General features: G+C 41.7%; 2 protein-coding genes across 4 annotated transcripts; one reads left to right on the plus strand and one right to left on the minus strand.

Annotated features, from left to right (window-relative positions):
• Positions 1-8,441: 8,441 nt before the first annotated feature.
• tnn (tenascin N) lies at positions 8,442-51,073 on the plus strand. 2 transcript variants are annotated; one of them, XM_078287685.1, is made up of 21 exons: positions 8,442-8,585; positions 15,630-15,827; positions 16,274-16,486; positions 16,935-17,309; positions 20,923-21,056; positions 21,958-22,087; positions 25,700-25,882; positions 26,260-26,349; positions 33,537-33,800; positions 36,128-36,391; positions 38,587-38,850; positions 39,144-39,407; positions 40,861-41,124; positions 41,425-41,688; positions 44,363-44,493; positions 45,492-45,630; positions 46,125-46,276; positions 46,493-46,589; positions 46,725-46,889; positions 47,654-47,817; positions 49,497-51,073. In XM_078287685.1, exons 2-21 carry the CDS (start codon positions 15,632-15,634, stop codon positions 49,662-49,664), a joined length of 3,921 nt encoding a protein of 1,306 aa, XP_078143811.1. In that variant the 5' UTR covers positions 8,442-8,585; positions 15,630-15,631; the 3' UTR covers positions 49,665-51,073. The 2 variants fall into 2 exon arrangements, with proteins under 2 accessions (XP_078143811.1, XP_078143812.1); XM_078287686.1 differs by lacking the exons at positions 40,861-41,124; positions 41,425-41,688.
• A 3,971-nt stretch (positions 51,074-55,044) lies between these two features.
• On the minus strand, positions 55,045-62,959 carry kiaa0040 (KIAA0040 ortholog). 2 transcript variants are annotated; one of them, XM_071925129.2, is made up of 2 exons: positions 62,823-62,959; positions 55,045-58,957 (listed from the first exon to the last, which is right to left on the minus strand). In XM_071925129.2, the coding sequence occupies exon 2, from the start codon at positions 57,935-57,937 to the stop codon at positions 57,608-57,610; it is 330 nt and encodes a 109-aa protein (XP_071781230.2). In that variant the 5' UTR covers positions 57,938-58,957; positions 62,823-62,959; the 3' UTR covers positions 55,045-57,607. The 2 variants fall into 2 exon arrangements, with proteins under 2 accessions (XP_071781230.2, XP_071781231.2); XM_071925130.2 differs by having other exon boundaries at positions 62,827-62,953.
• Between the last annotated feature and the right edge of the window lie 9,130 nt (positions 62,960-72,089).

The following is a 72,089-nucleotide window of genomic DNA, read 5'->3' on the forward strand; positions in this document are numbered from 1 at the left end:
CTGCCTCTCTGAATATCAATTAGGATTCATTGATTGTCATTCTAATGTGTCCTTTTTAGTTGTTTTTGTTTTTAACTTTGATCCGTAAACTAAAATGACACAGGAATGAACTCTTGCTTAGCTTTATCTTACTTTGTGTTTGTCAGTTTTAGTATAAGTAAATGCTGATTACACATGACTGACATTGTTTTGTGAAAAGATGGAGACAACAAATGTATTCACACTTTGCGGCAAACAGTTCCCGGTTTTGCTGCGATCTAAAGCAGATGTGTCCTGGTAGCTCAGTGGGATATGGGCCATACAATGAACTGTACTGATGACGTCATGGGTCTGAATCCAGACCACAACCGTTGTCACATTTCATTCTCAGATCATTGTTGTTGGTCTTTACTGTGTGCTGTCAAACAAAACAGAAGCCACATAAAAATAATCAGAAAAAAAAAATCTGAAAGCCGGATGTGTTGACTGTTGGCAGTAGTTAAACAGTATTAGCAGATACACACAATGCAGACTCACAATTACTCCACATATGTTGCCATCGCTATATATCTTTAAGTCTGCGTGTGGTTGACAAAAGAACATTAGAGTCAATTGTGGTATGCATTAGAGATAATTGGAAACATGGCAAGGGCCTTAAAGTTTATGAGTGTGTGTGTGTGTGTGTGTCTGTGTGTGCATGCCCATGTATACGTATGTGTCCATTGTGGTGGGCATCAAAGAAAATTGAACACATAACAAGGGCCATAACGGGAACACACTCACCAAACCTCCATGTGGCTCCGGTTTGTTTTCCCTTAAGTGACCGAGGCTTTATCTACACTGCAGGCCCCGATCTGATTTGTTTCCACCAAAGTGACACAGGTCCAATTTACACTAGTCCAAAAAAAAAAAAAAATGTCTCCAAGACATTTAGTGTAAACATGCAGAATGTGGCATTGAAGCCAGCTTTGGCCTGCTTCCTCTGATCTGATCTTGTAATTTCCATGTAAACACGGAGAAAACACTTTGAATCTATTTTTTTCATGTTTAGACGGCAATGGAAAACTCAACTCAAAAATCAACTTTTTGCCACGCTGATGGAAAATCGTCAGCTTTGAGTTGGCAGTGTAAATCTAGCCTAATACCCTACAGACAGACCAGACGTTTAGTCGGTCTTTGAACATGTTTCATGTGCTAGATATCTGTGGGTGCTATTTGGATCCGTCTGTCAGTTCAGATTTTGCACACAGCCCCTCAGCGGAGCTCCCCTTCTGATCAGATCTGCCCCCTCAATCAACAGTTTCCAGATCCACAAGGAAACATGCAATCAGTGCTGTTTCAGTCCCCCCTGCCGCAGTTGGCCTGTGGGTGATTAAATGTACCCCATCTGGTTCAAAGGGTATAGCTAATGCGCTTCTTGTATATTTAGTGTAAAGACCAAATGTGATTTCAAGTTTATGTCAAGATTGAAAGTGGTTGCTTGAGCGTGAGTAGACATGGAGATGAAGTTATAAAGGGCTGATGCAATCAAAATGTGTTTAACACTAATGTGGTTAGTACTCAGAGAATGTTAAGTGGAGAACTATTTAGCAGATGGACTGAAATCGAGCGATCTCCAGCTCTGCTATTAGTGTTTTAACGGTGGATGGTAAAGTGTGTTTAGGGGTACAGTGCTGAGTCTTAAACTTGAAACTTGAACTTAAACTCACAGATGCATTCTTACAACCTGAGAGCTGCCATCAGGCTTACAACAGTATATATCAATATATATAGTTTTGATGTATCGAATATATAGAATTGGTGTGCTAATAAATCATTAAGAAGTCCAACAATCCTTACTCCTCATCTTCATTTAAATGTATTAACATTTTCTTGAGAGTATGGTTTGCTTACATGATAATTTGCAACGGGTCGACAATGACTATTGGCAAATCTTGGTTATTATGTTGTCATGGTGGCATCTGCCTGCATGTAGACACAAGAACAATACTGTATATAATAGAAATTTCATTCTTACACCACAGGTTCCCCCTATACAGTAGATGATCTGATTCGATTTTGAAGCACCTTGCTGCATAAACTTGCATATTAATGAGGAAAAACAGATTTTCCTGAAACTACTATAATGTATACTATACTATAACTTCATGCTTTAAGTCAAGTCAAGTCAACTTTATTTATAGAGCGCTTTAACACAAAATAAGTTTGTTCCAAAGTGCTTTACAGTGCACTCTTTAAAAGTGCTGTACAGAACAGAAAGGAGAATGCAGACAAAGCATATTAAGCCAGCGTGCAATTGCACACACACACATACACACACACACACACATACACACATGAAAAGATGTACAGTAAAATGACAAAACAACAATTCAAACACAATAAATCCAGAGAGAAAATATGTTTTTAGTTGTTTCTTAAATGAATGAACATGTTCACTTGATCTGATTTAAGAAAAGGAGTTCATCTTAATACCGTCCATGTGTTATGTGAAGACAAGTATGCTGACAGAAATATTTGCTAATTAATGCATTAATTAGCTTAATTAATGACCTCGTTAGCATAACTGGTTATGTTTGATATATCATGGTGGATATGGCAGGACATTAGTCAGCTCAAGTGCCTCTTGTTAACAACGCTCACAAGTTTTCACATATGGTTGTCCTGACTAGAAATGTACGAGCATCAGGAGGGCTGCTATTTATCTTGCCTGGGAGGAAAAACAAGATGATAGGAAAGTGCTGCCACAAGTGTTCAATAAATTACTTCCTCTATTTAGCAAGCTTTCAAACTCTCATTCAAAATCTGCTAGAGCAAACATGCTGAGAGGAAAGATCAAGATGTGTCGGCAATGCTTAAGGCTGCGTTAGTTCAATCAATAAAACCCTGGATAAATCAACACTTTACAGAATATTAATGGAACCGAGTCAAAAGGATATTGAGTTTGATAGTTTTTTCTCCACATGATAATGAACCTTTGATAAAAGGTATGAGAGTTAGAGAGGAATCTACTGGAAAATGTTATACTGAAATGAAATCTAAAACCCATCTGACCAAGACTTTTCAACCTTACAAACACGCTTGAAAAATAGTTTGAAAACAGCGTGGCCTTTTGCAGTGAAGTCATACAAGTATATTGAAACTGTATTCACACAGTTATGCAGGCATTTAATGAAAATCTCCTGCTGTTATATGTATCGTTCCTCTCCCTTTGTTACTGCTCCTCTCCTTGCTTGATAGAAGAGGATGTGACCTGGTAAGTCTTTCAACAGGTAGTCGTCCGCTAAAATGAGCAACAGTAGTAGAAGTCCAACAGGTCCTACCTCAGTTCTGCAGGAGTTTTCCAAAATCCTACTTGGGATCGAAGCAACTTTGCAATGACCTGATAAAAAAAGCAATATAAAAAGCAGCAATGTAAAAAGTGGGACATCTACAATGGCCACATTTCCATAACCAGCTGAACTGAAATCTGAATTCAATCACAAGTCAGAAGCTGATATGTGACCAGGACAGAGTTTCCTAAAAGCACCTAAGTTTGTTCATCTTTATTCTGCTGTAAGACAACGGGAGAAAAGTAAGGTCTACAGGGTATGAGGAGCACTCAGTAAGGGTGAATTTTGCACGTAAATTAGATCCATTCAAAGCCATTCTGATGGATATCCTTCATTCAATGCCAGAGCATTTCTAGCAGTCTCTTCAGGATGACAGCTGTCCTTGCAGCTTGAGTGGGCGCTGAATGGTTTAAGGAGAAATATGTAAACCACATGCCATGGCTGTCCCAGTCACCAGATCCTAACCTAATTGAACAGTAGATGCTGAAGCGACGCCTGAGGCTGCGTTTTCCACCGCCATCGACAGAACATCAAATGATTTAATTTCTTATGGTGAAGAATGGTGTTGCTGTACATTCCACCAATCATTTCCAGACATTTTGAGAACTATGTATTGAGGTTCCTCTACGTTTGTGGCGACCCAACACGCTATTAAGACATTTCATGGGACTGTCCAAAATTCTGATGCAGGTTGTTTTCGTTATTGGTATTTGCTGTTTGGTTTGTGTTGGAACCGAGCCCTGGCTTGAACACAGCACTGGAAGGCCACATCTCGTATATATGTGACAGTGGCATAAATCTCTAGGTCCAAAGCCCAGATTTAAAGTGGGGACTGCATGGGAGCTATCATCACAAATCAGGAGAGGCAGGATTTCTTACCATAAAGTTTCATCTTTGGAAATATGCTCCTCAGCTTATTTGAGTAAAGTGTAGACATCGTTGGATTAAAATGCTGCTCTCACAGATAAAAAAAAATACACATCTTGGGCTTTATCGGAATCAGCAGATGTCTTGCTCTTTTCTCGAACGCTGCCTTAGCCGTCACATAAGAGAGGCTGATAGTGCACAAGTGTCAAGGAGTAAGGTATTCAAACTTTAGAGGAAAGCATCAGAAGGGACAGGATGACATTTTCTGTCCTATCTCATTCTCTCTCACAGGAACCAGACCACCTCTGCTCCATATGCAGATAGTTACCATCTCCACTTTAATGAGGGCTGTAAGGAGAGAGAGAGAGAGAGAGAGAGAGAGAGAGAGAGAGAGAGAGAGAGAGAGAGAGCGCTCTGATCCACACTGCTGAAATCGGCATCCGTCTGTAAAGTACAGGCCAAATCGATGGGATTAGCCGGGATATCCAGCAATTGGCTTGACCTTCAGGCTTGTCATGTTGCATTTTGTTGTTGTCAAACTCACCTTCAGCCAGTTGCCTTTAAAATTACAGTGAACTTACAGCCCTGCAATGTTAGGTGAACACAGAAAGAGAACAGGGATAAATAACAGGGGAAGTAATAGGTGTGCTGGTGCTACTAATAAGGCTTCGGAGACAATGGGCCGTTGCTTGGCCCAGAGAAGAGATCCAGAGAGCAGACATGCATCACATTAAAGGGAATGCAATATAAAGTCGCCCCGCTGTGAAGGGTCCTGCTGGATCTGTAGCGTGGGGTACATTTCCTGACATGGCTTAAAACTAACAAGCATTTGCAGCGGGGAGCAGTCAGACGTCCACGAAAATATAGCGACATGCATGATATGTTTTCTCATTGTCCCATGAAGCACTGTAAATGTCATCATCACATGTATCACACAGCCGCGCAGTCTTGACTGCGTTTACAAATTGAATGAAATGTGCTGATTTGACATGATTGTGTATTCTTTATGTACATTGAAGACAGATTGTCCTTGTGTTAGAATGAGGGATCAATGGATGTGTTAAGTTAAAATGAGAAGGGAGAGGAATAGATAGATGCAGGAAGGGATGGGTAGATGAATGGATAGAGGAATGATGGTGATGGATGGCTGGACAGACGGATGGACTGATGGATGGATGGATGGATGTTTTTTTTTGCATGAATGGAACAAGTGAAGACCGCCTTTCTGACCATTCGAGACCCCCCACACTGTCCCTATCAAAACATTTTTCTTTTTACGATGGCACACTGTGTTACTCACTACTGAATTAACGGACTAATTAGAGGAATGCAGGAAGTCGTAATTTCACAGAACAGGAGACACATTCTGGTGGACTACGCATTCATTTCTAGTGTATTCACTTGGTGCATTTATTTTTCGAGGATGTAATGTGTCAATATGTTCAATCAAACCACAAAAAGCCTAAATGAAACAATCTATCTTGAGATAATGCAACTGTTCATCTTATTTACAAATGGCAGGATAGTTCCCAAAATTAGCAGTAGCACCTGTGAGGGAGTTGTATAAAAGTGAAAAACTGAAATAGATTCTTAAGTCTTGTTGACGTCATGCATTTTGAGTGTTTGTGTGTGTGTGTGTGTGTGTGTGTGTGTTCACTGCATTCCTGTCCTCAGGATGCCCCTGGGTGCTGATGTGGAATCGGTTTACCTGCGCCAAAATCCCAGAGTCACTAATTAGGTATAAACATTCAAAGCTGATCCAAGATAAGCAACTAGCGGCAACTGTGGCCCGCTCACATTCCTGCACACACACTCACACACATACATACGCATGCAGGGGCACAGACATACATGCAGATACACACACACACACACATAAGAAAACATCTTGCCGCTTTACCTCCTACTGTAGATTTATAGATTTTATGAGGAATGTTTGGCTGTTGTTCAGTCTGCCTCCTGCTTTATTTAAAATAAGAGTTTACCTCTGTAGGTGGTCTATGGACCTACAGACATGATGCAGTTTCTATGAAATGCAACGGCATGTTACAGATAATCTTCAGTGGTTCATTTGTTAAAATTCAAACCAGTCAGATGATGAAAAAAACAATCTCTTTGATCTCCCTATCATCATCTTTGATTTCTTCCATAAAGACCTGATTCCAATTGTTTCTACCCTCCGCTCTGACACAGTTAATGAATACAACTTGCTGAGTATGAAAAAAAGAATTGAAAAATAGATACAGTAGGTTACTGGAGGGCCACATAGTTTCTGACAAAAATGTTACGGCTCAGTACTCGAGGATAAAAAGAACCTTTCAACATGATAAAAAAAAAGAAATTCAGAGCACTTCAAATTCATTTTTAACGCCTTTATTCTCTAGTTATAATATAAATGAAAGTGCCTTGGATTCAATATTCTCTGATAATAGAAATCAGTCACTATATAATGGGTAGAAAGCTCTGCTGTTGGAGCACATCAGAGGCTGAACATTAAAGACGGTGATGTGGATGTTCCACAGTTACATCTTAATGTCTAGAGGAAGTGTTAACTGTCTGTAATGACTGTGTCATTATGGAGCATCCGGCCGCTCATTCATCCCTCTGGCTTCCTTCTAAAGACATATCTGACTTAAAGCTGTCTACACACAGAATGACAGAAATGAGCTTCCCAGAGCCAACCAGTATCATCTCTTTTCTCTTTGCTATTATTGGCAATTATACGATTTAAAAAAAAACCCATCTCAGCTCCATCCCATCATTTTCATCCCCGCTGCATCGTCAGTGAGCACAAGAATAAAATGACCACACCTTAAAGTAAAATGTGGCAGAAAGCTACAATAAAAAAACAAAAGTTAGAGCAGCATTTGTCCTTTAACCACCAACACCTGGCCTCCCAGCTTCAGCTCCGGTTTCACTTGAACAATCCCACTCTCCCCTCTGTTCCCACAGTAATTTGAAACCTTAGTTATATATTTAGAGACAAACAGCCCCTGTCAGCGTAAACTATTGCTAACCTTGACACCTATGGGGTCTTTAGTGATGATGATGGTGGTAGTTGCTGGTCTGTGTGTGTGTGTGTGTGTGTGTGTGTGTGAACTTAGTTGATGTTGCACAATTTCAAGCTGTGCTAAATGCGATTCCTGCACAGCAGAAACCAAAAACATATCGCAACACAGCTAAATCTGATAACAGTCACTCAACAAAAGAGCGGTATTCTCTTTGACTTGGTGCTCTCCAAGTGTTCCATAATAGTATCCGAGGGGGAATAGTTTTGAGTAGTGAGGCTTGTGGTTTTGATGCTGGCTTGGAAGAGTTGGCCTGTTCTGTTTCTTCATGGCATTTTCTGTATTTGCTTGTTTTCAGTGGAACAACGTGAGAACATTTCACAAAGAATAATATGCAAACTTCAAATCGAATCAAGATTTTTGCGTCTCTAACTGCTACCCATCAAAACATGAAAAGAAAAAAACGTCTTTTGATAAAATCTGTTTCCAAGGGTAGGGCCTCATACCACCATAGGATTTTTTTTTTTTACAAAATGTCTCTGTTTCTTGCTCTTTTTTTATTAATTTTTTTATTGTCTCCACCTCTGACAGCGTCTGTGCATGCCACTGCTTTACTGTACTGCATCGCTGTCATTTAGCTGAATGGAAGCTCCTACCTGTATTCCAATCCATGTCTTTAATCAAACCATCATGTGTATTCAGGTGTATAATTTTGATTTTGGAGTAAAATAAAAATGCATTTTCTCAATTTCAAATTCAATTTCCTCCACCGACTCCAGGTTTGTCTTGGCTTTGGTCTGGCCCCCGTCAATCCAACCTTTGTGTAAGTCCCTGCTCCTTCTGCTAAAGAGATTAATTTCGTTCTTTTCTCCTACTGTAACCGGAAACATATAAAGCAAAAAGAAAAAAGAAAAAAAAGGAAAAGAAAATCAGTCATTAAAAAGTGAGAAAAAAGTTGAGGGGGTGGAGAGGCAACCTGAGAGAGAGGGGGAGAGAGAGAGAGAATGAAAGGTGTGTGTGTGTGTGTCTGTGTGTGTGTGTGTGCCTGTGTGCGTGTGTGTGTTTACAAAGGGATTAACTCCAGAAAAAAGAAGGGAATGCTCCTCATTATCTCTCTCTTCTACTCTCCCTCTCCCTTTTCATTCCATCACTTGAGGAAAGGAGGAGAGGAGACACTCCCAAACTAACTGCCCATTGGCCTATAGGCATTTAGGAGAGGTTTTAACAATTGGAGGGAGGGAGGGAGAGAGAGAAAGAGAGAGCCACTGGTAGTGCAGGGGTCTTCAAATCACTGGCCTTAGCCGTTCAACAGGTGGCAGAGGGAGAGCAACAGAGAGAGAGAGAGAGAGAGAGGGGAGAAAAGAGGAGAGAGAGAGACAATTAAAGAAAAACTGCAAGGGTAAGGCAACTTTTTAATTTAGTCATTTCTCTCAGTGTTTTGTCATTGAGCTTGATACAATGCAATATCTTTATTTACTCAGTATTGGATATGCGTGAGAGACGTTATTAACCTAAAAAAAACTGTTGGTGTGCGACTGTTTTAGAAGTTTCATTTGTTATGTTTTGTCCAAAGCAATTAAATGTTTGAAATCATCGATTCTTACGAGAGTTTCTGACTAACTAAAAACCTCCATGAAGTCACCGGGAGTAGCGATTTAAAGTGAATTCCACATAATGTTTCGAACATTATTATTTACTATTTGGTCACTTTTATGGATTGTGAGGCTAGGATATGACACATCAGGATATATAGTAAATTAAAGCAATTTTCGATCCACATCAATAGAAAAACTGTGGTGCCAGTTGTTAATTCAGGGAGACGTCAAGCCCATCAGTTTCTGCTCTGCTCCCTTCTCTTGTTTATTTCTGCATGATCTCAAATGGTTATTTTGAAGGAAGCAATTACACTGCATTATTTCCTTCCCTTCGGCTATACCCTATCTTTCTCTCTCTGTTTCTGTCTTTCTCTCTCTCTCTTTCTCTCTCTCTGTCTCTCCCTGTCACACTCTAAATTCTGTCTTTCTCTCAGCTACTCTCCCTTTCTCGCTGTCCTCTCTAAACTCCATCTTTGTGTCTCTCAGCCCTCTTTCTTTCACTCTGTTCCTCTTTCATCCATTTCTTCCTCTCTCTCCCACACCTTCCTCTCTATCTTCATTGCTCTGATATGATGGATAGCAAGGCATGAATGTCCCCCCCCCCCCCCCCACCCTCACCCCCTTGTAATATAAACGACAATTAAAATCTACAACTTGAGAGCTGGTATTTATCATGTGTTTCAGGACTGGAGATTTTCTTATCTGAGATTGGCTTTGCCTTGCCGCTCTTTATTTATGAGAGAGTTTAGGAAATCCTGGTCAGTGATCATAGATCTGTACTCCAATTTTGGAAGGCTTGATGAATATTAGTTATTATAGAGATATGGCGTTACGGTCATGGTGTTTGATACATTGAATGAAGTTATTTGAGTGGTTGTAAGGTTTTGTTACTGTAGGTGTTCAGTATTTAAGTCCTTCATGACTTCTGGAGTCAAAAGAAATCAGCAAAAATTCTGTATATTGTATTCTTTGCATATGTGCATGTGAAATACAATGAAAATATCTTCACCTACATGTTTATGTGTGCGTGTGCATGTGTATTAGTGATCAGTCACTGTCTCACATAGCCATCATCAGCCTATCAATGACTGTACAGCTACAGAGAATAAAATAATAAATAAAAAGTGAATAGTAAAGCAGACTGTGACAGTACCTACAACAATTTTTCTAGGGATAAGGGGACATTTTCGAACTTGAAACTGATAACTGGTGCCACTAAAAATTTCACCAATATTGCATTAGTCCACAAAGTCAGTTTCTCTTGGCTTTCTCTGGCTGTGTTGGCTAGATTTCTACCAATGGGAGAAAGTTGTTTATATTATGATTCATATATTCCTTTGATGTGTCTTGTGGCAGTGCACCACCATCACGGCACCATCAAATTAACAGTCAAACAATAAAAATGATGATCTTATTTTTTTCTGTCAACAAACCTGCCAGCCCCACTTCCCTTTAAGAGAACATATTTTTTAGACATAATGACTATCTGCTGGTGTGTGATTCACACAGCGCTACCGATCCAGTAGATTTACCTTTAATGCTACTGTGCTGGCTCAGGGATTACACAGAAGCCCCGACCAAATGAACTACAGATGTAGGACCACAGCCATGCAGAACGAGAAAGAGAAAGAGAGAAAGAGAAGAGAGAGAGAGAGAGAGACCCACAACTCTGAGTGGGTGGCTTATAAAATGTGTTTGGATTGCATAACACGGAGCTGGATGGAAACCTCGCAACTCCAGTTACGGGTTATTGTTTTTTTTTTCATTTTCTTACTCAAATTGAAAATGTGCGTCGTCCTTCACGTGCTGAGTAGGTTCCATGACCCCGGGTCACGTGAAACCTACTCAAAACACATTTTTATTATTTCAAAAACCCACGGTTGTCTGAAATTAAGGTTATTTTATTAATCCATGGAAAAAATGGGTTAGGTTTTCATCTAACTGAGTGGAATGGGGTGTCTGTGACCCTGATGAAACCCCTTATCGAGGTCTCCTTGCAGTCTGGATGGCAGCGGGAGGCAGACAGAACCATGAAGATACGAGCTCCGTTCTCAGACGATAATTGCTTTCAGCTTCGTTCTCTTCATTTTCGTTTTCCCTCCTCTGCCTGCAAGCTGCTGCGAGGAAGGGGAAATTCAACAAACACCGCAGAGTTTGCAACCGCACATAAAGACAACGCAACCTGCAGTCCGAGCCCCTTCTTTTTTCCACCCTCTCCTCTCCTCTCCTCTCCTCTCCTCGTCCTCGGGCTTGTTGGTTTGGCCCAGCGAGGCTCGTCCTGAGCTGAAGCCTGCTGAAACAGTTGGCCTTTTGTCTGACGCTTAATGGCTCTCGAGAGAGGATGGGGCAACTGCACGCAGTCTGACCGAGCCTTCTTCTCCTGCCTCTTTCTGTTTCTGTCTTACTAATATACATTTTCCTCCCGCCGTTTCTCTCTCTGCTCTCTCTACCTGATGTTGATCGCATTCACAGTCTCACAAAATTCACAAAATGGGAGCACTCTTGATTCCTTTGTATCAGTTGTTTCATTAGTTGCTGGACCAATATCAATAGAGATGGTATTTAAAGAGTGATTTTTAGAAACACTCATACACGCGCACACACACACACACACACACGCACACACATACTAGCAGGTCTCACAGCTTGTCAACCAGCCGTCAGTGAAAGGTGTCTGTGGGACCAGACAGTATTGTCTCTAGGTGATTAAATTGGTGTTGTTACCTTTAGAGAAGTCCCTGTTAGCCATAAACTACAAGCTACGCACACATATGCACGCACACACATACTCACACACACACACACTCATGGGCACAATCACACTCACTGCTGTCCCCTTATAAAAGAGTGAACACACGTTACACATAGTCAACAAACTTTTTACAGGCTCATTGACATAGCTCTGCTTTGACAAGGAAAAGTTATTATCAGGAAGGAATTTTTAACTGTGTTTATGGTCATGTTGAATTTTACTTGAGTCCGTCTGAAAGCCAGGTTGAAATTCTATCTGAATGGACCATGTGCAGAGAGACAGTGTCCCCTGGACTGAAGACATTCTGTTTTCCCACTTTATCCCACAGTCCAATGCACATTCAGCATTTTAGAATTTGCTACAGTGGCTAATGACAGTCAAATGCCTGATTTGATTTGGAGTGTGCTGGGAAATGATGCCAAACCAAGGGTTCACTTTAAGCATTGGAGAAAATACAATAAATCCCCCTTGTTTTCATAATAATGGAGCGGAAGCTCATCTTATCTCCTTTGTCTCATGACAGCCACTTTAAACCGGCAACATCAAATATTTCTGTGGTTCACAATCTGTCCATTCACCAGTCAACCCTCATCTGCTCCATCCACCCTAGAGGGGTATTTTATGCCATTACCTGGCATCTATAATCATCTGAGTCCGAGTTTTTTTTTTTTTTTTTTCAAGAATATGGATAATAATGTATATTACAGCGGTTCTCCTCCACCCAGAAATGTATAGGCCATTTAGGAGACTTGATACATTGGCAAAATGAGCCACTGCTCTGATTGACTGTACTGGGGGTCCACCCCCCTTCTCAAGCCCTGATTGGTTGGTTTCACTTAGCAACATCTAAATGGCCTTAAGAGGTGACTATATGGTTAGCAACTATGATAAAATGGCAATGACTATATTTCAGCTTTTCACTGTTACTTCTGTACATCTGATCGCACTAAAATATGCCAAATAAATGGAAAATGCCACTCTCAATGATATCTCCCCTCTAATACCTCAGCCCCCATCCTCAACCCTGTCCATCCATCCACTATCTATCCATCAATCTATCCATCTATCCGTCCAGCCTTCCATCCATCCATCTCTCACTAAGCCCCATTCCTACTTCTCAAATCTGACTATCCCACTTCCCTCTTTTCCTCATTTCCTCTATCCATTTATCCCTCCATCGGTCCCTCTCTCCCACACCAGGACATTCTTAGCAGCCCTCTGCTATGCTTGGAAGGTCACGGTGCTATCTCCTCCAAGAGAAATAAGAAAAGGACTTGAAAATGGCGAGCATCAAATAAAAGCCTGACAGGGAGCTATAAACATACTCGTTAAGCATCACTGCGCGCCAGCACTCTGTGCCATTCCACACGGCTAGTATACTGTCTATAATGTGGCTTACTGCTAGTCTGTCATTGATTCACACTCTCTCCATCATTCTCTCTCTCACTCACTCTACCTCTCTCACTCTCCATCTCTCTCTCGCTCTCTCTCTTCCGCTCTCTGGTTTGCCCTCCTAACATATGTCCTGGCCATTGATAAAACACCTATTAAAGTCTAATTTAGTGCCACCACATAGGGTCAAGAGGGCGTTTAAAGCAATTTGTCGGTGATGTCATAACCTGGATCTCCACCACTCTCCGACCTCAAGCTTTTTTACTAGCAGAAATGGAATAGACAGCTAAAATAAGCAAACAAGGTCAGGCATATTGAGTTTGGACAACTTAGACACAGTTCATGGTAATTACATGTCTAATCGTCTCCCACAAAAAATGACTCTGGAACATTGCGAATTACACAGCTGCTTGAATTACGTCCTGCGTAAATCGTCGGAAGGAAGCTTTTTAAGCCAAGGTTTATTTTACTGAAAACAAATTGCGTCCGATTGTGTAAGTGAAGGAGCTTAATTTCCACGTTAGACATTTAAAATGCCAAACATTCAAGTCCTTTCCATACCACTCTGAATGTCAGGTATTCTTGCGTACTTAAGCTCCCTGCTGAGAAGCTCTGTTAATCTGATAATAGTATCATTACGGTGACTGGAAGATTTGCAGGTTTCAGGTCGACTTGTTGACATTTTAATGTTCTGGCCACTGCTCACGCAGTGTCCAGTGGGATCTTCAGGATCTGTTTCTCTCTACATTTTTTCTACTTTCTCCATCTGCTTTCTTCGTCTTTGATGCTCAATGAGCCATGTTTTGATTTCAGGATTTCCAACTGGCTAATTTCTCCTCCTCAGAAAGTAAGTTGAAAGCTGTGTTAGGTTCACAAACTGAGAAAACAGCTCAGTGTTAACAGATACAAATATGTTATCCAGCTTTTATAGTTGCTAAAGTGATGTCCAGCAAAAACATAACATTTGTTTTGTGCAAAAAACAGGAAAAAAAGGAATTTCCTGCTATGATTCTGAGGAAAGGCTTTCTTGGATCCAAACATCATCAATAAATCCAAGTCTGTAATAAATTCAAGACGTCATAGACATTAATAGATCATGGACTCAAGCTAATATATATTTCTGTTTCTATCTACTATGGTTATCTATACAGTAAAGTAACACATTTTTGCAGTGCATGCATATTCAATTGACCAACACCATTTCAAACTAATCCAACCTTAAAGCAAGTATGCTATATTACTATGCAGTTTTCCAGTTGTTAAGCATCACAGTGGGGGCCCCCATCCATTTTATTACTAGGGTTAAAGTCGTTCTATTAGAGGTTTTCTGTTTCCATAGACCACACAAGTTCAGGACAGTTAGACCAGAAGTTCCCTCTGCTACCGATCTATTTAAACACTTTTACACCAGAATGTTTAATACTGATTCTAATACTTGGTGAACGAATCACTTTTTCTCTTCACCTCTGTGATTTTTGAGGTGAAAAAAAAGTCTGAAAGAGCCTTTTGAAAGCTATATCAGGCCTGCTATTTTAAAAGCATGTAATTTGGCTTTCCTGGGGAAGCCGCAGTGAGGATTTTCGGTCATACAGTATGACATCACTGTCATTAAACACAATGACATCATCACTGAGGACAAAGTTCCGTGCTCCTTGAAGTTCCTGAACGCCTGACTGAGCACAATTAATGGTTTGGAGCAAAAGGGCTTCTGGCAAAGTGATGACTGCTCACTTTCTGCTGCCCTTCTGTGGCGTGGGAACGTCACACACACACACACACACACACACACACACACACGACAGTGACATAATGGTTCAGGTTTCCCCAGTTTAAATATACAGTAGCCTGCCCCACTGAATGTAATGTAACTTATTCATCATCCAGATAGTATTTCTGTCTTCAGCTCCCTATAAAACAGTGACTGGACCCATAATTGGGCAGCAGGGTAGGGCGACCTTCTTTAAAGGGGTTCATTCCACCATGACAGCAAGCATCTGCCATGCTGAAGAGTCAGTATCACAAAAAAGTTCGTCAAGTTCATGCTAAAAATGCCATCTCTAAGAAAATCTATAAACCTACAGTGAAATTTGAAAGAAATGATGAAGGGGGAAACATTTAACCATCTCTAAATGAAGCCTTGTCTCATGCCACCCTGTCTAAGAGACTGGGAATTGAAATTGGTAACTACTAACAACTCAGTCAGCAGTGAGGAGGTTGATTATGTCCTGATTGGTGCACCCCCTTTTCAAAAATGACAAATCTGTGTCTGGGTCACTTCTTCCACCACAAAAGAGAATATTTGGCCAATACCACTGTTTAAATTCAAACATCCCCAAACAGTGCCACATCAGACTGGAGCAAATATGATTGAATGAAGTTGAAAGACAGCTCTAGTTTGCTAAGCTACACTATACTCAGGCAATATATTTAAATATTTGTGTGGTGTGTGGTGTGTGTGTGTGTGTGTGTGTGTGTGTGTGTGTATGTGAGCAGTGTGTAGATGTGTAGATGCTGTGTATATGCCTATATTAGACAAATGTATTAGCTAAAATTAGATTGAGAATACTTTGTGAACATTTTTGAGCATCGCCTGTCTGTCTTGTGTGCGTTGCATGTGTCTCTTGGAGGTTTATGTTATAAAAGAACATTAATAAATGTTTATGTAAATGAACAATAACCTCTCTGCTCTTATCTCTTCCTCCAGCCATGACCACTAGACTCCTCTGGAGGGCCCTGTGCCTGTTGGCCCTGCTCTGCACCATCTCACGCCTCAGCTCTGCCGACAGCCACCCGGCCTCCTCAGCCCCCGAGAAGGGAGTCACCTTCAGCCACGTCTATAAAATCGACATCCCTGGGAGCTCCAGCTGTAAACTAGAGAGCCTGCCATCCCAGGACGATGCAGGTTAATATGAGAATAAAAAACGAGAGTGAGAATGCAAATGAGAATGAGTATGGCCAAGAGTAAGAATATGAGAATGACTATTTACATATACTCCTACTGCTGCTTTATGTATACAGGAAGTTGTTATGAGAAACATATTTGGATGTGGGAAATAATCAGAATAAAAATAACATGATAAGTGAAGTGGAAATGCTTTTTGTGAGACATGATGGTGAGAATTAAAGTGTTCTTTTTCACGGAGATTGACAACCAGAAACAGAATCAACTTACATGTAAGGATCATTATGTAGAGATAATATAGCTTGGTGTTAGAAATACTCATATTCGTTACATATTTTACCCAATACATGTAAATTTCTTTATGTTTATGCAATAGTTTATGCAATATTGGAACCTATTACAGTATATGTGGTAATCAACAGGTTGAATTTTGTTGTATTTTATAGGTGTGCAGACAGGTGTAGAGAGCACAACCTCTGTGGATGGAGAGAACGACATCGTCTTCAGACACAACATCAGGCTGCAGACTCCCAAGTGTGACTGTGGCGAGTCAGAGAGCTTCAAGTCTCTGCTGTACAGAGTCAACGGGCTGGAGGAAGAAGTCAACTATCTGAAGACCCAGTGTACTCAGGGATGCTGCGGGACAGGCGGTGCCGCAGGTAGGCTGTCACACCATAATAGGATTGTCTGTATACACAAATTATAATTAGTTTGTTTGCTAATTGGTTAATTAAGCAGAATTTGTAAATGTTTGCATGAATTATTGTATGAAGTGCTGGTGTTTTCAGGGATGAGATGGGAAAGAAGGAGCAGCAGGTAATTTGATGTTACAGTATAGCTTGATAACATTATGTATTATGATTGTTGATCAATGAGTTGGAGAAGGTCAACTTTTTACCCAGTGTTCACAAGGTCAAAAAGTGGCAAGGGGATGTTGCAGGAAACACAGATCTATCTATCTATCTATCTATCTATCTATCTATCTATCTATCTATCTATCTATCTATATATCTATATCTATATATCTATCTATCTATCTACTTACCTACCTACCTACCTACCTATCTACCACACATTAGACACCTCTAATTCCTCCCCTCTTCCAAGGTGTGGACACAAGCTGTAGCGGCCACGGCACCTACCAACACGACACGTGCAGCTGCCTCTGTGACCCGGGATGGGAAGGGCCGGACTGCTCCGTGTCCTCCTGCCCCGACGAGTGCAACGACAACGGCCGGTGCGTGGATGGGAAGTGCGTGTGCCACCAGGGCTACACGGGACACGACTGCAGCCAGCTGCTGTGTCCGGACAACTGCAATGACAAGGGACACTGCGTGGACGGGAAGTGCGTGTGCTTCCCGCACTTCACCGGCGAGGACTGCAGCGTGCAGCGGTGTCCCAACGACTGCATCGGTAACGGCCGCTGTGTGGACGGCCGGTGCATCTGCGACGAAGGGTTTTATGGGGATGACTGTTCACTGGGTAAGCTGGTTCAAATACAAAATAAGACAAACTTCTATGTAAAAAAAAAAAAAAAAAAAAAAGTTAAAACATCCCTGGGAATCACTGCTCACTGGGTAGGCCATATTATTAAGTTTTAAGTAGAATTTGTAGAGTGCATTAAATGTATTAACTTTATAATTCATGGATAGATGAGGTAAAAAAGACAATAAAGCTGAGCCCCAGCGGTGATATGAATATTCTTATGACTATGATTCTCAGGACGTTTTATGGCAATATGAATGGGAAATTCAGCCAGAAAATATGACCATCAGTAAATTTTCCAGTCATTTTGTTCCTTCCAGACAGCTATGTCCATATTCATTTTGTCTCTGTTAGCAACTCTTATCCCAGCTGCCAGCAACACTTTCTATCAGCTTTTGATGAGTTCTGTAGAGATGACTGGGTAAGCATATGTTGCCCTGATCTCGTGTGGGTAAATTATATATATATGGGGTGCAGTGTCATAACTTTTATGGCCCAGAATTACATTTAGGTGAGTCTGTGTGTCTCGTGAGATTTAAAATTCACAAGTCACCACTTTATTTCCAGGCACCTCTGTTGACTCTGTTGGCAACAAGCGGTGAATATTGGCGTTATCGCACGGAAAACACAGATGCTGCAAGGAATTCTGGGACCCATAAAAAATATGACACTGGTCCCTACTGTCCAATTCACCTTCACATCATTTTGCCTTCATATAATTTAGTCAATATTTTTAGGACCTGCCTAAATAACTGAAGCCTTATAGCACCTAAAGTTATGGCAGTTATCCTAATGGCCACAGTGACCTACTACTGTGGAATTCAAAGCATCTCTCACACAGTTATTTTTGCTATAGCAGCTCACAGGACCGGATTAGTGGGCGACTCCCAAGACCTGTGTTAGCAACTACGGGCCTCCTGACAATTTATCAGGCGCATAATACCACAGGGATATAAGAACACCCTCTGGTCTTTTGGGTCTCCCTGTAGCTTTGGCCCTCTTGAATAATCACCACCTTGCCTGCTAAACTCACAGCACCCCAGGTACTGTTACTGCACCACCTAGGGAGCGCGGTGCCACTTTGCACTTTGCAGCACTTTAAGCACAGGCGAGCAGAAAAATGAGCAGCGGCCCAGCACTGACAGCTTAACGCAGTGAGTTCACACTTGGCGATTGTGACAGTAATTGCTAAAAGCTTGAGAGATCTTGGCTATTTGGCTGCAAGTAAATGGCTCTGAATGTTTCACTTTGTCAAAGTCCAAGTCTATTTGGCCCCAGACGAAGGGAGAGACGCTCACCAGACTATTTTCAAATAATCTCCTATGGCGACATCCCTGTCTATGTTTCTCTTCTACTGCATTTAACCCAGCAAGGCACATACTTCAAAGCTGGGGATTTTCAACCGCTTCATCATGGGAATCATAAAACCTTGTTGCAGCTTTTGTTGTATGCAGATCCACCAAAAGAAGGCCCACAACCCATTTCAGGTCCTGACCCATAGTTTGAGAGACTAGAGCAGAGTGTACAGTCTGCACGGTAGCAGGTCAGCTATCCCAAACCTCCTGATGGAGGTTTAGGTTCTTCTGGCTGTGTTTGCTCTGCAGAGGTAAAGGGTTCGAGACAGATTTACAGCTGCGTGTGTAGGAGCTGTTGAATGGATTCCAACAATAGCAGTGGCACCGTGTCAGAGGAAAAGAGAGGGAGGACGGGAGAGTGGGAGGTAGGAAAAAGATAGATTGTGTTGATTTTAGGTGTTAGCGAAAATAGTAGTAATAAGCACCAGGAGAAGAAAAAGTGCAAAAGCAAAACAGTCAAGACATTCTTTGTTTTATGTGGCCAGCGTCCATTTCAACACCTGGTTGATGGACGTCAATCTGCTCCCAAGGTGATGACATTAATATGATTCTTGAAGTGATGCTTTAAAATTTACATCAGGCCTAATGCGCTTTCACTTCATGCCATTGACATTAGCAATGTAGCTCTAATGTTATTATCCAATGGCAAATATCAAAGGCAGATGTCATGGTTTTGAACTCAGTGGTGCTTTAACAATAGTAGTATTTTTTAGCCTGAACTCTTGCCTGTGTGTAATTTCATAGCAATTTCATGATGATAAATAGTAAGAGGACAGTTTAGTGCCAAATCTAACTGGGATTATATGGGTAAGATTAAACTGAGGGAACCGAGTGATTTTTTTAGAGCCAGATCAACACAGTGCAGACGCTTTGGATTTAATGTTGTTACTGTAGGCTTTCTGACTGTCTCCAAATAGTTTTCTTTCAATTAAAAGGCACATTCAAAGACAAAATGATTAATGCAGGTTGCTTTATCAATGTAGGATTACAACATGAAGTTAACTGGGTCTGTGTGTGTGATTTGTCTCAAATGACTTTATTGAAATGTCTGATATTAAAATCAATGCTGGGATGCGAGACTTTATAAAAAGAATCCATGATACAGAGGAAATAATAAAAAAAACAAAAACAGAATATGACTTGATTGAATTCCCATTCCATGTGGCCCGACAACGTTAACACAATACTGCTGTTTCCTTGGCTGCATATTTACACCCTGCCTTTTTTTTATGAGGTCCAAATATAACTCTTTTCAGACAGTAATGTTCTCCTTCAAAATGTTTTTCTATCACTTTCAATCAGAGAAGACACAAATTTCCGTCTGCTTGGTCTTTTTCCGATCTTTATATGTTAATTTATTCGTCCCGACGGCTGTTCTGAAATGTTATTTAAAGTTAAAGATTGTTGCTAGTCGTGCCTAGAGTAGCAACAGGGGTATTAACTGCTACTGGGTGGAAAAGCTCCTGCTAAATTTGAGGAAAACATTAAGCTTCCTGACTTTGCCTTGTGGAACAACGTCCAAACCTGATGTGAATTCCTTGCCGGTTAAAGTGATGGTGGACTCCTTTAGCACCCACTTCACATTTTTCCCCTAAAGTATCCTACTGTTTCTTCTTTCTACTTTGCTTTAGTTCTTTGAATTCACCATCTACCATTTATTTCCTCGCACCACAGAAAATACCTCTCACTCGTGGAAAGCCCGACTCCCCAACACTGCTGACTTGCTGTCTCCTGTCTCTTGGCTCATGTTTTGTTATTGTACTCCCCCCCTGGTTATATACCTTCTTATTCGCCCCCCTACCATATTTTTTCCATCATCTCAATTGAAAGACTCTGGCCTTGTATCGCACTGTAACCACAGAAAAGCAATATCTTTTCCCGATTTCCATCTCAGGTTTGGGAAGAAACCTCATAGTTCAAAACAGTGCTTTTCTTTGGCCTCTCCTCTCTCACAGGGTGTAAGGGGGACAGGTAAAAAAGAGACCGGAGGCCTAAATGTGAATTTTCAGAGTGTGTGTAGGTGTGTTCTTTTTGCATTTAAGTGAATGTGTGTGAAGGTGTGCACATGTGCCTGAGGGGGATAGACGGAAAGATAGACAGAGAGATAGGGAAATGGAGAACAGTCAAGAAAGCAATAGAAAGAATAGATCATATCACAAAGTTATTATATCACAGCCTCTCTCTCTCTCTCTCTCTCTCTCTCTCTCTCTTTCTCTCTCTCTCTCTCTCTCTCTCTCTCTCTCTCTTTCTCTCAGTCCTGGGCCCTAAGGGTCTGCAGTTGGTCCGGGTGACTGATATCTCTCTCCTGGTGCAGTGGGAGTCTGTTCGCGGGGCGCAGTACTACGTTTTGACCCATCACCCCAAGGATGATGAGAGTTCCCTGGAGCAGGTATGTTTTTTTTTTTTTTTTTGTTATTTATCCACAAAAACAGTATGGGGCCACAATTCTTTTTAAAATGTTTAATTATTTTTTTTATTTATTCAAACAAACATCAATGATAGAGTGGAGCAAAACATTTAAAGCTGTATATACTAGGCAACTTTGCATGTTCGGGTACCAAATGGTAGTGAGAGATTGTTGGAAAACTGCTGGAATTATTGACCTTATTCCCATTTTGAATTTCCGTCACTCACCGTTTGTCATATAAAACTAGCGTTACTTCGACAAATAAGAGAGGATAGTAATCTTGGAAACACCTACAATGACTGCTTGAATTTAGCATGAAAGTTAGCTAGCTTTCTAGCTAGTTAGCTACTAGCTACAGTATATTACCGTATCCCTCTGCATTATTGAGATCCATTTGTTTTAATGTTTTTCAGTAGGGAATCTGATGAATGTTTTTGATTTCCGACGTTTGTAAGATGTGCATTTTACAACATAGCTGCATGGGCTGTACTTGCTCTGTGCGCGACAAGCGTGACATAAATTCAAATTGGCTAGCACCGCCACATGCTCATGTTTAGCAACCCAGCCTGTCTATTGTTGATTTATACCAAAGGATACCAAAGACGCAAAAGATTTAATGTGGTGAGTCCAGCTTTGCGCTTAAATTTTGATTCATCACTTTATGTGGGTGAAGAAGTTTTCCCGCCAGTGTCCATACCCGACACCAGCATTTAATTTAGGCAATGAATCTACTGCATCTGAATCAGGGGGAATGGGACACTATTGCAGCCTCAATTTGCAATTTAGGCTGATAGTGTATTTCTACAGTAAACTCTTGTCTAGTGCAGTTTTACAGCTCACTGATTGGTTTACTCGGCTCAACCTTTCTGCATCCTCAACCTAGGTGAGGGTGCCCAACACGGAGAACTCCTACCTGATCACTGGGCTGACTCCAGGCGTCACCTACATTGTCCAAGTATACGCCGTCATCAACAAAATCCAAAGTGAAGCGGACAGGATTGAAGCGACTACAGGTCAGGACAGACAGCTGCGATCAAGGCTGCTGAGTATAAACCTCAATGTGGCCTTAAAATGTGTGTTTTTTGATTAAATAAGCACTTTTCAGGATAGAGGCCACTACCGGTGAAAAGAAATGGGTAGAGTGGGTTATGTTGGCTTTAAATGCGTCAGTGGTTTAATGGGAGAAAAAGCAGATGTGACCTATGAAAGGTATGGGAGAGCGGCCAGGTGTGGCCCGAGGCCCGGTGGACTGAGGTTTTCTGTGGATTAAATGGCCACATTTTAGGTCAAATCTAGCCTTGAGAACAGGCATGAAAATAAATTAATGTCAAGTATTTTTAGCGAAGGGAGGTGTGACATGTTCTGGCTTAAAATGTGTGGAACATGCAGGTTAAACAACCACATTTTAGGGGAGAAATAAGCACCAGATATGAGAATAGGGATGTCAATTTTACTAGCCTTCCAGCTTGTTGCAACTATTTTTAAGCCCAGGATAGGGCCATGCAAAATTGTACTCAGTAGCCAAATCCTGAATGAGAATTAATGGATAAAGAATAGTAATGGCGGCCAAATGGAAACACCTCAGTTATTTTTATATTATCTCTTGAAAGACAGGCACATTACATGAAAAATGTGTGTAACATAAAATAAATATTCATGGTGTGATTGGATGGACAGTCAGTTCCACTCATGCTAAATGACTTACAATGTACTTGTGTCCCATGAGGCGAACACATTTTTTCTACATTTACATCTCCATCTACAGTTTATTCTGTTACGCAAATCCCAAGCCAAGAGGTAATGAACAAGCTGAAGCCTGTCATTACAAAGTGTTTCATTAAGCCCTGGTTTGTTTACCATTAAATTTAAAGGTAATTACATTAGTCTGTTTAATTACAAGGAAATGGCTCTGCGGATGTGTTTAATGGAAATCGGACGCATTCACAGATGGCAAAAGAGAGAGACATGAAGAGAAAGAGATTGCCAGACATGATTGGTGAAGATGAGAGAGAGAGAGAGAGAGAGAGAGAGAGAGAGAGAGAGAGAGAGATTGGGTTTAACTCTAATGTGTGGTTAGCCATGGAAAACCTCACAGAGCATGGCATTCCTCTATTGGCATGAGAAAGCAGCATCATCTGGCATCTGGTTGTGTGACGAACACGCAGCATGAGAGACATTTCTCTGGTCACATGCTTTTAAACTTCAAACAACGATCTGCTTCAAAAGGGGTTTTGAATGAATGTTTTTCTTCCCTGAGAAAAACACATAGCTGACATTTAGAATTGCTAACCCTTTTCATTTGGTATAATTTGTTTTGTTTTGGTTTGTTGGTACACTGTGTTTTGTCTGTGTTTTCATTGGACCTTCAGTACAGTCCAGTGGAAACACAAAGACAAAACACAGTGACAATGTGCAAAAAGTGCAAATGTTGACATCCCTACTGGCAATACCAACATCCTAAAGGTGCTTACCTGTACATACAAGCACATGCACTATACTGGATACACCTGGGACTGACAGTATCAGAAAGATAGGTTGCACAAAGGATTCTGTCTTGGTGGACTGGAACAATCCAGTCTCTCCTTTTGTCATGGAACATTATAACACTCTTTTACACTTTAAAAAGTTGTGAGGCATGGGCCAAAACATGAAAAAGAATCATTTGATAATATAATTTGGACTATCATTCTATTACATGCCATTGTATTCCATCAGTATATTACGAATATGATTACCTGCGATTGATTATTTTTCATTTATATATCAGATTAGCAATCGTTTAACACTAACATTATTATATTCACTCATTCACAATGTCTCTTTACCCTGACATGATAGCGACTGATCAATGATTATTCTATGCTGGTATTTATGTTAACATGCCTTAAACCCCATTATCTCTCCTGACATGTCAGTGATAAATGGTATCTGTGTAGCCTAGAGACAAGAGTCAGAACTAGGGCTGAAACGATTCCTCGAGAAACTCGAGTAACTCGATTACTAAAAATCATCGATGCAAATTCTTTGCATCGAAGCTTCGTTTAATCCATATAACTATATACACACTCAGTGTTTCGCACGGATGATTATTACTGTTGCACAACGCGCTGGAGAAAGAGAGAGAAAATAGCGAGCGGCGAAGAGAAGAGACAGGCCAGAGAAAACGACAGAAAGTGTCCAAAGTTTCGGATCCAGTGTTGCCAACTTGGCGACTTTGTCGCTAGACTTAGCGACTTTTCAGACCCCCCTGGTGACTTTATTTCTCAAAAGCGACTAGCGACAAATCTGCCGACTTTTTCTGACCATGGGAAGCAATGTTAATGTGTTGAATCCCAAAGCATTTGGCAATAAATTGGTTCGGCTGATGCCGGTTTTCTCTACTTGCTTGTCTAATCCAGAGAGGTCTGACGATCACAGCGCTTCCCACACACAGCGTAGCCCCCTCCCTCCACTGAGAGCAGGGACTGTAGGATAGGGTCCACTTGTAATTGCTACCGGCGTACGCCGAAACTGGCCGGGTGGGCGGAGTCAGCACTTAGTATTAAAACGGGATGAGATGAAGGCTAGTAAAGAATGCACGTTAATTATGGCTATATGTAATGGGTAGTTAAGAATGTAAATCAATATGGTGGCTAGTTATGATGTCCCTAAGTTAGCTAAGTTTTGCTCAAGAAAATAACCACAGAAAATAAAATGCTGCAGTCAATTTGTGAAAGCCTGAGCTTCATTCATGTTATTATTATGATAGTCACACACATACACACACACACACACACACACACACCCACACACACACACACACACACACACACCTACTCCCCTCACAGTGATGCATAAAATACCCCAGAAAGCAAAATATCAGGTGGTGTAAGTAGCAATTGGAGCCTAAAATGCACCAGTCCAATACAGCAGGTATATTCAGTTTAGTTTGATTGCAGTGAGTAGGGTCAGCAGGTGTAGGGCAACCCTTCAACATAGTAAATAAATGTACATTAGCCAGTCTTATGAACTTGTATGATATTTAGGCCTAGTAATAAATATCAATAATAATTATTATTTCACCTCGTTTTCAGTAAATCACAGTGTCGTATGGACAGCTTCGTGCGGACAGCTTTTCTCTTTTGTATATTTACTATTGCTCTTTAATAAAGCAAAAGTATTTCTTATCCGATTACTCGATTAATCGATGGAATAATCGGTAGAATACTCGATTACTAAAATAATCGATAGCTGCAGCCCTAGTCAGAACTAATGAGAGTAAGGACAATGTAGTATCCTTAATTTGGCAGAGAGAGCTTTGTCTCTATGGCAAATAATACCAATAGTCCAATATGTTTTTGTGGTATGCTCTTGAGAGCCAAAGGGTAAATCCTCTTTTGGCTTGACCCTGTCCCCCACAGGGAGGTCAGAGGTCAAGGTCAGCTATAGGACAGCAGCCCTGGAGCTGGTAGGGTTTCAGTGTCTAGCTCAAGGACATGTGGGGGCGGGGCGGGGCGGATGCCTGCCATCGCTGGGGTTTTAACCCGGGCGTTCCAGTTTACGAGTGGTGTCTCTACTTACTGTTCCACCTTGCTTCCCAATTATTAATGAGTTGTTAATGTCATGAACATTTTTATTCTTCCCAGATGTATCAGCTATTGACGATATCCAAGTTATTGGCCAGACGGAAGTCTCTATTCAGGTGGACTGGAAGAACCCAGAAGCTGAGGTGGACCACTTCAGGCTCACACACGTTGACCCAGCAGGACAGGAAGAGGAGCTGAACGTACAGAGCAGCCAGGAGGTCCGCACCAAACACACTATTGTGGGTAGGTCATGTAACAAGTGTGCACAGACATAAATACACACACACACATAAATATGCAGACACACACATGCGCACGCACAGACATACATACATACATACATACAATCCATTAAATTTATATCATATTATATCATATAAAATTTTATAAAAAGTTCAATTGAACAAATAAATTTGAGTATCATACATCACATCATATATCATATCACATCACAGATATGGGACAATTACCTCTCTTTTATTCTTACTTTAATGCATTTAAATAACAGACATTTTTTATGATAACATTCATTTATAATAGCACTTGAACAGGCTGCATTTCATGAATCTCTGCCATTTCTGAGGTTCGACTAAACGATGTGTCCACCTGTGTTTCTGCAGGTCTGCAGCCAGGAACAGAGTACCAGATCACAGTGCAGGCCATCAAAGGAGCCACTGAGGGAAAATCCTCCTCCGTCACCGGTGTCACGGGTCAGTGGCTCTACTTCAGTGTTCATGATCCATTTAAACCTAATGTGGTAATGTGCTGTTCAACAAGTGATGGTCTATCTAACTTTATCTAGTTATGTCAAGTAGGTGCACACACATTGACTGATACATGGTGTACATCGTCACTCGTCATACAGTATAAACAGCTGGTTGTCTGAATTGGGTAACACTTTTGATTAGAGCGATATATAGTAAGTAAACGTGAGTAAATTCAGGTTCAGATCAGCCACTTGCAGAAATGAAACACATGAAGCAACAGCTAGGATATTCATATTCCAGACCATTTTGAGTTGGATTCGGCATCAAAGACGCCTCCTATCCCGTGTCAAACCATCTACAATTCCACAGTGGTCAGAACTTAATAGAAAACACACATAATCTGTCACATACAATATTGACATACCATATGACACAACCTGGTATTACCTTTCACACACAGCCAATGATGATAGCATAATGAATACAGCCAGCAAGAGGCTATGATTGTGGGTTAATGATGGAGGGCCAGAATTTACGGCTTAATAATCTGGACAGGTTATAATGGCTGTGGTGAACATGGTCATTGAGGAGAAACATGATATCAATTGTGTAACCACTCAGAGATCCACCATGATGATTGAGGTGAGTACGGTCCATAATTTACCGAATCCATCTGGTGCTGTTGAGGTATAGCGGCGAGGCAGTGAGTTATCCTTATTTGGTCTAACCGTGAGTTGGACTGCTTTCAGGACGTGAGGAGGAATTCATTGAAAAGCTTCACTTTAACAGCTGGTCTGGACAGACAGTCACTTATATTCTTATTATCTGACTGACTGTTATAAATGATCCATAATGGCATGATAGGTCTTCAGCTACTCCCATTACTCTTCTCTTTTGTGCTCTCTGTTATTTTCTATCTGTCTCTGACTCTCTCTCTCTCTCTCTCTCTCTCTCTCTCTCTCTCTCTCTCTCTCATCCCACCCCAGCTGAGTCAGTTCAAAAGCAGTTATGTCTGGGTTGATGGCACTTTGTTTTTCTAGACCCTGCGGCAGCCAAGTTAATGGTTTTTATTCATCAGTGTTAGCCAGGTATTTTCAAGAATCACCTCTTTTCTTTTGAAGCCAGTCAGGTACTCAAGACCCTCTGACACAGCTAATCTTGTGTGTGTGTGCCACCTACTTGTGTGGTGATTGCACGTGTGTGTGTCTGTCAGAGTGTGTGTGCGCTAATCTACACCAGGCAGACAGTGGCTTGTCTCCACTTCAGTAGCAACAATCCTTCATTTGAGGTGTTGCACAAAAAGGCTTACAGGTGAATTAAAGGGATAGTCCTTAGCCCTGCTTGTCCACTGCAGCTGCTTGGATATGGTAATAGTAATTGGTATTGGCTCACGATGACTGGCACGGTGCAACAGGGAGGGACAGTCACGTATTATCTCAGGAAACCTGCTGTTACCCTTGGGCCAGTGTGGTCATACATGGTGAGAGATAAGGGGACAATAAAGAAGAAATATGGAGAAAAATACACTGAAAACCAAGGGCCAATCGTTATAAAATAAGGAGAAAATAAAGGAAAAAGAAGACAGTAAAGGGATAGTATGGTCACACCAGGAAATGAGGGTAAAATTCAGAAGAAATACGGGGGGAATGATGTAAGAACACAGAGACAATAAGGATAAAATGAGAAAGTAAGCTATATATATGAAAATAAAGAGAAAGAATAGTAGGGGTAAAAAACAATAGGTCACAGAGAACAATCTCATTATGTCATTATGTAGAGATAATGCATTACTGTCTAGCTACTGATGTGGAATGAAACTGAGCTTTGTCCTCTGAGGCCGGCTGCCTCCTGACATCCTCCATTATAGAGGCTCCATTATAGCAGCATTTTCCTACATCTCCTCCTCTTCACCTTTACCATCGGTCTTTCACTGTCTCTTTTTTCCTGTTCTCACTCCTTTCTTTCTCTCTCTCTCGGTTTCTTTCACAGTTCACTCTTGGCATCTATTTTCACATTCGTTTCATGTTCTCCTTCTCTTTCACTCCTCTCTCACTTGCCCTTTCTCTCTCTCTCTCTCTCTCTCTCTCTCTCTCTCTCTCTTCTCAGAAAGAAAAGAGAAAATATTCCCCTCTCCTCAGCAACTTATGAAGTACACTTCTTACCTACCGAGATCAACAGCAATGTTTAAGAGATGGCTTTTCAACATGGAAAAAAAATAAATGTTGAATATACTTGAATCTTAAAAAAAAAAGAGTGATTGATTTGTCTTGAAGAGTTTGAACACTTGAGGCTATCTGGGAAGATGACACAAGTAGCCCAAAGCTTTGAAACCCTATTCAGAGAGAAAATGTTTTGAATGGTGCTGAATATGTAATAGGTATTGAATATGGAATTGCAACTTGTTCCTTGAAAAACAATGTGAAGGCTGGAATGCATAGTCTGCATACCTATTGAATGCCATGATATTTTTAGTTGAACTATTTATCTCCAGTGTGGCTGTACAGTCACAAATCATTCTCTTTCGGACTTTTGGAATATGTGTGTGTGTGTGTGTGTGTGTGTGTGGCCATGCTGTGTGCTGTCATATTATCGCCATCAGTGAAATGGGTGAAATGATTTACAGTGATAGTATGGACGGCTAGCGCTTAGGAGAAAACCACAATCGATTGAATCTCGCACGTTCATAGTCAATAACCTGCCAAAAGATTATAAGGCCCATAAACGCAGCATACTGCCACTGGAGATTCAGATTCAATAAAGTTTACACCGAGGGCCATATAACAAAAAGCAGATGGGCTTGGCATAGGTAAAAGGGTTGAATGTTGAGTCTTTGTGTTATCTGGACACACTGAAGGGAATCCTGCGGAGCTTTGGCCAGACAGCTTCCAGCGGGAGTTCCCTGCCTGCTGAGACTCGTCCATCAGCGCTTTTTTTGAACTATCTCTAGTGTCAGGAAAATGACAAGTGAAAATGTGAGAGAGAGAGAGAAAGGACATGAATGAAAGAGTCATGAAAGGTCAAACTCAAACTCACAGTATCTGATTTCAGCCACTCTTTGTCCATTGCTACATCGATGTGGTAAGAGATGTCTCTGATGGCGTGTTGAAATGTGTGAGTTTTCTTTTTGTGTGTGTATTCCTCTTTTCTTTTTGTGTGCATAACCTCTACATATCTACATCCTATGTCAGCATCATCCACTTAACCATTTTTCTACTGATTTGCTTCATATTGAGATGTAATACACCTCAGTTGACTGATATATTGAAACCTGTGACGCCATTTTGACAGCGTTAGGCTATTACAACCTGATGAAAAATGAAGACTCTGTTGGTCTGAAGGATTGTCGATCAAAATAGAGGAAGATGTATGTCCATCAATACAGTAGTCGGATGGTGAGAGGACCATTTATTGTGGCAGGGAGAGTGAGAACACCCATAATCACTGAGTTACAGCGCCAAAGACCCATGAAAGACCCCATCTCAGGCCAGTTTGGTTACTTCTAGATGTGGCAGAATAGCCCAGGAAATTCTGTCATAAAGACTTATGAGCTGCTTATAGTGCAAATGGACTTTAAAAAAAAACAGTGCTAGGGCACTGCACAAAGAAATGAATGTCATGTCACACCTGACACACTGTACTCACTAGAAGAATGACACCCTACTGACACATATCTTCCTCTGGCCCCTCTCACAGACCTGTAGCTGTCAGTAGCAAGGCTGCGAGGGTGTAAATGATGAAAAACTGCCTGTTACTGTAGGTCTTGTGGTCTGCACTCTGCTGAGCATGCCACCCATAATGAATAAGCTGTTTTCCACATGGCCAAAGCCACAACTGTTTTGTTTTTTTTGTAGCTCGGTAGCCACTGTCGCTGCGTAGCTAGTGGGGTAGAACGTCTGGTGTAACTCAATCCATCATACAGTGCAAATGCAAGGCACCCCCCTGAAAGTAGTGGTGCTCAGAAGAAATCTAATAACATACTGTATTATGTCACGCCGCCAAGATAGCTTTGCAGAGTAACAACTACGCCACCTTGGTTAACAGCCCCAGGAACTCCAATACTTTTCTGTTCACAGGGTAACACTATAACACCAAGTTCTCTCTGGGAGGGAGAGCAGTGTTCAGAAGGAGGCCGAGGTTGGAGTAGCTTGAATGCAAGTTTTATTGAAAAAGGTGCAAACAAAATAACCACCACCAGGGTCCATTGGTTGTAAGGGATAAGGGGAAGAACTGATAGCTGGTGAGACCGATTCTTTTAACTAACTCTATTCTTTTTGGCTGTCCGACTAGTGATCGATTCACGACCGATTCATTTTATTCACTTCTGTAAAAATGACAGTTTCATAGCCAACAAAACTCTGGACTACCCATCCCTATCAAAAGGTCTGCAGTAAAGGATAAAAAATATCAAGGATTGTTCTCAAATTGCCTGTAGAATAAAAGTTAAACCGTTCCCACTGCATATATTTGTGATAAAGGGTAAAAACTAACCAGCAGTTCTCATCTAGTGTATTTGCAGTAAAAGGTAAAAAGCTAGCTAAAGTTTGTCCCCTGTAGTTGGTCCTGAGCAGCTCCTATTCGCAGGTTAGCCTCTCATTCCAGTGTTTTCACTGGCGACATACTAGACTGAAAGCACTGGTGAGTACATTGTTTTAGGAAGGACAGCCAATGCCACCAGTGTGGGTGTTAAAGGCTATTAGTGGGTCACCCTACTCACCGCCAGTAACTGTAACCCACATTTGAGGTGGTTGTCTGATAATAATTCCATGCAAATGTGCAATTGGCAAGTTTAGCCTGTGCAAACAGTGCCACAGTGGCTATAGGCCTACTACTTGTGCAACTTTGCAAAACGTAACTTTATCTGCCACCACCATGTCCACGGAACATGGGGGTTACTACTGGGATCTGGACCACCAGCACACGTCCCAGTAGCTGACACGTTACAAATCACACAAGGCTACTAACAATCTGCCTACTCATCCATGGTGTGTCAAACAGGCCTCGGTGGGTAACAGGAGCCCTTCTGGCTTCCTGCTCCATCAGCTCAAACACAGCTTGACGTGATGGCGCAGAAGAAGATTCACCTCATTCTCCCTCTGCCTCCACTCATAACCCTGAGTGAAGAAAACTGGACACTATTGGCCCAGAGGGGAAGCAGCCACAGTCCTCATAGGCTGGTCTGTCTGTCTGTCAGGTCCCATTACTGTAAGAGTTCAGTTGTGCAACAGGGAAATCAGTAGTTGTAATGGGAAACGTTTACTGTCTGAACTGACATACAGCATGCAACGCAAATGCACTGCAACCAAGGGTTAAGCTTGGCAAAACAGCCCAGCCTGTACATTATAATACTTTATGGTCACAGTGTACAGAATATCACTACACACAAAAAGATAAAAATGTCATGTAAACAGCACAATGTGCAAAATACAGCTGTGTGATACTTCATGCTACATAATATACTCTGTGATGAGCAAACCAAATGCAAAATATCCTGTCACAAACTCACTTATTTTAGATTTAGATTTATTTGATACAAATAATGTGATCCAAAATGCTGTTGACATTTTGTACTGGGAGGTTAAATTACTTTTACAGTATCCAGAGTAACCACACCATTAGGCTCTCCATAATTGCTGATATGTTCACAACAACAAACTTGACCAAGCGTTTAGATGGATGGATACAGGCTGTGGCACTGTGGCTGTCTACATTCTTGATTCGATAAGTAAGATGGAAAGCTAGACGCTCTCTGAGAAGTGTCCATTTTTTATGCTACTGAAGTGTGTCTGTGTGTGTATCTGTGTGTCTCTGTATGGGTGTGTGTGTGTGTGTGTGTGTGTGTGTGTGTCCATGCATGATGGGCAGATAGATGGTTCCTGACAAGTGCTCCTGTAGCAGGCCACTGAACGATCTCTCATTTTTTAGGCCTTGGAGACGACACTCAACCCTAATAAAAAAAGAGGCTATTATAAATTGCGTCTGAAAGTGTTTTGGCTCTGCAATGTCAGCTGCATTTGGGGTTTAACCTATGAAAGATTGTCAAGCACTAAAGCCACAAGGACAGAAAAAGAAAGAGAGCATGAGAGGAGAGAGAGAGAGAGAGAGAGTTACGCAGTTCCTTTCTCCTTCTGGATGCATCATTAATCAGTTGTCATGATGCGGATGGCGCGGTGACACAGGACTGACCTTGACCGAGCCACAGAGGAATTACCCTAAATGATGATTGCTTTTACATTTCCCTTCACTTCCTCTCTGTCTCCGTCTCTCCTTGTTACTATCCCTCTGTGTGTCTCTCTCTGTGTCTCTCTTTCTCTCTCTCTCTCTCTCTCTCTCTCTCTCTCTTTGTTCTCTTTGTTGCTGTCTCTCCCCTCTTTTCTAAGTGATGGTACTGAGGCTTGACTTGAACTAATCCCTTTGCATCGAGACTAACACTCCTCCCCAGACACACACACACACACACACACGCACCACCCACTGTTCTGGCTGCTTCTTCCATATGTCTCCTCTGATACCTCGGGCCCGCTGACTTCACTATACAAACAGAGGCCCTGTGTTCTCCTCTGCCCTGGCGTCCTGTTCGTTTTGCAGCTCGTCCTGCGGAGCTAAATGGATACAGCAAGGCCATGAGTGGGGATGTGTGTTAGGGATGTGTCCATTATTGAAGAGCTTCACAGAGGCGGAGGTACAATGAGACTGTCAATCACCTTTACTAGATGTTTAGGCGTTCAGTGTACTGCAAGGTTTTTAATAATGTAACATAATATGTTATGTTATAGAAGTTGGGATCTAACACTAGACTTTTAACTTCTGAATGAATGAATTGTTGCTTGAGCTGAAGTATACATTTCCACTGATTCCTTTGTCGTCTTCAGTACCCACACAAAAACAAAACTTGTGGTGGACCACAATTACCAAGAAGTGAAACTCAATGCTGGGGGTACAGTTACAGTTAGTTTATTGCCCTGCAGAGTTTCTGGAACAAATTTCGGATGGACTGGATAGAACTCTATCCTCTTGCCCCAATCTGGCTTTTCTTTACTTTCTTGCCTCTCTATATATCATCTTTACCAACATCTTTCTAATCTTCATTTTGGTCAGTGAGTTCATTTTCCCCAAACTTCACCAACCTTACTCATCTTCCATTCTCTTCCTCTATCTTCTTCTTCTTCTTCTTTTTCTTCTTCTTCAAACAGACATTGATGCTCCTACCAACCTGGTCACCGTTGAGGAGACAGAGGACACTGCAACAGTATCGTGGGACCGAGTCCAGGCAGAGATTGAAAGCTACATGTTGAGCTACAGCTCTGCTGAGGGCTCAAGTATGGAGATCCCAGTGGGGCCTGACCGCACCTCTTACAGGCTGATTGGCCTGAGACCCGGAGTCCTCTACACTGTATACATCTGGGCTGTGAAGGGAGACAGAGCCAGCAGGAAGAGTTCAACAGAGGCCGAGACAGGTAAACTTTGAACTCGACCTGGGTTCATTACAGGGGCGCTTGATTTATCTGACCTTTTGTGTGTGTCAGCCATTGAAGAGCTTCACAGAAGACCCTTGTGTAAATTCTGGACGAATATGTTTCAAATGTTTGGAAAATGAAATCCTGATGAGTGCTTGTTGAAAAACTCCACAAAAGGTAAGACACAAAAGGTAACCTGCTAACCCTGTATCTCCCAGGACACAGTGGTGGGCCTGCAGTGGTGGGCGTTCGATGTAAATAAAAACGTCTTCGTCCTCTGTACGCTCAAATTTAATGGTTAAACATGTGAACAGGATGACCTGTGAGTCCGCAGTTCCTCAAGTGCTCCCAGGCGTTGTATTTCTTTTGCTTCTTTGATCTTTATGGCTTGTGAACAGACAGGAGGAAAGATGGTTCATGTTTCGCTCTTTCTTAAGCTCCTTTGTGCAAGAAACTCTTACCTCATATACCCTTAATATACAATGGACAACCACTTTCTTTAATCGTTTGTGTGTAGGTTATTTTTTTGTCATCTTCCTTTTTTTCTGGTTGCAAGTAGTTAAAAGAAATGAGTGTAGACATTCACCATCAGCACACTAACCTCTCTTCGCCTAACTGCCAAGTGGGAGACTTTCACTCTGTGCTGAAGAGGGTATTTAACATAATTAGGTTGGACACCTCATTTAAAGGCGGTTTAGCTTAGCCTGAGGTTGGATGTCTGTAAGAAAATGTTGCTTAGTCACCAAAGCCGGCTCAAAGGACCCATTAAATTCAGTTGAACGCAGTGAGCAAAAACCTTCAGAACATTTAGGAGTTGTTCCACCCACATAGCCTATCCTATATACAACAGAAAAGAGGCAGCATCTTTTTCACATTTGTATTGATGGTATTTAACAGATGTCTCAGCACAAACTTGACAAGGCAGCGAGCAGTAAATCCAAATCTATAGTCCTGCCTAGTCTGTAACATAAACTATTATTCTCACTAGAGAGTTTTGATCTTTCCAATCAAAATTTATACTTTAATGTACCTTAATTTACCTTTACATTTTATCCCATTAATTTATCCCATTGATACTTTTCGCGGTGCACAGCTGTACTGCTGCACGTTATGGTATGATGCTATGATTCTATTTTTCTACACAATTGCAGTCCTTCCTCATACACCTTTTTGAGATTTTTCCTGATCCCTTTTCACGAGGGAAGCAGACATGTTAGCTCCAATAACACGACTCATACGTCAAACAGTGGGAAACCTACTTGGATGCAAACATCTGAAACAGGCTTGAAATCCGCTTTACTCGCTGGTGGTGTCAGCAGGTGTTCTCTGCCTGAGAAATGGCTGTCAATTCCTGTTTAGGTGTGTGTGCGTGCGTGCGTGTGTCCTTTTGAATTGTTGATCGCAATAACTGTAACACAATGGATATGGTAAGCAGCAACTGTTTTCTACTATGATGAGAGAGAGATGAGTAGACAGTTCACTCCCCTTTTTTTTACACAGTACAGACGCTAAGAGAGATGTAGAGCAGCAAAGACACAAGATGGAGGGTTCTGGTGGGATTCATCTTGCAGCTAGTAGCAGGAGCCTTAACGACTACACCATCTATTGGCACAGATCTGAAGCATATTAAGGAGATGAATGAACCTGGATCAGCCATGGCCCATGTGGTTAAGCCAGCCACATCTACTGCTTGTCTAGAAAGATACTGAAGACTACTGAGTCTCAGTAAAGGCTACACTGTAGTAACGCTACATAAAATGGTGAAAAATATTATTCTCGTGGGACACAGCATTACTGGTTCTGGTTTCTTATAAAATGCCTTCTTTATAGCAGCATTTTAATGTTTGCAATCGTGGTGTGCTACATTTGCATGTTCTTTGATTAACATAGCTCATAGGATAGTACTTACTGTAATTCATAGTACCTATACTTACATTACATAACCATGTGATATGATATCAAACTTTGGTTCAAAAGTCAATGGAAGATGTTTCAAGTAGGTTCTTATTGGTTAGTCCTACTTGATGATTTGAGCATTTCTAAAAGAACATATTTTTCAACTTTAGTCTGTCAGACAAACAAGGACAGACACAAAACCTGTTGATGGGAAAAGGGTGAGATTTAACTAAAACTCCCAAACTCCATCCACCCATTTTGATCCACGTTTGATATCTTCTGCAATGTTTCTAACCTCTTACACACTGACTGAAGGTGGTTGGTTTGCATCTTGCTACAGTTTGCAGTAGTGGTGTGTAGTTACCTTTGTGTTTACATAGGATGTAGTAATGTGCTTTTGTCGTCTACACTAACCATAACTCCCCATGCAGAACTGGACGCTCCTACTAACCTCTTGGCCAGAGATGAAACAGAGTCCAGCTTCAGCGTGTCGTGGGACCGAGTCCAGGCAGAAATTGACGACTACATGCTTACCTACAGCTCTGCTGAGGGCTCCAGTACGGAGATCCCAGTGGGGCCTGACAGCGCCTCTTACAGGCTGACTGGCCTGAGGCCTGGAGTCCTCTACACTGTCTACATCTGGGCTGTGAAGGGGGACAAAGCCAGCAGGAAGAGCTCGACACAAGCCGAAACAGGTCTCAGACAGTTTCTGTTAAATCCAAAGCGCTGATCTAACCAACTAAGGCCAAATTTGGGTTGAATTGTTCATCCTGAAAATGTGTGTTTGGGCCTATGTTTCTTAGCATATCAGATATGCTAAGAAACACACGCTCCCTTAATACCACACTTGATATCAGACTTATTTTGACCAGAGAATTTCCACATCAAACTATAAAAGATAGCATAAAAGCATAAAGCAGAAAAAAAATTCTTAATTTAAAGTCTCTTTCAATTTCCTACATGATAACCTAACCAGAATCAATAGTTGCACTCTAGTTCTATATAACTCTAGTTATATGATTATAGAACTCTTGTTCTATGATCACAAGCCAATAAAACCCCTCTATTGCCTCAGCACACTGAAAATTTGGATGCGTTTGAATGCTCAGCCAATCAGGATGAGTCTATACAACCCTATGGCGCTCTGCCCTACATAAGGCGAGTACACCTACACTCTGCGTCCACTATGTCTTCAGTGACTCGTGGAGCAGTAGGTTGAGATGTTAGAGGGCTCCGCCTGTGATCATAGAACTAGAGTTACCATGCGTAACTATCATTCTATTTCACACAGGCTCCGCCCTCTAACAGGGCTCTATTGGCTTAGAGGGCAAAGCTGTGTCCCAGAATTAAGCACAGACCTGGAGAAAGACCCAGACACATCCAACAGATAAAACCTGATGAACAGACAGGGCATCGACCATGACGCTACGAATCTCCTTCACACTTATTCCACTGAATAAGGCTGTTGACGCTGCTACACTTCATGTAGAATGCGAACATATAGCCACTGGAGGGTCTCTGCCCACGAACACGTAAGCTTGTGACCACAAAGCCAGTGTCTCTGTTTAGACAGGAGCTTGCCAGCCATTCTGTCTCCATTGCACGTAGGTGTATGCTCCATATAGCATGCCAATGCACACACTGGGCATAAGCAATGCAGTTTCTCCCCTCTCCAGCATGGGGAGGAGGATAGAACACATCCAATTGAATCGTCCTAGACCTAAAAGAACTTTTAATGTTCTTAGGTGTAAAGGATAGGTTTTGTCTGAGTGTATCGCCACTCACATCTCCTCTCGGCAGTAAACAACTGGGGTGGACGGATAGTGTCACAAATCATTCACTCTTAGCTGAAGCAAATGATGACAACTTAAGAGCGATGTGCCTAATAGGCTTGAAAGGCTCTTTAGAGAGGGCGTTGAGAACTAAAGGCAATTCCCATCACTGGATGTTTTCTCCTAGGCCCCCAGCAGAAAATGTTTTAGGAGAGGGTGGCCGAAAACTGACCTCTCTCCAAAACCTTAATGACAAGATGAGATCTCTGACGCATAAACTTTAAGAGCAGAATGTGCCAACCATTTCTCTAGCAGGTGCTGGAGAAAGGAGAGAATAGACCCAATTGAGCAATTCAATGGATCGATATTCCTTTCTCCACAACACTTTTGGAAACCCAACCAATTTGCTTTATAGCATGAAATGATGGATTGTGCCCATGAGCCCCGGATAGTCTGTACAATGGCTGCAGAAAACCCTGCATGTATCAGGCAGTCCCTTTCAGGAGGCAAACCTTAAAAGGTTTGCCCAGATTGGGCATCACACCTATTGCGCTGTTCGCATTGCCGACTGGGCCGCTTATCCCTGGTCTGCAGTGGAATAGGCTTCCCACTCCCTGACCAACTAGCAGAGCCAGTAAGTGCGCAGCCGGCGCGTTGTCCAGTGGGGAGCGGTAGAAATGGCTCCTGACTGCTGGGCTCCATGAAAGGGCCTGGCAGTCGATGTATCCGCCATCCCCAGAGATGCATGCTTGGCGCCGAGGTACTTGAAGCATTGCTGGTTGTTGGGACTGATGGCGGTGACCAGTCTAGGGTAGGGAGTGTCAGACAATGCCGTCCTCGGCAGTGGTGTCATCTTCAGGCACTGATGAAAAGTGGATGCAGAGTGTAGGTATGCTCGCCTTATATAGGGAAAATTGCCATAGGGTTGTATAGGCTCGTCCTGATTGACTGAGCACGTGCATTCAAATTTTCAGTGCACTGAGGGAACTGGATGAGTGCTTAAGCCAATAGAGCCCTATAAGGGGGCAAACATGTGAAATACAACAGCTTGTTTGTTAAAAGCAGTTTTCAACCGTAGTATAATTGAACTATTCCAATAACCATGACTTCATATGCAGAGCTGGATGCTCCTGCTAACCTCCTGGCCCAAGATGAGACAGAGTCCAGCTTCAGTGTGTCGTGGGACAGAGTCCAGGCTGAAATCGACGGATATAGGTTGAGCTACAGCTCTGCTGAGGGCTCAAGTGCAGAGATCCCTTTGGGGCCTGACAGCACCTCTTACAGACTGACTGGCCTGAGGCCTGGAGTCCTCTACACTGTCTACATCTGGGCTGTGAAGGGGGACAAAGCCAGCAGGAAGATCTCGACACAAGCTGAGACAGGTTGCTACATTTGATATTGATAAAAAATAAGAATAGTTAGGCCTGGTCCATTTGTCTGGGGAGTATCTCATTTTTTGATGATCAGATATCTTTTTGTTGAAGATCAGCTCCAATGGAATCAAAAGAAGAAAATTCTTTCCATGTACTCACCATTGTATAACCTAATATTTTTTAGAAAATGCATGCGATGCATTCTTTCATTTCCATTTCAATGGAAATGAAACAACACATCTTGTAGTTTGCATCAGTAGTGTAGTAGTGTATTAACCACCTCCACTAACATTTCCCTCTAGAGCTGGACGCTCCTACTAACCTCTTGGCCAGAGATGAAACAGAGTCCAGCTTCAGCGTGTCGTGGGATCGAGTCCAGGCAGAAATTGACGACTACATGCTTACCTACAGCTCTGCTGAGGGCTCCAGTACGGAGATCCCAGTGGGGCCTGACAGCGCCTCTTACAGGCTGACTGGCCTGAGGCCTGGAGTCCTCTACACTGTCTACATCTGGGCTGTGAAGGGGGACAAAGCCAGCAGGAAGAGCTCGACACAAGCCGAAACAGGTCTCAGACAGTTTCTGTTAAATCCAAAGCGCTGATCTAACCAACTAAGGCCACATTTGGGTTGAAATGCTCATCCTGAAAATGTGTGTTTGGGCCTATGTTTCTTAGCATATCAGATATGCTAAGAAACACACGCTCACATAATACCACACTTGATATCAGACTTATTTTGACCAGACAATTTCCACATCAAACTATAAAAGATAGCATAAAAGCATAAAGCAAAAAAAAAAAATTCTTAATTTAAAATCTCTTTCAATTTCCTAAATGGTAACCTAACCAGAATCAACAGTTGCACATGGTAACTCTAGTTCTATATAGCTCTAGTTATATGATTATAGAACTCTTGTTCTATGATCACAAGCCAATAAAACCCCTCTATTGCCTCAGCACACTGAAAATTTGGATGCGTTTGAATGCTCAGCCAATCAGGATGAGTCTATACAACCCTATGGCGCTCTGCCCTACATAAGGCGAGTACACCTACACTCTGCGTCCACTATGTCTTCAGTGACTCGTGGAGCAGTAGGTTGAGATGTTAGAGGGCTCCGCCTGTGATCATAGAACTAGAGTTACCATGCGTAACTATCATTCTATTTCACACAGGCTCCGCCCTCTAACAGGGCTCTATTGGCTTAGAGGGCAAAGCTGTGTCCCAGAATTAAGCACAGACCTGGAGAAAGACCCAGACACATCCAACAGATAAAACCTGATGAACAGACAGGGCATCGACCATGACGCTACGAATCTCCTTCACACTTATTCCACTGAATAAGGCTGTTGACGCTGCTACACTTCATGTAGAATGCGAACATATAGCCACTGGAGGGTCTCTGCCCACGAACACGTAAGCTTGTGAAATGCCATCACAAAGCCAGTGTCTCTGTTTAGACAGGAGCTTGCCAGCCATTCTGTCTCCATTGCACGTAGGTGTATGCTCCACATAGCATGCCAATGCACACACTGGGCATAAGCAATGCAGTTTCTCCCTTCTCTCTCCAGCATGGGGAGGAGGATAGAACACATCCAATTGAATCGTCCTAGACCTAAAATAACTTTTAATGTTCTTAGGTGTAAAGGACAGGTTTTGTCTGAGTGTATCGCCACTCACATCTCCTCTCGGCAGTAAACAACTGGGGTGGACGGATAGTGTCACAAATCATTCACTCTCTTAGCTGAAGTGACAACAATTTAAAAGTGATGTGCCTAATAGGCTTGAAAGGCTCTTTAGAGAGGGCGTTGAGAACTAAAGGCAATTCCCATCACTGGATGTTTTCTCCTAGGCCCCCAGCAGAAAATGTTTTAGGAGAGGGTGGCTGAAAACTGACCTCTCTCCAAAACCTTAATGACAAGATGAGATCTCTGACGCATACACTTTAACAGTAGAATATTAAAAGCAGTTTTAAACCGTAGTATAATTGAACTATTCCAATAACCATGACTTCATATGCAGAGCTGGATGCTCCTGCTAACCTCCTGGCCCAAGATGAGACAGAGTCCAGCTTCAGTGTGTCGTGGGACAGAGTCCAGGCTGAAATCGACGGATATAGGTTGAGCTACAGCTCTGCTGAGGGCTCAAGTGCAGAGATCCCTTTGGGGCCTGACAGCGCCTCTTACAGACTGACTGGCCTGAGGCCTGGAGTCCGCTACACTGTCTACATCTGGGCTGTGAAGGGGGACAAAGCCAGCAGGAAGATCTCGACACAAGCTGAGACAGGTTACTACATTTGATATTGATAAAAAATAAGAATAAGAATAGTTAGGCCTGGACCATTTGTCTGGGGAGTATCTCATTTTTTGATGATCAGATATCTTTTTGGTAAAGATCAGCTCCAATGGAATCAAAAGAAGAAAATTATTTTCCATGTACTCACCATTGTATAACCTAATATTTTTTAGAAAATGCATGCGATGCATTCCTTCATTTCCATTTCAATGGAAATGAAACAACACATCTTGTAGTTTGCATCAGTAGTGTAGTAGTGTATTAACCACCTCCACTAACATTTCCCTCTAGAGCTGGACGCTCCTACTAACCTCTTGGCCAGAGATGAAACAGAGTCCAGCTTCAGCGTGTCGTGGGACCGAGTCCAGGCAGAAATTGACGACTACATGCTTACCTACAGCTCTGCTGAGGGCTCCAGTACGGAGATCCCAGTGGGGCCTGACAGCGCCTCTTACAGGCTAACTGGCCTGAGGCCTGGAGTCCTCTACACTGTCTACATCTGGGCTGTGAAGGGGGACAAAGCCAGCAGGAAGATCTCAACACAAGCTGAGACAGGTTAATGCACAACGATTAGGGAGGGTTTTCTTCTGTCAATATTAAAGCCCCCTTTCCTCCTGAATTTTTTATACTTCATTTAACATCCAAAGCAATCCAGAAATTGATGTTAATGAGATACCAAAGTAAAGAGTTACTGGCAAAATTGCTTTCTTCCTTCACTACCCTCAAGATGAAGAGGACTAGGTCTAATTCCATTCATATGGTGATGATAAGAAATCTCAAGATGTCAGTTTATGCTAAAAAGCAGCACTGAATTGCGATTTGGGCTCCAGGAGTGGAGGCAGGTCAGGTCACTACACTCCAGAGAAAAAAGGGAGGAGTGGACAGCTTTGTTACAGGGAGACTTACGTGACGATCTGAAATTTGCGTGTGAATATCTTTCATTTTAAGTGAGTAAAACACACCATTGTATATGTTGTAATTGTACCCCCTTTTCTTGCTCCCTGTGACAATACTGTTGACTTCTGTTTTTTTCCTTTGAGGCTACACTGGGATACACAAGGGTCGGGGGTTAAGCATCAGGGGTTAGGAACTGTATGGGCAGACATCTGGGTGTTTGGGTTTGGATGGAAATGCCTTTATGATGCTTTGATCATCTGTTATGTTCTGTTATCTTATGGGAGTTGTAAGTGAATGTAACTCCCTTTTCAATTAGTCAGTTTAAACCTACAAAACTGCCTATACTGTTAGTAATTCAGTCAAATCATGAATAGACCACCAGTTTTTTGAGACACCTGAAAACCATTTGGACCTGAGGATAGGTTTGTATTCTTTATAGCAAAACCATGCAAATGTTGTTCTTAAATATAGTCAACAAGTAGTAGACAATAATTTAGAACATGATTAAAACACAAAAGGACCACTGCAAAAGCAAAGAGATAAACTTGTTAATCCATCTTTTTTCATTTTCACGAAGACAAGGAAACATGTTGCAAGTACAGCTTCCTCAGGTTCACTCTGCATAGTAAGGCTATTATTTTATTTGCACATAAACAAATCAGCATCCCAGCATTCCTCTTTGTGGTATGACCTTTGGCGTATTAAATTTTATGTTTCTTGTTTTTGCCTGCACCATGACCAGCATACACACTGCTGTTCATAGGGCACTCAAAACTCTTTCAGTCTAAACGTACTCTCACGAAGCACTCCTGTACCGGCAGGATATGCTCCCCACAGGCCGCGTTAGGTCACTGGGCGCGTCTCGTAACTCTGTGTGGGGTAAAAACAGTAGCACCAGCACATGGTGGATGAGTTAGAACAGGGACGTCTTTGTGTGAGCCAGATCATCTGTGTAAAATCATCTGGGAGCTCTAAGTGAAGGCTGCATCTTTTTCAATTAGGCAGCAAATGGCCGGAGTTTTGGATTATAAACTTGTCTCGTCGTAACTCATCGGAAGCCATCAATGCTACAGGCTTGGTGCTGGGTTCAAATAGGAAAGTCATTGTGTCAGGAGAAATCACCTGGGATGCATCAAGGCGAGTGTTATTACATTTGTGACTTTATTGGTCCTAATAACAGGCACCATTAACGTGTCAGTTAAAACTTTCTCAAACCAACATCACCAAGTTTCACAGACTTTTTCAAAAGTAGTGCTTTCCACTCAAGAATATGCAATATTAAATTAACTAAATTAAATTTAGCCACTCTTCATACTATTTTGTGATTTTAAAATATGTATAAGTAACTCTTGATTTGAATGAATTGATTGTTTTTACTGGCGTTGTACCTAATTGTAACACACAGGCTCACAAGACACTTTTCTCTAACCTCTTAAACCCTATGGGAGATTAAGGCTCCATTACAGCAGACCTCTTTGTCTCAGACAAGTTATCTTCCCTGGGGCTTCATGTTGACAGTCAGTGTCTGTTTCAGCTTAATCCCCCATACCAGTTAAATGAGAGAGACGATGACTGGACAGAACTGACATTTTGTCTGTGGAGGCATGTAATAAACAAACAGAAAAGAAAAGAAATAATCATCTTTGGTCAGTTGACAGGGCTGTTGTTGCACTTCAGGTGGAATGACAGCCGTGTAGTTCAGGCTGACAAAGAGTAGAGGTCTATAGTTGTCAAATACTTTAATGTGCCATTTACCATTTGAGGTGGATGAAAGGAATAAGGAGGGATGAATGCTGCACAATAAAATATTTTTTTTGTGTTTGAAAAGCATTTAATTCACATCTCAGGAGTGAGAGAAAGGTTTGTACTCTGAAAACTGGAGCAAAGGTGCAACCTAAAAATAATATGGACAGGGAGGATTTAAACAATGATTTAACAGAAATATTAAATCATGAGGTAAGTTCAAACACAGAGACCTTCATCAGACAATACTCCACTTTAGGGTCATTTACAATTGGTCCCCACTTTTCCCTCCACTCACAGTTGGCAGAAACTGTGAGTGGAGAGATTGTCATAGTCATCTCGAATTTATTCCAATATTGCCATATCAATGAACGAATGAATGAATGCATGGGGTTTTTGTTGTTATTTTCTCCATTTTTACTAAATACAATTAAGTAAAAGCAACACCAAAACCCTCTACTCACCCAACCCAGTGCTGAGTGAATGAATGAATGAATGAATGAGCGAGCATACGGATGCATAAATGAATATAAAATACACACCTTACTCTTCTGCTGTAAGCCGCTCTGATCTCCGCTCTGACCCACAGACATCGATGCCCCCAAGGACCTGAAGGCTACAGATGTGACTCTGGAGTCTGCCTCCTTGATCTGGATCGCTCCGCTGGCTGACATCGAGGGTTACATCCTCACCTACAGAGCTGAGGACGGCACCGTGGAGGTATAGAGCCGTGTAGCCTTAACACCACATACACACACATGCTTACACGCATAGATCATTTTAATGTAGGTAGGCTGACTTCAGAAGTTTTGTGGTACTCCTCTTGCCGAAGAGAAGAGAAACAGATAAGCAGTTGCAAAGAGATAAGACAGCATGCAAGGGATTCAAACTCTTTCTGTTGTTGGCTGCATTATGTGCATTGGCAGAGTGAGCCAACAGTAAATCTTCAATCTTCAGGCAGGAGAATATAGCCTCTATACAGGCAACATGAGTTTTCCTACACTGGCTGACTCAGATTGATTCCTCCATGGTTTCTTCCTCACCTGCAAAATGATAATGACACCGCTGAGGTATTACACTCTTTGTCACACCATTTGGAAATATAGAGATCAACCCTTATGCATTTATCACTATAGAACTGGAACATATGAAGGATCCACCCTCATCTGGAAAACTGAGTTTGACGCTGCAGTAAGCTGCACAAAAAAACTTTATTCTCCATTGGGTAAAAGTAGAGCTACAGTCGCTTTTAGTGACCCGTGGTAAAAGCAGGGTAAGGAATTATATAATGCTGCATTTTATGTCCTCTCCTTGCCTATATAAGCATGAGAATACCATTTGTATTATATAACACACTGTTAGGGTTTTTACTGTTTAAAATAGAGGCTGGAGGTGCATACATCTAAGCTCTGTAGAACACTGACCTCTTGTGGCAAAAAGTAGCAAATTAATCTGTAAAGTAGTAAAGTTATGCATAAACTGTAGATGTGGTCATTGATCTATTCCTGGAAATCTCAAGATTTCAGAAGAACTGGTTATACTGATTTCTTGCCTGTGTACATGACAGGTTTAAGGAATGATATATGATCATCATTCATCAATACTGTAGACTTGGTCACAGGCATTTGTATCATGCCTTAAACATTTTACTTGGTTGAAATGGTAGTAGCATTGCGTGCTCAGAAAGATTAACTGTAACTGTTCTGTATTGTGGTCAGACTGTTGAAAAGCAGCTTGGAGCCGGGGAGAGACGTTTTGCCGTGTCCGGTCTGGAGATGGGGAAGAGCTACATTGTCACCCTGATTGCCTACAGGGGAGCCAAGAGGAGCAAGGTGGTGGAGACCGTCTTCAAAACAGGTCAGTACACGCAACTGTATGGTGCCTTCAGTTACTACTGTTATCTTTTATAGTATTTGGCTGTGAGGGACCAAGTCCACTGAAAAAGTGCATGCTGTCCTTTTCTGATCTATTCTGTTCTGCTCTTTTCTCCTTTGTCATATTTTATGGTATGATATGATATGATGTGAAATTATATGAAATTATGTGATATAATATGTCCACCTTCTTAGTGGATCTGCAGTGGATTGTATGTCACATCATGTAATATCATAGCATTGCACGTCATATCACATCCTATCACGTCATGTCATGTTACGCCATGGCGTATCATATCACGTTACACCATGTAATATAAAATATATATATAATAAATATATGTCATTTCATGTGAGATGATGCCACCTCATCACAACAGACCATGACATCATTTCATGCTACATCCTGTCACAACATATAATGTGACGTCACGTCACCTCACCTCACCTCACCTCACCTCACCTCCTCTCCCCCAGTTGGCCTGCTCTACCCGTTCCCCATGAACTGCGTTCAGATCATGAAGAATGGCAATAAGAAGAGTGGCATCTACACCATCTATGTTAATAATGACCGCTCCAAACCAATCGAGGTCTTCTGCGACATGGACACTGATGGAGGCGGCTGGCTGGTAAGCAACGATATTGATATAGTAGCACACAATAGTTCCCCCAGATAAGAATGTTAATCATTATCAATATTTTGCAATTAATAAATATTATGAATTATAGTCATGGTAATTGGTGGTGGCATTTGATAGCTGAATCAGAGAATGGGCAATAGCAACAACCAAAAGACACAGATTTGTTTGAAACAGCTTTCAGTGACACCTCCTGCTCTGTCTCAGGTGCTCCAGCGCCGTAACACTGGCAGGCTGGACTTCATGAAGCGCTGGAGACAGTACATAGCCGGCTTCGGCAACATGACAGACGAGTTCTGGCTTGGTGAGTGCTGGAATGTCTTTGCTCTTTTTTTTTTCAGAAATTGAAACGCCAATGTATTGCATTAGATGGAGAAATCGAGTGTTTCCTCTCTTTCCCTCTCTCTCTCTCTCTCTCTCTCTCTCTCTTCCTCCCCAGGTCTGAACAATATCTATGAGCTTACAAACACTCCCACCCAGTACGAGCTGAGGTTTGACCTGGGCCTCGGCTCAGAGAGGGCGTTCGCTGTCTACGACAACTTCAAGATTGCCCCGGTCAAACAGAAGTTCAAACTTACAATCGGCACATACAGTGGGACAGCTGGTGGGACATTTGTTCCTTCAATTTTATTCAAACTATAGGAATTATAAATACTGAGGAGACAGTGTCTGAGCCTTGGCTTTGAAGGCAAGAAAATACAACGGCACAGCTGGTGGAAGGATTTTTTTTTTTCCTGAAACCTTGTTCAGACAGCAGGAATTATAGAGAAGGATAGAGGCAGGGGAGCCAATGAGACAGACAGGGGTTTCAAGCAGTGGGCACCTGGGCCCATCAAGCTTAATTATCCCTTCAAGAGTAAATACTAGTCTCCATCCTCCATGAAACGATCACAGAACATCGTCACTATTCAGTTATAGAAGGGGGTCGATGAAAAATTCTTACACCCAGGATCATTGTAACCTGTCTCTTCCTTTGAAGCCTGGCAAATACAGACGGAGATGGAGCATTTGTTTCAGAAACTTGTATTCAGTCAGAGTTATAGACAGAGACCGCATAGGGAAGGCAGTATCTGACGAAGGCGGGGATTTAGTAGGCTTTGAAGCCAGACAGATATAGAGGCACAGCAAGTGGGGCCATGTGTCTACACACGCCACAATATGCTGAGATAACATATCTTTCTTAGATTTTGGCATTTTATTAAATTTCTCCCGTCAGGGAACAGATGGAGACAAAAGAAGTGAGAAGTGAGCAAATTCTGCAAAAATGTATTGTGGGTGTTGGGAGGGGGGTTGAATCATGTACAGCCTGCTGTTTATATTTTTGAGAAGTATAATTATTGTTGTTGATGGCTGTTACTCCTTCCCTAGGTGATGCTATGACCTACCACCAGGGCCGGCCCTGGTCTACTGTCGACTCAGATAATGACATCGCTCTGGGTAACTGCGCCCTGACCCACCGCGGCGCCTGGTGGTACAAGAACTGTCACCTGGCCAACCTCAACGGCAAATGGGGTGACAACAGGCACAGTTTGGTGAGTGAGCAGGGAGGCATCTCTGTGTTGGTAATTTGTGGTTGTGTGACAGGTGTTATTTGGATTATGTGCACAAACTGTGATTTCCTCTCATGCAGCGGTATGTAGCCGACATGCTGAATCTTGGTTTAGCTCAACCAATGTGGGGGTAAATGGGTAAAGAGAAGAGCTTCAAATGGTTTCTGTAACTGGTTTTGCATGGCAGTAGACACATGTCTGCACACACGCACACACACACACACACACACACATACACACACACACACACATATGCATGCACATTCACATGCACAAAATGAATTCTTAACCTAAGGTGTCCCAGATCATACCTTTATGTAATTGGCGCAACATTAACAAAACAAAAGCTAAAAATCCAGGACATGTTATTGAAGTAACTTGGGCTCTCTGGTGTAGTGTGCATTAACACCAATAGATGGCACTGATAGTATTATATAACGGCAGGTTTATACTAACCCAAGCTAATAGTCAGGGTCCTGTAAGGCAGTGATGCTCTGAATCCATCACCTTCCATAAGAGGACGGATTTCTCAAACTTTGTATAAAATCCTGGTATTTAAATCTGGCTCATAAGGTAAGATAAAGCGTTATTGTCTGAGGAAGACCGAATCTATCATTCATGATACTGAATAATCATACTAATGGTTCCTAATGGTTTCTCAGTGTTTGCCACTCCGGTGCCCCTGCAGCCCAAATTTCTTTGTGGCAAATAAAATATTCATTGAGTGCTGTTCTTGATTAATTCAACAGTTATTAGAGGACTCGGCACACAGTTTTAGTTAAGAAGTTGAGTAGAGTTTTGTTTTGTATATTTATTTCTCATTGTTTATTAATAATACTACTGACAATACTACCAATATTACTACTAGTATAACTACTTCTTGTAGTAATACAACTACTACTACTCATAATACTGCTACAACTACTACAATTACTGTCAATAACAACAACAACAACAACAACACAAAGATGATTATTGTAATAATAATTATCATAATCACAATCATAATCATAATATAAACAACAGCCTTCATCATCATTATCGCTAACATCATCTTTTCTAAACAGCTACAAAATGGAAAAAAAACAAAAAAACAAAATGCTGCTACAGTACGACAAAGCAAGGATTTGTGGGAGGGAGGCAGTTCCCTGGTCAGCAATCAAAGACACGCTTCACCCCAGCCTACTTTAAGTTGTTTTGTTTGGATTGTTGAGGTGAAGCTGAAATGCCCCGAATCCATCAGCACTGATAAGAGAACACATTTCTCACACCCGGTATAAAACGTAAGTGTTTTTTTACCAGGCTGATAGGGTAACAACAACAGTTATTATGTCTAAGGGAGACTGATACCGAAGGAAATGCCAGGGGATTTCTCTGCTCTTGTCGAGATTTCATCCATAATATTGCTGCTCCAGATATCTCCCGCAATGTTTGTTGATGAAATGCAATAACAGTCAAAACAAGTTTGTACTGTCATGAAATGAAGCTAGAGGCTGGTATTTATTAGTGTTTGTCATTCTGCCTGTCTGTCTTCCCGCCTGCCTTTCTCTCTCTTTCTCTCTCTCTCTTCCTCTCTCTCTCTCTCTCTCCTCCCTCTCTCTCCCCCCTTCCTTTACTCCCCATCTCTTCCTCTCTCACTCTTCTCTTCTCCCCTCTGCCAGGGAGTGAACTGGGAGCCATGGAAGGGCCACCTGGTGTCCCTGGACTTCACCGAGATGAAGATCCGACCCTTGGGAGCCTTGTCCAGCAGGAAGAGGCGGTCGCTGATGGCCAGAGAGAAGAGCAGAACCACAGCCTCGCAGGAGAAAGACACAAACACCTCCCTCTAGAACCACAGCACACTGCCGTCAGCCGCTTACTCGCCATCACGCTAGATTTGGGCATTTCTCTGCATATTAGTGTGGCTATAAAGGGATTCAGCTTGGATCACCTGTGTCTGCACCTGTGAGTCTCAGGTCTTGGACAGTGAAATGCAAACACACTTCTTTGGGCATCATAGGAAATCGTAACTTATTAGGTGTTCGTTTACAATGAGTATCAGATCCGAGATCAGACATGATATCAGAAATTCCTGGGTTTAGTGTGATTGTGGGAAAGCGGCCAGTAGAAAACTTGCCTTGGAGTTATTTTGAAGTCAGTGCTTGAAATGAAGTAGCATTAACAAGAGTTTAGTGCATCGGTCAAAATGTTGTGATGGAAATAAGAATTGTAATGGAAAAAAAAATAAATCAAACTGACCCCAGTTTGACTCTGGTGGAAACTCCAATTTCAAACCAGGCCACAGTAGATTTGAGTGAGCTCAGAAAAACCAAGAACTCTTATCTTCATTTACTGCATACCTTTTACTTTCTTTTTATCCTAAGGCTGCAGCCTGGGTTAATTGTATTATATTTGTTTATTTCATATTCTATGTTGCAAGTGAAGAGCAACTTTCACTGTGTATAGTAGTATTATCATAATGGCAAAAATGTAAAAAAAAAAAAAAAAAAAAAACTGAAAGAAAAAACAGCTTGTGTTTTGACTGAGAGAGTCAGGTGTAGACAATTAGCGAGTTAGAGCCCCGACTTTATTGATTATGAAGCTGGCTGGCTGTGTCACATAAGATTGTCACTGTGCCACAAACACTGTCAGATCACATTAGGCTCTGCAGAACGAGCAAGAGAATAACAATGAATGGACGTCTGGAATGGCCATATTGCTCCTGCTTTACTTTTATATGATAAGGACAGCGCATATCAATCAATGTAATGTGCCATATCGTATGCCAATAAGGCTGAATTTCATTGAGGTTCTTGCCTCATCCTCAGGAACTTAATGACCAAAGTGTTGTTTTCATTCTGGACAGCTGACAAAGGTTATTAATACTGCTTTGACTTTGACTTTATTACTTTATTACATTTTTACACTTTTATTACAAACTTTATTAGTTTATGTGACAAGGACAGAGCACATCAATCAATCTTTCTGCTAATGTGCCAGAATTAATTTGTAGCCCCTGCCCCTCATAAATTTTGCGTCCCCTAAAATTTCTTTTTAAGCCTTCATGGCCCATAAGGTTTTACTCCAGCCAATCCTCAATCAGGAATTCAAGGTTAGAAGTCACAGTGGAATTAAAAAAGGCTATAGGCTTCATGAATATCCTCTTCAATGATTGTATTTTCAAACGGATATTGTAGTTGTTGTATCCTACTAATGCCACACATTCACAGAAAAAAAATAAAAGCCATGTGACATGAAATATTTCTGGCACTGATGTCTTTTTTCCTAAATTGAGGATAGGTTTGGCCTCAAGAGTATTTGCATCACTGGCAGCCATGTTAGCTCCGTTATCTTGTTCCACTGCTGTTGATAATAAACTTGTGACTCTGCTAGCTGAGAGTTTTTGGAAAGTTGGAGATCTCACCATTGAAATATTATGTAGGATGTTATTATATATTTTCAAGAAATACTAATTAGTTCTGCAGATATAGCACAAAAAGGCACATAGAACAAGTTAGCCATACACTATCAGTGGTTTTGGTTTGAACAGTCTGCATGTCCTCACAGTGTTAAAATAGGTACAATATTGTTCCACAACACCTGAGTTTGCATGAGTGATCTGTTTCAAGAAGCCCGAATGTTACTTCAAAGCTGGTCTTACAGTAACGTAATGTGATAAGCATGAAAAGAGAGTAGGTTGCATGAATAAAGCTATAAGCACTTGAATGTTGGCACTCTTTTTAGTTGAATTTTAGCTGAATCTTTTTTCAAAAGTGCAGCAGTTTCTCCACATCCAGTACTTTCGTCATACTGAGATGAGCAACTACTCCTAGGAACAGATGAGTGTTTGGTGTCTGGTTTCACAACATGACCTACAGTATGGTTTTTCAGTTTCCCATTTGCTGTCTGTCAGTCTGCTGTCAGCAGCACACTGACTGTCTGTGCAGGGACCACTTATGCACAGTGCCTAAAACTGTATGGAGAGAATATAAATGGTATATATACACCGTTAAAGCACAAATGATACAAAGAATGAGATATAATCTATTCAAAAACAACACGAACACTTTTCATGAACATATGAAAAGAGAGTCTGAGAGTTTTTATTCATGCACATTTCATACCCGCTTATTCCTATTCAGGGTCACAGGGGGCTGGAGTCTATCCCAGCATGCATTGGGCGGAAAGCAGGAAAACACCCAGGACAGGTTGCCAGTCCATCACAGTGCAAACAGAGAGACAGACAGATAGACAGCAATTTAAAGTCTCACACCCACCTGACTTGCGTGTCTTTGGGCTGTGGGGAGAAACCGAAGCACCTGGAGGAAATCCACAGGAACACGGGGAGAACATGACAGCTCCACACAGGAGGGACCGGGGCCGAGATCCAAACCCAGGACTTTGTTGCTGTGAGGCGACAGTGCTGCTAACCACTGAGCCACTGACAGCCTTTCTATGTCAAAAATCAAATACGAGTAAGAGAAAGCCACTGCATAAAATTTGGTGGCAAATATTTCTAGCGTAGAATTTCATTTCAACTTTGAAATGAAATGTCTCACAAAAGCTCATTGATGCGGAAGGCCCTTTCGGCCACAGTGATTGCAAATTACTTTAAGGAGATTGGTTCCTGCCATTGCACTGCGGGGCAAGTGGCTTGCTTAGTGGCAGGATAAACACAATGGGGAGAGACAGTATTATGCCGCCCAACCCCCCCCCTCTCATCCCAAACACTCATTCTCTCTCTCTCTCTCTCTCTCTCTCTCTCTCTCTCTCTCTCTCTCTCTCTCTCTCTCTCTCTTTCTCACAAATGTGTTTATGTCTTAGCCTTTTTCTTCATGCATGCAGCAAAGCACAGTTGCAACACTTATGGTGGGGGAATGATAACTATCGCTCGCTCTGTCTCTCTCTTGTCTTGTCTCAATGTACTAGAAAGGAATGTATAATGTATAATGTTTTAAAAGTATAAAAATGTGTGGTGTGTGTGTGTGTGTGTGTGTGTGTGTATTTGTGTGTATGCTGCTTTTTTGTTGCTTACTGTCCTTCAGTTTGTGTCAAGTTAATACATAGTGAGTGGCAAGATGCCCTGGTTCCTCCCTCTATGGCCATCAGACTCTTTGAGATTTGGGGTTACTCACCTTTTCAAAGTAAATGTTTGTATTTTTTTTTTCATATTTTTGGAATGGCTCCATCCCAGCCTTGCCTGCTGAGCTGCAACAACATATTCAGTGCATTTGTTTTGATTGACAAGATGTTTCTCCCCTTGTGATTGCCAGCAACCGGTGACTGAGAGTGTTTTGGTGAAGATCTCTCTCTGACTTGTATCTTTCACAGTAGAGAACTTTTGTACCAAATCACTCTGTTGTATATCTATGAGTTTTGGCTCGTATTTTTCTAGTTTTCCAAACTGGAATTTGATAAAATGGTGCTTGAAATTAGTGTTAGTCTAAGATCAGGGGCTTCTCTCTCTCACTCTCTCTCTCTCTCTCTCTCTCTCTCTCTCTCTCTCACTCTCTCTCTCTCTCTCTCTCTCTGTGTGTGTGTGTGTGTGTAGTGTGTATGCGTGTGGGCATGCACATTTGTCTGCATGTGTGTGTCTGCTCACTTGGGTCCACACTTATACCTAAGGCTCAGTGTGATGCATTTTTTCCATGGGAGAGCTTGGTAATGTTGTAACAAGGGAGTGTTTGTTTAAAGGGGTGGAGTGTGAGGGGTTGCTGTGTCATGGAAGGAGAAAAGGAAAGACCAGAGAAGAGAAGAGAAGAGAAGAGAAGAGAAGAGAAGAGAAGAGAACAGAACAGAACAGAACAGAACAGAACAGAACAGAACAGAAGAGGAGGACAGAACAGAACAGAACAGAACAGAACAGAACAGAACGGAGAAAGTTTTTGCAGCATGTTTGACTTTAGTTGGGTTGTTCACAAGGTTTTTTCTTTGGGTGTGGAGAATTAACCTGGTATTAATGTGTTTTAATGGCATTAATCATAAGAAAATGTCCCCCTTAACTAAATTTGGTTCTGTAATTAACTTTGAATCGACAAAAGATCCAAAATATACATAAATGTAAAAATAATGTGAAATGGAAAAATAAATCACTACTGCTGATTTACCCCAAGGTCAAGATGCAAATCCAAGCATGGCATACATTATGGAGGAAGTGCATGTTAACTAAGTGCTGAGATGGACACTTTCCACCAGCGATTCAAAACATGAGTTTCTAAGCATATTGATTATTGTTTCCAATTGATCACGTCTTGGCTAAGAACACCAGCGATAAAAAGGATTTGTCAGGGAGTTGGAAGTATACTGATGATAGCTAATCTGAAGCAAGCCGCCTGATTTGTTTCCTCCATGTCATGATAACGAGATGACAAGTGGTAAATGATAATTGCCAAAAACACCTCCTTAGGCCGTAAAGACTGACATAAACAAACATGTTGTTTGATATAGCCACATTAGAGACAATGCTTTTCCAACTTTGATAAACAAATGAAACATCTGAAGATTGCTAAAAGCTCAGGATGCATGAGCCAGAATACATAAACTTCCCGAAGTATATGCCTGCAAACTGTTAATATTGTCTGAAATGAATTGTTCCTCAAGCCAGGATGATTTCATGCATCCAAAATTAGTCCACTATGGCCATCAAACAGATGATGAAAATTGCATATTCATGAAGATCAGTAGAGGCAGAGCTGCTGACTGATTGCATTGTCTAACCAAATATTTTTGTTTGTGTGGATGCAGTATATACTGTAAGTATCCAAAACCAATGGCATTTTTGCAATCTAAAATCTGCCAATTCTTCATGTTGTGCCCATGTGGTTTTATAGTACATGGAAGAAAAACATGATAAGAAATGTTTTAAGTGCCATTTAGAACCATACACAGTAGATGTGTGAATGCATTAACTGATCCCAGCTCTTTTGTGTTTGTTTTTCTAGCAGTGTACAGTATAGTTGCAGTTCTCCATAGGTAGAGTCTCTTAACAGTCTGTAAAAAATGGTTAGGGGCTTTATTCCCATGGGGGGGCTTGTATACTGAAAATAAATGCAGTGACTGTATGCCTCCTGCATTTTACTGAGTGCGCTGTCTGAGTCTTGGCAGCCATGCTCAGTGGTGCAGCTTGTGTAATATGTGACATGCTTACATGTAAAGATAATGACTAAATGTCAAAATTCAAAAGCTCTGTTAACTTCAATTTATATTAGTAATGGAGAAATGAGATTCAACAAAGCTAGAAAAATACTTTATTTCTCTTCCTGTCTTCTTCCACATTGTGTTCTCCTTCATCACTGTATCACTATATGTCAAGATAAATTATGCATGCAGTGGAACCAAAACAAAGCCTGGCCAGGCATATAATTAAAAAAAAATAAAAATAGAAAGATCACCTCAGCAATTTTTCAACTGTGTAACAACAAAAAAACATCCTAAATATACAATGTCATGCATAATTGGGTGGGATCAAAAAGAGGTGCTATCGTATAGAAAAACTATCCAGGAAGGCAGATTTGTTGTTCAGACAGATGACAAATCCCCCGCCTCTGTTCCCTCTGATCACAGCAAACTGGCAAAGGGAAGCAGTAAAAAAAAAAATAGATTTCCCACCCCTTGACTTGTGCAGCTGAATCACATAGTCCCCAGCAAATCAAATGTGATGGGTACACAGTAAGGGAAGTCTAAACATGGTCTATTTCGACATTATAAATAAAGCCTAACAGGTGTTGAGAAGAAAAAGGGTGAATGGTGCGAACATGATGACAAAACCACTCCAAGCAAGACAAACCAAGACAAAGTGATCTCATGAACGCAACCACCAGTTCAGCATATCATAGGTTAATAGCATAGGGTGGAAAAAGTTATGGAAAATATCATCCAAAATATCATATACTGTATAGTGGATTTGAACACTGATAAGCCATGGTAACTGAATATAGCCAGGGAGCCAACTGCAGTGGGACGAATGCACAAATTACCAAATGTATGGCCGCATTAATGATCATTTTTAGTAGAAAAGGAAAACACCAAATTTCCTTCCTAGCAAGCCTTTACTTCTGAATATGCTGATAGAAGTCTCCAGTGACAGTGATGGCAAAACTCAATAATCTGAACTACAGGACCTGTGTTGTCTGCAAAACCAGAGTGCTGAAAATCTATAATCAGTTTGAATTTCAGATTCTCATGAAGGGAGAACACTGATGTTGATGACTGAATGCTGATGACTAAAGATGATCTTACATGGGCAACATTTCGAGGGAACTGAGGAAATTTATGGTAAATGTCAACGGGGACAAAATCTCTGCGGGTAAATCAAGATATTTAGTTTTCTTGGCAAAATTCCCAATCTATCTTGCTTTATATTGTTCATTTTCTATAATGGCCTTAGTGCTACAATGCTGTATAGGGAAGCCCAGCCCAGGTCAATGATAATGGATCAGCAGTCTCACTCTGACAAATACAGACTATACTGTGAAAACAACAACAACAAAAACTGCTTCCTCAACAATAAAACATCTGAATAGGTTGATGGGGTTGTTTCTTTGGAAAGCCCCCAAGTCAGAGCTGTAGCACTGATTGGTGATTGGGTAATGCTGCTGAGGTTTCATTTTACACTGCAAGCTCAATTATGCAGCACAAGTGTGATTTCCCTCTCTCTAAACATGAAGGACAGCAGACAAACCCTAATTTCCACGTGGGAGGTGTCCGTCTGAACGGTAATGGAATGAGTGGGGCCTGTTTTCCCAGAAGCACTTGAGGCGAGAAGATCATAAGCAGATGCATAAAGATGATCACACTGCTAAGATGCTTCTGCTTAATTGGGCTTTGAGATGTCACACAGTTAAAAAAAAGCGAGCTGCCAGTGCAATCCACTTGAAGTCCAAAGCATTTGATTATCTCAGTGTTTCACTCCTCTCTCTTCTAGGTTAAAACATTTGAAAAATATATGTAAGTTGAAATAGCTTTGAATAGTTCTTAAGGCTCACCGGAAGAGTCTCAAAAAATTGAAATGAACATATAAGTAGGATAAGTGCCCCTCATGTGGACTATACTGTATTCTAATTCGGCTATGAATCACTCTATTAAGTAGATAAAGCGAGACCAGGAAAAGAATTCAAGAGGATAAAAAGAGTTATAGATTTCATTCCAAGTGCACCGAGTTCAACTTCTTGGAGCTCAATGGCTTTAAACTGGTAGGAAATGAGAGTCATTTTCCTATCAGGGAATCACAACTGTAGATTGCAACCTGAATGTAAGAACTAGGCAGTATTATAGCCGTCTGAGCGCTAGGCGGTCCTTAAATTGGCTCTATCTCCCAAATGTAGAGGCAATGAATTTCACATGGAAGCTCTAGGAACAAAGTGCTCTCACTAACACTGTCCTCCACTCTCTCTCTCTCTCTCTCTCTCTCTCTCTCTCTCTCACACACACACACACACACACACACACACACACACACGCCATCATTTATATGTCTCTAATACCTCATGTGCTTCTGTGTAGCATATGTCTTCCTTTATGTACCATGCACTAAAAACATCATAACAAATGTAAACATTATCATAACAATACTACATCATATGAATACAAAATGACAAGTCTCTGTACACTGTTTACATATTTCAACCAGATCTGTGTCCATTATAAGTTGAAGTCCTTTCCACTACTCTGAGCAGTTCTGTAAGCCTCCTTTGAGTCCAGCACAGTTGAAGTTTGCACTTTTGAAACAATCCGTTCGCTCCACTGCATCAGTCAAGACCATCTGATCCAGGAACAGCAATTTCAAAACTGATCACTACACCATGGCGAGGGCAACCCTGTCAGGAGTCATCGGCCCGGTTTTGACCGAGATCCACAAGTCCTCAGTATTCGCCACATTTTTCTTCTTCTTCATCTCCGACCTCGCCGTTGCCGCTGTGTCTCCGCAGCAGCAACAGCAGCAGTTGGCATGGCGACAGCAGCAGCAGTGGCAGCACACCACCAAGGATGTGAGAAGGACCAGCAGGGGAAGAGCCAGCAGGACCACCAGGCAGACCGTGTTGTAGACCCCCTGGTTGTGTTTGTCCGTAGCAAAGCTCCACAGCTGATTGAAAAAATCCACGATGCTGTCTGTCTTCCCATCCATGGCTTCAGGACATGAAGCTGTGACTGCTTTTATTGAGTCTGCCTGGCACCAGTTGTAAACCTTCAATAAATCCTTTATTGGGTTGTGAAGTTTATAATATTGTAAAAGGACAAATGCGCGTATTAGGCTGCTTGTGACATCACACCTCCACCAACGCAATTAAGACATGCTGTTAATTAAACTTGAATCCCCTTTTACTTAATCTGGCTCAGGCTATAAAGTTTTATAGTCTGAATTTTTTACTTTCAGGTCACCCTGGATTTTCAACTTTTTGATGTTGAATAATAATTCCTTTTAACTTTAAGGTTTATTGCCTTACTAAGTAATCTGAGGTTCAAGATTACAACAGTTTTAAAGAAAAGGACTGAAAGAGAGAGGTTGTTGGACCACCCAATCGGACAGTTTGTTGACACACTCCTGATTCCGTTAGAAAAGTTGGATAGAATCATCAAACATCCACCAAACCAAACAGTTGTCAGGTCAGATATTTTTGCTGGTGACTCACCCCTGACCTCAGATGTGCTGCTGTTTCCTACACCAGCACTCTTAGCCGGGACCAGCCCACTGATTGGAGTTCAGATAGCCTCCTGTCAGCGCAGCAGTATCTGATGGGGGTATGATGCTTGTGTATGCGCTTGGGCTTGTGTTGTTTGTGTTAGATCAGAAAGCTGGAAGCATGGGGGCCGACTTCACACACGCCTTCTTCCTTAAATGTCTCGTCCGGGGGGTTCGAGACCAAAGCATTTTTTAAACAAATCCTAGAGGCCGACAGATCAATTGTTTATGAGAAGATTGGCTTTGAAATCCTCCACTTATGGTGATTCTGATCTTGATGCAGGAAAGGAAAAAGGGCCTATAGCACGGGTTCATCCAAGTTTGTTTTTTCGCCGCCTGACATTCCACCTCTCGTTCTTTGTTCTTTGTCCTTTGCAGTCTCCCCTTGTTCTTTTGCCCTTTCTTTCTCACTTTAGTTTAATCCAGCTGCTTGGTGTGTTGAGAGGTGATAGACTTAAGGTGTTTCTGTGGAACAAAAGAGAGAGAAAGTGAATATGGACTGAAGTTTGGTCTCCCACAGACACCCCCGCCCCCCCACCTCCTTCTCTTCTTCCTCCCTCCCTCTCTCCCTCCCCCTCCCTCCTCCCATCTCCCCCCCTCTCTCCCCTTGTCAGTGTCAGCTTCAGATTTTCAGCTTTCCCCTCATTAATACTGCAGAGGAGTCATTCAGGATTCAGGGCAGATCTCTCTAAGAGTCCCACTGAGAAAGAGGGAGCGAAGAGAGAGAGAGAGAGAGAGAGAGAGAGAGATAGAGAGAGAGGGATGGAGGGAGATTGTGTCTGCGAGAAAGCGCGACAGAGAGAGAGAGAGATAGTCAATTGCTCTAAGAGCCCCACTGAGAGAAAGTGTGACTCAGTGGCAGAGAGAAAGAGAGAGGGGAGGTAGAAAGAGAGGGAGAGGGGATGGCTGCAGGAGATTCATCTGAATATAGCAGGCTAATGGTTCCCATTGGGGGAGACTGATAGATGGGACGAGGCGAAGGACTTCATAAATGTCTGATTGTTACATTTTCCTCTGCCCTCAGATGAAATCTCCCCTTCACACCTCTCCTGGAGGAGAAGAAGACCCGCGGTTAGCTACCTGACGAGGAGAAGTAGCTCTACAAATGATTTCAAAGAGCAGTCAGCCTGAGAGATAAAAGTGCAATATTGTTCCTTTTTCTCTGAGAATGTGAGCTGTTTGATTAAGTCTGGGGCTTTGAGGCGACGGATAGTGTTTTTTATTGTTGAAGATATTGCATTGGCCACTTTATGTGTAACATTTAAATAGCGTAAAACAACTATAGCTCTCCAAAGGATTTCAAACACCGTTTGATTAAGTCTGTCCCTTAGAAGCTCTTTAGCTCACATCTATAGAGCGTCTTTGTATTCTGTATGCAGAGGGGAGGAAAAAAGATATTAGTCAGATTTTCATCTCACATTTGGCTGCTTCTTAGGCAGAGCGAGGAAGATGCACCTGCATGTGGAGAGCAAATAGATTTGGCGTGGTTGTCGCGGTGCGTTGCGTCTCATGTGTGAAATTGGTTTACCCGCAGTCAGCCTTCCAACTTCCCTCCTGCTCATTTACTCAACAGGAAACTGAGCTCTGAAAGCTAAGCAGCAAGAGTCAGCTGACACATCATACCAAGAGTTCAGAAACCGTATTCTCATAAATAACGTCTACACTGAGAGATGAGGTGGTTTCTATTTTTATTGTCATTAGGGGAAATTACAGTAAAGTTGAGACCCGAGGACAAATAGGTAGACATTTAGACCAAGCACTATGTCAAACAAGTATTCCACTTGGGCTTTAAGAGTCTTTAAAGCAAAACAAGCTTTATTATTTGGTTGCTGATCTAACTAGCTAACTTTTCTGTTATTTTATTCTTATTTAGGCATAATATATTGAAGATTGTACACATTGTTGGAAACCATTGTATCAGACATTGCCCTTAATGACATTATCTGCTGTGATTACGGGTTCTTTTGTAATGCTGACAGTACTTGGCCGAGCTGCATCATCAGCGTAGGGACACTCTCATAGGATGAGGACAGAGTAAACACGACCAGCCAAAGAGTCAAGAGTCAACAATAGGTAGGAGTCAGGAGGAGAGAATGAGCGAACAGCATAAAGCCCAGGAGAGGGGAATAGGTGTGATCAAGCTGTATAAAAGAGATGACTAACAAGGTGTTAAGGTCACTGAAAGGAATGGAGAAGTGACTAACTTATAACAATAATAGTCTCTGGCCAGGAACAATGAGATGATTGTAAGCCATCCCAAAACATGGGTGAACTATCAGACAAAGAGTGTGTATGTCAAAAAAAAGGTTTGAAAGCTTCTAAGCGTTCGTCTCAATAATATTTACAACATCTTTGACCCTGTCAGGACCATGTAGAGCCCAGTGTTGTCATGTGGAGACCCACAAGACGATCGAGGGCCTATATCCGCTTAAAGTCACAGTGAAACCGCATTCTGAGATCATCTTACTTCCTTAATAAGATGTATTTCCTGTTAAAACAGGATATTGGGGCAGAACATAACATGGAGGAGGATCATTCGAAAGTGTAAACCAGTATCAGTTTAGGGAGAGAAATATAGTTTCATTTGATGGGAGGGGCGGGATTGTTAAAAAATCTGTGATGGTTTTATTATCAATCATTTTTAGGTACGCCTCCTGGTATATGATGAGGTCCACACTAAATATAAAGTAAAACTAATGAGATTTTCATAGAAAAATGCAATAAAATAACAAATTAGCATTTCAGTGTGACTTTAAGTCCGTACCAAGAACTGTGTTCACAGAAAGGTCTTACCAGTGTGCATTAGTACAAATTTATGTCAGACTAGTTGTTTATAAACTTGATTTGGAAAGTTCTCCAGCTCAGTGCCAGTTTCAGACATGACATACTTCTCTTGGTGGTGGTGCTGAAGGATACACAGGAGTTGCCAGGATTGCGGTGCCAAGAATCCCTTCCTCAGCAGGGTCTATTTACAGTATATGTCAATGACACTAATTGAAGGTGTGCACACCGTAATTGTTGAGCTTGTTCATGTGTGCTTGAGCTGGAGGTGGCTTGTGATTTAGGGAAGGTGTAGGACAGAGGTACACAACTAAAAACAAAAACAGTTCATTTTCTAAATAAAGCCACATTTTAAGAAATTGTACAGTCAAGTGAAAGATGAAATTCAAAAACATTTTTATATGAAGCCCCAGGCTTTAAACATTTCAGTGGTTCATTTTATATTGCTGAAATGTTCCTCACAGACAATATTGTCATTCTAAGACAAAGCTCCGGCTGGGTACTTTCTCATGACATTGTGTTGGCCTAGACCCATTCATATACAGGAAAAGGCCATTTCAGGGGCACACAAAGCCAGGATGGGGCTGAGAAAAATGTTATGGTTGCTCTCACTTAGCCCCCGCTGCTTTTTAAGGAACATGTGCGACCCAAAAGACAGAGCTGTGACAGAAGGCAAGGCAGGAATCTTTAATGACTCGCCCCGAGCACACGGTCAGAGCAAACCCTCCTCAGTCTCTCTTCATATTCTGACTGGGACATGTTCAGTTACGCTTCCCCTCGCCCACCAACTACTGCCAGCTATTTAACAGTCCAAGACTGTTCTTAACTGTGAATCAGTCAACGTTTAGTAGCATTATCCATATCTCTTGGCAGAAAACATTGAATATCTTTGATCACTGATGCCAGCAGTTCCAGTTATGGTCACTACAGGCCTATTGATAGCTTGTAGAAACACACTTCTCTACAGCGAGCAAGACGAAAGAGTGCCTTAGCCCATTACAGGTCAGGCTACTGTAAACTTTGATCCTGGCTAAGTGAAATGAGCCAAATAATAGAGCAGAGTACAGAGTCTGTGCAGGACAGACTATCAAATGAAATTGTTGTAATCTTTTTCAAAAGCCGTCATCACCAGAAGGTTCAAGTCAAAAGATGTTTTCTGCGCAGGTCCATTAAACTGAGCTGCAGAAAGCCATTCTTTGGTTGACAGTAAACGTAGAGATTCTAACAAATGAAATAAAGTTAAACTTTTTCATGTTTTAGTGTCAGTCTGTGGTTTCCAAATGCAGAATGCAAATGCGTGAATCTTGTCAAAGTATCATTGCAACTTCCCCAACTTCCTGTCAGATCTAACCAATGGAGCGAATTGCCAAAACAACGTTTTTAAAAAAAAAATTATTTTTTTTTTTACAGAGCCTGCCACAGTAATATAAATTTTGTCACTCCTCACCCACAGCCACACAACAAAAAGCACCAAAAGCTATTATAAAAGAAGGTTTAAAAGTATTTCAAGTCGCTGCCACTCAACAGATGTTTGAAAGAGGCACCTTACCCACAGGCACTTCTGAAGTGGCAGGCCAGGTCTCCCCTGTCTTATCCAGTCAGCTGCTGAAAACTTCTGTTGTTGCTGTTTTGGCATCTGGCTTCTGCTCTATTCTGGTCCCTCTCACCCAGACGTCTTGACAAGTCCTCACTTTCTGTTCCTGTTTCTCCCTCTCCCCTCCTTCCCCTCTCTCTCTCTCTCTCTCTCTCTCTCTCTCTCTCTCTCTCTCTCTGTCAGTCTCTCTCGGCCGCAGCGTCACTGCACCCTGCCCGCCCCGTGTAAGAATGGGCCCTCTGTCTATGCTTATGTGCTCCTGCATGACGTGCCGCTCGCTCTGAATTCTTGTGGTTACTTTACACACACACAAGCACTGAATGATGTCAGAGAAAGAGAGTGAGAGAGTGAGAGAGTGTCAATGAGGTACACTGAATAAGAGAATGTGAATATATTACTTCAGTCAACAGTAAATTAAATATGTCTAAAAACAAATTTCCCATTGTTAGAACATTAAAAGAGAGATGCCTTCAGATTTGAAGACCTTGCAACACAGCAAAGCACTCTACTGTAACTCACAGGCAGTTGTTGTCACTTCTTGTATAATAACCCCAAATTAGTAGCTTAAACAAACACTACTCCACCCATCTAAGACTCAAAATGAGAATAGAAAGGAGAAATGAAAGCTGTGAAAGTGTGTGAGCCCACTGTACCAGGTGAAGCAGATAGATGCAGCGATATGTAACACACACACATACACACACACACACACACACACAGACAGAGTTCACTATGCCTGCAGGGTAGTGGTCAATGCCCTTTCAGTTCAGTCAAGCAAAAGAGGATTTTTATTCAAGTAAAAAAAAAAAAAAAAAAGTATTCTTTGGACATTAAGTAGTGTACTATCTACTTTCCGTCCCTTGAAAGGACGCAGGAGTTAAAAGTGACTGTGCATTAGCTTGCATGTGCGTCCTCACACATGTTTGTGCTTGCGAACGTCGTGTGTAATGCATCAACTCACACAGCAATGTGCCTGGGCCTGAGTAGTCAGGTCACATGACTGTTTCATTTTAGTAGAACAATTTCTTTTTCTCTGTATTGTTCATTGTCTCAAAATGACCTGTCCAAGAATTTGTAAAACACAGAAAAAAATGTGGGTACACACCATGTTTTGGCTTTCAAAATGAAACAGGGACTTCAGTACAGATGCGGCCCGAAGCCTTTATTGGAGGCTGAAATTTCATGAACTCATACTAGAGTATTGGTACTAAAAAGTGTAGTATGTCTTTCATCTGGTATAGCTTTAAGACAGACAACTTTTTCAGGTCATTACTGCTATTTTTTAATGAACCACAGCGAGATGAAAACGTTTTGTGGTGATCTCGTCAAACACTTCCTGACCATCTGACTGGATGAACATGCAGTGCATTTTTTTTATAATAGCTGTGGGGCATGGTTTCGTGGAGATTGATGAGACAAGCCTCACCCTGTCTGCAGGTGTGTCTGTGACAAGTACAACCCCCCCCACACACACACACACACACACACACACACACACACCGCCAACACAGAGGGTGTTGGCTGAATGGCAGGGTGTGTAGTCATGGCGCGATACAGTAAAGCAATATCAAAACAGCTGCTACAGTGTCCAGTCACCTCATGCAAGTGTTGATTAATGCCCTTTGTATAGTTCCAATTTCCGTGATGGAAACCCTTATATACAGCAGTTTATATGATAATGATTTCACTATGCATTCCATTTCCTCCTTTTGATTTCCCGTGCAGAAGTCGATCTTTTTATTGCACGCCTTGCATAGAACAACGCACAGCTACAGTTTTATCTGGAGGAATCATTTGGAAAACTCTGATTCTGTCCTCTTTTCACCCATCAGAAGACATGAGGAATGATCTGGAAAACCACTTGTTACAGAGACTCATCCTGTGCTACAATATGCCGATTTAGGTCTACTGTACATTCATCCAGAAAGTGTAGGCTGCTACGGTGCGCATGGAGGTGCATGATGGGGGATTTCTGCCATAGCAATCTGTCATGATTGTAGTTTACATTATTTGCCATTTCCTTGATGGAGACCATATTCTTCACGTATATTATAACAACCCTATACCTCCCATTTCCTGCATGGAAACCTTATTCTCAATTTACACTGCAGTGACCCTATACTGAATGGATATACCGTATTCTCAATTACCTGCCTATGAGGGAAAGCTAGAACAATGTATCCCTTTTCCAACTCTGGTCTTTAGCTTGCCAGGTTTCAGGAAGGACTCACATTGGATCACCGATCATATGATCATGATAACAGAAAATATGATCATGACATTACCAGTGGCATTAGCTGAAGACTCGTGGAATGGCTGGGCTGAACAAAAGGGCATTGCATGAACTTGCAAACAAACAGCTGGTTCTAGCAGCTTTGTGAAGGACAGACACACACACACTCACACACACTCACACACTCACACACACACACACACAAGCAGGAGCGCAGTATGCATGTATGTGCACTCACAAAGAGTTTTTGAGTGCGAGTGTTAATGAAAAGTGACTCAAGGGTTGCTATATTGGAATCTGACAACTGTCCAGAAATAATGTGCTAATATAACCAGTCCCCCAGAGGCAAACCCAGGCTGTGACTCAGGCCTGTAAAATGTTTGGGCCCGGCACTATGAAAACAGGCAGGAAGAGAGAGAGAGAGAGAGAGAGAGAGAGAGAGAGAGAGAGAGAGAGAGAGAGAGAGAGAGAGAGAGAGAGAGAGAGAGAGAGAGATGATTAGTCTATATAAGGAATTGCCTCTCTATACTCGCTCTGAAGAAAAGCCATCATTGAGAAGCTATTGGTTGGCATGTAAACTTTAGGCTTTTACAGGGGACCTACTCGCACATTCCAACTATGAAGTCAGTCCGAGCTTTTTTTAACACACTGCACTTCATTTAAGTAATAAATATTCCCAGAGTAGCTATCATATGACGCCGGCGGTATTTTGGGAATAGATATTTCACTATTCATCCTCGGCTGGTGAAGAACAGAACTTATCTTACTGAATAAATAACCAAAGGGTGATATTGTCAGCTTAGTACATAAAGAAACACTACAGTACTTTTCCAAAGTGCTTAATCTGAATCACTGGGGATTTCTAGGTTCCTCTTTGCTCTCCGGTATTTCCAAATACAGAACGAGCGCAATGAGACACTGTGGGAATCAAATCCCACTCAGGTTAGACAATAAACAATATTTTGGGTTGTCATGGAGATTCTAAATGGTGAGATAGTTGAGTTCAGGGTGCGTGGGGAAAAAAACCAAAAAAAAACAACATCAATCTAAAACTCACAAAAGCAGCTGCCTATACATATCCAAGTTGATAGATAGATAGATAGATAGATAGATAGATAGATAGATTGATTGATTGATTGATTGATTGATTGATTGATTGATTGATTGATTGATTGATTGATTGATTGATTGGACATGTCTCTGAGTTCGAATTTGTGTGGTCAGTTGAAGCTATAGAATAATTGTTGTTTCATTATCTTTTAACAGCAGACCTTGCCTGGTGTTTTCCACATATAGAACTGTCTAATAGACAGTTTTACAAGAAAGCAGACAGTGTCGCGACCTTATGTGCTCATGAGATAACCAAGAAGTCTAAGAATGCTCTTTCCTGTTTCCTTCCCTTTTCTTTTAAAATGACATGACTTCACACAATGTCTCCACTGTCTTAAGTAAGAATAATAATAGAAACGCAGACTGTTACTTAATTTCTCATTGGTAGCTCTGCAGGAAATATTTTGACACAGCAAGCCAGTTCAGTTAGTATTTTTCAGCCTGCCAACAAGTGAAAAACTCTGCAAACTCTGTTCAGCCTCAGTTTTCTCACTGTGATTATTCCTGTTGCTATTAGTTGGGCCTCTCCTGGTAATCATTGTTAATCAGTGTGTATTGTTGACAGAACAGCTTCCATTGGGTGGCCACCTTTGTCCAGAACACCTTACAGTGCAATAAGTGGATGTTATTTTGTATGGGCAGCCCCAGTGTGAAAGAAAGCTCTACCTTTAACAGCAGCATGCTCTGCTCATTGAGCTACACAGGAACAGTGGAACAGATGCTGAGCCCTTCATCTGGAAGCAACCCAAGCTTGTGAAAAATTAATTGTTGCTGTTATTCTTTGCAGCTGTCATAAAAAGACCAGGAATAATATCCTCAAGTTGTATCAATGTCCATTACCTACAAATTTATGTGTTTATGTGAACTGCATCCTCTGTTTTCTTGTGAACTATTCCTAGTCATGCTGCCATACTGTACACAGGCTGTAAACAACATGCACACATGCCTGTATATGCATGTGCATGTGGATCCCTGACTTGTTTTCAGAGTTGGGGTGTAACTAAAGTTATGATCATTAGCTAAAAGCATTTTCTCTGTTACATTTCTTTTTTTTAAGTGTTTTTCCTATCAGGCATTGGGGTTGGCATTCCTGACATTCCTTGTTTATTCCTGAGCCTAAAATACTTTGTTCTTGGAAATGAATCCCTAAGGTTTTTTGTGAAAAATTATAAATATTGACAAACCCGACTCACATTACAGCATGATATCACGGGCCTTGTAGAATGTACAAAGTAACCATATTTGGATATTCAAAGAGCGATTGGCAACTTCTCTCGTGAAACTGAATAAATTCACGTTGGCTTGTGTCATAACAGAATACATAATAGAATATATACTACCATATTTGATGCCATCCATAATTATCATATGATAAGGACTATGCTGTGAGACTTCTGAAGTGAACAAGGTATGCATGTGTTGATTGATGATAAGAGAGCTCATATATTACCACTTGCAGTCATCTAAATTGCTTCAAGGCATTTTGGATTGAGCTGCATCAGCCTGTGTGTGCTGCAAGAGACAGAAGTGAACCTGAGAAAGCTCTGCAAGACGTCAATCTGTGCCATCTACTGACATCTACTATGTAATGTTCCGCAGTTGCAAGACTGTCTACTAGAGATAACATCATAATTGTATGGGCTGTTGCAAATAGGGAACCAGCAGTAATAAATCAACATGCTGCATCTGTTATAGTAAAGATGATATAATTCAGGCATATATCACCCATGTTCCCCATATCATCTCAAAGTAGAAGCACAAAACAGAAGTTGTTAATAATTTATGTATATTGAGTTTGTCTCTCTATATCTCATTCCAGTGTCGGGGAAGTTATTTCCAAAAGGTAAAGTGCATTGTTGAATATTTAATATTCAAATATTAAGACACATAATTTAGAGCTATGCTTTACCCATTGGCATTTACCACAACATTTTTTTTACTTAAATTGTGTGTTTTTACATGATGAAGAGGTTCAGCGAGATTGCCTCAGACCTGCCATCATCCTTAGACAGAAAAATAAATACAACAGTTTGTTTTGCTGTGTGAAAATACATAAAACTGGGAGAAATATGATTCTCAAGGCAGCCTCACTTCACTGAAATGATAACAGCACAGCGCAGTAGTGATACTAATTTTAAAAAGTAATGCATCACTCATTATTCACAGTTACTCATTAAAATAATATTATTACACTAACTCATACATAATGGATCACTCCTTTCACTGCTATCAGCAACTTCTGACTGAGCTCTCAATTTATTTCCCTTCTTCTCCCCTGATTGTCTCTCTCTCTCTCCCTCCCTCCCTCTCTCTCTCTCTCTCACACACACACACACATACACACACTGTACACCCCTGCTTGCACGGTACCCTCTGCAGTGAATCACTATCCAAAGTCTCCGGGACGAAGCATTACTTATTTTCGAGGTGCTCTGAAAAAGCCCTGAACACACTCTCTGCCATGCTCAGCCCTCTGGCCCCACAGCCTTAAGAGGCACTTTCATGTGTGTGTGTGTATGCTCTGATATGTGAATGCATCCTGAGGTCCTGCGTATAGCTCGACTGGTGGAGCGGGGCATTAAGGTGCCAGGCTGGAGGACTGGAAAAATACAACTCCAGTCCCTATCTGGCCTTAAATCCTCAATACAAAATGGCAAAGTATTTCTTCAAAGCCAGACACACAAAGTAGAGGCAGATCCTGACATAATCCAGCCCGTGACCTCAGTTGAGCCATAACTAGACCCACAATGTCCAGGCTACCTAAAGAGGAGAGAATTTATGGTCACCACACGGTAAATAAGGCTATGAGGAGAGGAGAGGAGAGGAGAGGAGAGGAGAGGAGAGGAGAGGAGAGGAGAGGAGAGGAGAGGAGAGGATTAACAGTGTTTCATAGATGCTCATATTGGAGTAAGGAAAGCGTGATAAGAAGAGAGGAAGTGTGGGTCAGCCTTCTGAAAAAATAAAAGAGAATAATAAAGAGAATTAACTGATCTCTCACTCCATCTTTTGTTCTTGGTTTACTCTTCCCCTTAAATCTCAGTGTATCTCATATCTCATTACAGCCTCCTCATAACCACCATTTTTCAGTTCCTCTCTCTCTCTCTCTCTCTCTCCCAGTAGCCCAGCTGTCAGTCCAGCTGATTTTCTAGGCATAACCTCGCTGGCTGAACAGTGTCAACTCACATCGAAACTTACAGACCAGCCCGTACGAGAGAGAGGAGCAGGGAAGTGAAAGAGAAAGATACATTTATATGGGTTGGGTTCTGCATGGTTTACGCCTTACTGTAAAAAGTACAGGGTTATTTAAAGGGGAATTTAATTTGGAGTATATTTATGAATACACATTTTCCAACTGTACAGATTTTTATACATTTAATTGCATGACTCATTTTGTCTTATATTAGTGTAGAACATAACTAGGGTAATCAGTCACAAAAAGAAAAAAAAAACCTCTTATTTTGCGGTATGTAGGCACAATACCCTCCATGCATTCATTCATAAATTGCTGGTGTGCAGTGGAGTGGAAACCCTCTATGAACGGTTAGACACATCGCCCCAACCTCTACACAATAGCTATTTTGCTCATCATTCACTTGTGATCCCTCACTAAAAGAAAAAAACAGAAACAGAAACAGTAGAAGTAGTAGAAGGTGATGATCAACCAGCACAACAGTTCTTACCTTTCCTTCAGCTCCACTGAGGTTGTGAATCCTCAAATCTTCATGTCGTCTGCTCATCTGTTGTGTGAGGCCCTCACACTCTCCGGCTCCCCTATGCCAACTCACGGAGCTTTGAGCATCAATAAACGCCTGAAGAAGATCAAGCCGTTCACCGGCCGGTTTGCCCAATTAAGCGCCGGTGTTTACAACGCTATCACAGAGAGATTCTAACTGGGAGATCTAGGCTGCACCTCCCTCTTATTCAGATGCCTGCCAGGGCCTGTTAACTTTCTGGGTTCAGTGAGATGTAAAGAGACTCTAGGGCCGCATGGGAGACTGGGGATAGCTCACACCGCCGCTTTTCATCAACTTCACCCCCTCACCACTCTGCACTGCATCCTGTGGAGAGATATGGAGAGATTATTAGATGGATGGGGAGAGGAGAGGAGGAAGGGTAGAGAGAGTGAAAGAGAAGAGGAGACAGGCAGAAGCAGATGACACACAAAAAAAGGCATTTGATGCCTTCTGTTTGCTTGACCATGAGATACTCGGCATTTGTGCTCATTTAAAAAGCTTGTCTATTGTGATTAGCTCATGAATGATGGTGAAATGCAAAAGTCTTGACAGTATTTAGTATTTTGTTACTGCCAGGATCAACTTGGTTATGCCTTATCTGGATTTACGCTGCACAGAAACAATGCATTTTCTGACCATGTGTGCTGCAAATTTAATCTTTTCATTGCTGTCTAAACAGCGAAACACATAGTTTTGGAATTAGATTTGTATGTCTCAAATTCAAATTGAATTGTTATATTTTGCCATGTGATATTTGTCTGGACATTTGTTGTTTTGCTAAAGTTGTATTTAAAAAAAAATGCCCCTCTGAAACAAGCCAGTGAGAACATGGTCAGTTTGTGAATCCTGACTTGCAGACTGAACCCTCAAGGGCCACGTCAGCAACGTGTTGAGCGTAGTGTGTGAGCGTGAGAGGGTGTGAGGGCTTGAAATGATATAAAAAGGAGAAATGAAACGGGCTTCATGAAATCACACGTTGCCTTGGTTACAGCAACACAACTGTCTCATGTGGAAAGGCCACATGTACTTGATCATGTATTCTCATTGATCGGATGAAAACGTTACGGGAACAATATTCAGTGCACCTTTTTCTGAAGTTGCAAACAACTGTACACAAATGCAATAAAATATTAAACTAGGAAGATAGATATTTACATTTACAGATAAACTTTTTCCTACCAACACCTGTCATGCTCGATGTGTTGACAGTTTTTTAGACATTTCCCCAGTGTCCTCATTTGTTGAGGTCATGCTCTGATTATGGGCAATTCCCCCTGAAAAACCTGCAGGTTTGCAGACTTGCTAAAAGTCTGCATGGAAGGCTCCACAAGTTCACATCAGAGCCTTTAAGCACCGGGTGATTTTGCAGTGAAACAGGCCTAAGCACTGGGGCCTTAGCTTGAGCTCACCTCAAAGTCCATGAAGCTGTGAGACCGGACATTGAGATGCAGCAGTAGAAAGCTGACTTTACTGGAGTCGACCAATCATCTGACGTTTAGGGCAAGGGCAGAGGGGCGGACCAACCAATCAGAGCAGTGGCTTTTTCTGGATGCTAGAAACAGGCACAAGGGGACTTTTGTTCCCTGAGTGACGACTGGAAGGCGGTCCCCTCCTCCAGACTGCCAACGGTGGGCTGACACTCTTCACTCAGCCAACCACAAGCCATGTGGCACCGTGCCGCTCCTCTCCACAGCCAATGATTTAGACTTTACATTTTAATGGTGGCTAACTTTTTTCATGTTGATAGAGACCCAAATCTTGTAATTTTATGTTGATGGATGAATTGTGTCGAGATCATCATATCAACTTGATAAATGAAGCTAAAATTGACTGCTGCCTAAAATACGTGAGTATGGCCTGATAGCTGTTGGGAGTGGCTAATGGCTAACTACCTTTCTGGGCAGCTAAATGTTTGGGAAAGTGATAATTTATATGATTTCTTCCAAAATAATTGTTGTACCCCTCACTGTAATGATTATGCATGCAAAATATTTCAGTGATATTCAACACATTGCGGTGGGCCAAGCTGTGCCCAAAATTAGAGGGACACATAAAAATGTTTCTACATTATTTTCACATGAAAAAACTTCACAGGTGTTTCTTAGACTCAAGGTAATGACCTAAAATTATTAATAATAATAATAA

Source organism: Centroberyx gerrardi, chromosome 13 (genome assembly GCF_048128805.1).
Source record: "Centroberyx gerrardi isolate f3 chromosome 13, fCenGer3.hap1.cur.20231027, whole genome shotgun sequence".
NCBI lineage: Eukaryota > Metazoa > Chordata > Actinopteri > Beryciformes > Berycidae > Centroberyx > Centroberyx gerrardi.

Coding starts and splice junctions, on each gene's coding strand:
- kiaa0040 (XM_071925129.2), bottom strand. CDS start 57,937: ATGGATGGGAAGACAGACAGCATCGTGGATTTTTTCAATCAGCTGTGG.
- tnn (XM_078287685.1), top strand. CDS start 15,632: ATGACCACTAGACTCCTCTGGAGGGCCCTGTGCCTGTTGGCCCTGCTC. Junction 22,088..25,699: donor CAGGATTGAAGCGACTACAG/GTCAGGACAGAC, acceptor TATTCTTCCCAG/ATGTATCAGCTATTGACGAT. Junction 47,818..49,496: donor GTGACAACAGGCACAGTTTG/GTGAGTGAGCAG, acceptor CCCCTCTGCCAG/GGAGTGAACTGGGAGCCATG.